At 40.6% G+C, this 71,300-nt stretch overlaps 2 protein-coding genes and 1 non-coding gene across 6 annotated transcripts in view; all 3 read left to right on the forward strand.

The window, feature by feature from the left end:
* Positions 1-1,056: 1,056 nt before the first annotated feature.
* Ipo7 (importin 7) lies at positions 1,057-37,187 on the forward strand. Its single transcript, XM_028768042.1, has 25 exons — positions 1,057-1,308; positions 9,974-10,055; positions 11,461-11,614; positions 13,223-13,381; positions 18,037-18,193; positions 19,696-19,785; positions 20,574-20,668; positions 20,779-20,863; positions 23,154-23,288; positions 23,956-24,055; positions 24,772-24,848; positions 25,000-25,116; positions 26,365-26,454; positions 26,812-26,977; positions 27,117-27,277; positions 28,299-28,427; positions 29,466-29,532; positions 29,614-29,739; positions 30,246-30,343; positions 31,165-31,260; positions 31,474-31,694; positions 31,775-31,980; positions 32,601-32,807; positions 34,504-34,620; positions 35,323-37,187. Exons 1-25 carry the CDS (start codon positions 1,225-1,227, stop codon positions 35,418-35,420), a joined length of 3,117 nt encoding a protein of 1,038 aa, XP_028623875.1. The 5' UTR covers positions 1,057-1,224; the 3' UTR covers positions 35,421-37,187.
* On the forward strand, positions 26,551-26,733 carry LOC114621779. Its single transcript, XR_003711469.1, has one exon. It is a non-coding gene; the product is annotated as a small nucleolar RNA SNORA23 (small nucleolar RNA).
* A 4,315-nt stretch (positions 37,188-41,502) lies between the features above and the next one.
* Znf143 (zinc finger protein 143) overlaps positions 41,503-71,300 on the forward strand; it is a 36,791-nt gene continuing 6,993 nt past the window's right edge. The window contains exons 1-13 of one of the 4 annotated variants that reach the window (XM_028768041.1): positions 41,503-41,576; positions 53,685-53,803; positions 54,270-54,362; positions 55,153-55,236; positions 55,864-55,944; positions 58,009-58,205; positions 59,943-60,017; positions 61,059-61,178; positions 63,587-63,662; positions 64,782-64,907; positions 66,816-66,995; positions 69,514-69,741; positions 71,258-71,300. The exon at positions 71,258-71,300 is cut by the window's right edge and continues 106 nt beyond it. In XM_028768041.1, the coding sequence (XP_028623874.1) occupies positions 53,692-53,803; positions 54,270-54,362; positions 55,153-55,236; positions 55,864-55,944; positions 58,009-58,205; positions 59,943-60,017; positions 61,059-61,178; positions 63,587-63,662; positions 64,782-64,907; positions 66,816-66,995; positions 69,514-69,741; positions 71,258-71,300 (1,415 nt within the window). In that variant the 5' untranslated portion in view covers positions 41,503-41,576; positions 53,685-53,691. Of the gene's footprint in view, positions 41,577-53,684; positions 53,804-54,269; positions 54,363-55,152; positions 55,237-55,860; positions 55,945-58,008; positions 58,206-59,942; positions 60,018-61,058; positions 61,179-63,586; positions 63,663-64,781; positions 64,908-66,815; positions 66,996-69,513; positions 69,742-71,257 lie in introns of all 4 variants that reach the window. The other 3 variants (XM_028768040.1, XM_028768038.1, XM_028768039.1) reach the window with 3 other exon arrangements.

A 71,300-nucleotide genomic window follows, 5' to 3' on the forward strand; every position in this document is an offset into this window, starting at 1 on the left:
AAAAAAAAAAACAAATCCAAAAAACAAAAAACAACCCCCCCCCAAAAAAAAACAAAAACAAAAAACAAAAAAAAAACTAAAACAAAACAAAAAAAAACAAAAAACAAGAAATAATTTAGCCGGGCAGTGGTGGAACACACCTTTAATCCCAGCACTTGGGAGGCAGAGGCAGGCGGATTTCTGAGTTCGAGGCCAGCTTGGTCTACAGAGTGAGTTCCAGGACAGCCAGGGCTACACAAAGAAACCTTGTCTCAAAAAAACAAACAAACAAAACCAAAAAAAAAAAAAATTATATAATGACGTAGCTGAGATTTGAACACGCATTAATAAGACACAACTTCAGTATATAAGATAAAGTCTCACAAAATGAGATTAGTGAATCAAAGTGGAGCAGTTTTTATGGCATTTAGAAATTAATCTCAAATCATTGTTGAGAAAGTTCCATCTGGGAGGCTGAGGCAGTGGTATTACAATAAGTTCAGGTCAGTACGGGCTACATCCCAAGCCTGTCTTTGTAGACCAGGCTGGCCTCGAACTCAGAAATCTGCCTGCCTCTGCCTCCCAAGTGCTGGGATTAAAGGCGTGCGCCACCACTGCCCAGCACTGACTTTAATTTCTTTTTCTTTTCTTCTCTTTTTTTGGTTTTTTGTTTTTTCGAGACAGGGTTTCTCTGTGTAGCCCTGGCTGTCCTGGAACTCACTCTGTAGAGCAGGCTGGCCTCGAACTCAGAAATCTGCCTGTCTCTGCCTCCCAAGTGCTGGGATTAAAGGCGTGTGCCACCACCGCCCGGCCCAAGCCTGTCTCAAAATACAAAACAGACGTTTCTTTTAATTATACAGTTAGTAACAACGTATTGCATCACTCATTGCTTGAAATTCTCTAGGGATATCATAAAATCTTGTAATTATGTTACTTTCCTCTTTGTGGCATTTGAACGTTTTCTCTTTCAGTAGTTAGACTATTGGGCGGGAGCCAGCCACGTGGGCTGTGTCTGCGTTTGCGGACTACGTATCCCAAGGTGCTCCGCGGGAGCGCTGACAGGAAGTGGCCGGAGCATCTCCCGCCTCCACGCCGAGGCGAGAAGGTTCTATCCGGGGCCTTGGCGCTTCTCTTTCCTTTCGCGCCGGTTGCCGCTGCGGAGCGCGGCCGGTCCATGTGCGCAGTGAGTGGCGCTATTTCTGCCTCAGTAGCACCGGTGTCCCGGGTTTGACCGACCGCGCGGCGATGGATCCCAACACCATCATCGAGGCCCTACGGGGCACCATGGACCCAGCCCTGCGCGAGGCCGCTGAGCGCCAGCTCAATGAAGTAAGGACGGCCGGCTAGCGGCTGCTGCGGGCTGGTGGACCGGCAGGCCAAGCCTTCCAGGCCTGGCTGTGGACGCGGAGCGCGTCGCCGACGAGCCCATTTGGAGAGGTTGGGCGGAGATCTGCCCGCCGTGCCAGGCTTCGCTGTGGGTACGCGGCGTCCAGGCCGCCTTTCAGTCGGCTTCCGAGTGGGCCTCTGGCTCCGGTCTGGGCGTGAGGAGCCGGCGGAGCTAGGCGGGCGTGACGGTGTGGACACATGGCCGGCGCCCGTGTCCCGCCGCCCTCTTGGCTCTCTCCTAGCTTGCTCTCGGGAGGGGGCGAGACAAACTGGGAGGGTGTAGAGATGTGTCTCAGACCAGTCTTGCCGGCGCCGGATCGGACGGCGTTCCGGGAAGGCTAGCTAGTCCACTGCGGGCTGCGCTTGTCAGCCTTGTCTCCGCATTTGGCCGATCAGTGACCTGCCTGTCCGGTACAACTTTCTTCTCGCCGGCGAGCTGCTAGGGACAGATTTCAGATTTGGTAGGGCAGGGTTAGGTTACACAGTGCGATCCCCACTCTAGTACTGTCATAGTACCACAGTTGGGAGGCGGGATGATATAGTGGAAAGGGTCAGATAAGTGCGACCTTCTAGGTATAGCAGCCTCACTGATATCTGGAGTGACCTTGGGCAAGTCTGGTAACCTCCGGATCCTGAGTTGTACTCATTCATGAAATTAGGCCACAGGGTTGCTGTGATGGTCAAGTGAGATAATCTAAGTCTGCCTCTAGAGCTTTCATATGCTACATTTGTGGAGAGCTGGTTACTTTTCCATCTGTTTTCAGCAGTGCCCCTTGGAAAACCGTAATGTTACATGGATATTACATTGTACTGATTCGATCATAATTCTTTATTTCTGAACTTTGCTATTTTGTATATTAGTAAGCACTTAAGAGGTTTATAAAAGGCCCTCGTAACATCTCTAGATCAACGTTAGTTATATGTGAATGTATATACTATATATACACATGTACTAAAGCATGTATACAGGTTTTACACTTATGCATAAAATTTTTTAACGCAAAAAAACTCTTGTTTAAAGAAATCTTAAAGCATTGATTTAGAGGAAACACCAGGGAGACTATTAATTGATCATCTGAAGTTTACTGTGCTGTAAAGATATGCCTGCCCTCAAGGAATTTACAGTTCTCCAAGACCACCTATAGTTCAAATAAATTGGATTATTTCAAAATGAAAAGGTAAGTCATTTATATGTAAATGAGACCAGGCTGGAGGATCATATAGTATACTGAAATTTTTAGACTCCTAAGTCACCTAGGCAAGAGCTTCCTTTACCATGCAAAATGGTAAGATGAAACAAATTGTCTCTTTAAAATGTTATTAAATCATAGGAGAAGTTAATGGACTAGTTGTTCTGTTTCAGACAGATCTTCCTTATAATGAATATTTTGCTTATGGAATATTAATACATGTAATAAAACCAAGCATTTTGTGGTGGTTTACACCTAAAATCTCTCAGCACTTGGAATGCTGAGGCAGGAGGATTGATTGCTCAGGAGTTTCAGGTCAGTTTGGTCTACAGAGTGGCTCTTTTAAATAAGTCTAGAAAACCTGAGGTATTTCCTAGGTATTTCTGCCATGAATACATGGGACTCTTAAAATTGTTCTTAAAAAAAAATGGATTACTTTTCATAAAGATTAGGTAAATGTTTTTCTGTGAAAAATTACTTCATTTCTAGTTTTTGTTTTTCAGACAGGATTTCACCCTTTAACCCAAGCTGGTCTCAAATTCCCGGCTAATCATTCTGCCTTAGCTTTCCTAGTCCATGTGCCAGCATGTCTAGTTAGTGTAATACAGACTTACTTAGAGAAAATATTGACAAGTTATGTTTTAAAAGATAAAGGAATAATGAAGATATTAATCAAAGGCTTTGACTCAGCCACTGATCTGCTATTCTGGAGTACAGTGGAACAGTGAACACTGATAATCTTCTGCCAAAGCAAAGGTTGGCTTTTCTGTAATGTTTAGCTCTTGTATGTTTTTCAGTTCCTACTTCTAGATTGTTAGGTAATCTTTCTAAGGTATCTTTTAGAATGTTTACTCTGACTAAGGAAACAATCCAGATAAATCTTGAAGAATGAAAAAAAGACCATTTTTGAGAGGCTTTTACACTCATTGTGATAAGGTGCACACTTTATCTTTCATCCATTAAAGCTGTTCTTACTCCTTAGACATTAAACATTGCTCATCATGTTAAAAGATCTTTGATATTTTAATGAGTCCCTTAACTAAGTGAGGTAATCATTTGGCTAAAAACTTACATATAGTATATATGTGTGTGTGTATGTGAGATATTTTCAGCAGTTTTAATTATTATTTTTTTTTGAGGAAGGGTGCTTGAGTCTTAGTAAGTTCCTGGCTAACCTCGAATTTGCTGTCAACCTGTCTATTCTTTTTTGGCTTTTCTAGACGGTTTCTCTGTAGTTCTGACTATTCTGAAACTCACTCTGTATAGCCCTGGCTGTCCTGGAACTCACATTGTAGACCAGGCTGGCCTTGAACTCAGAAATCCACCTGTCTCTGCCTCCCAAGTGCTGGGATTAAAGGCGTGTGCCACCACCGCCTGGCTTGTTTTTGTTTTTGCTTTGTTTTGTTGTTTCTGTTCTTTTTTTTTGTTGTTTTTTGTTTGTTTTGTTTGTTTTTCGAGACAGGGTTTCTCTGTGTAGCCCTGGCTGTCCTGGAACTCACTCTGTATACCAGGCCAGCCTCGAACTCAGAAATCCGCCTGCCTCTGCCTCCCAAGTGCTGGGATTAAAGGCGTGCGCCACCACCGCCCGGCGTTTCTGTTCTTTTTTTGAGGGAGGGCTTCTCTTGGTAGCCCAGGCTGTCCTGGAACTTACTCTGTAGACCAGTTGCAGACCAGTCTGGCCTCCAACTCAGAAATCTGCATGCCTCTGCCTCCCAAGTGCTGGGATTAAAGGTGTGCACCACCACTGCCGAGCTCAACCTGGGTATTCTTGAATACAAAAAATTACTTGCCTCTGCCTGGGACTAAAGGCATGTGCCACCATGCCCAGCTTTACAGAGTTTTCATTCAAAGTATAATAGTACTCTGACTGCTGAGCCTGTGCTCAGCTCTGGATTCTGTTTGGCACTCTTGTTTCAGTTATCTCCCTGACTAGCTCCTTCATCTCTGTTTGTAGAGTAGTTCCCATGTTCTGACTACATTTCTATCTCCTTCCCTTGTTTTACAAAGCTCTCATGAATATCATGGATAAATAAATAAAATATAAATAAAATAAATATAAATAAAATATAAATAAAATAAAAAATGACATTAGACTAAGAAACTAATGACTGTTTGGGGCTTGTATTTTTTTTCCCTTTTTGAGACGTGGTTTCTTTGTCATCTAAATTTGCCTCAGAGTGCTGGATTACAAGTATCACACCACTATGCCCAACCTAGATTGTATTTTCAAATGGCCTTTGTGGTAGAGAACCAAATCGAGCAATAATGTCAACATATATGCTGATGTCTACATGTAGGCAAATATATACATACATAAATACAAAGATTTTAAAATTTTGTACAGTGTTCTCTATGCAATGTATCTTGCCATGGACAGTGGTAAAGTCTCTTGTGTAAGATGGGATATTTACATATTAGCATTAGCTTATATACTACTGAGTTGCATCATTAGCCACCCTGTACAAGTCCAGTTTATTGTAAATGCTCTGTAAAGTCTGTTAGTACAGGTGCCGTTTTCTCCCTAAAGTCTTTTGATCTATGTTATGTTGAATATCAGGCTGTGGAACCTGCTGAGTGCTGGTTACTTATAAGAGTAATTAAATAGTATTTGCCACTGTGTTGTGTGGTTCAAGGAAGTGGTGTAAGTAAAAACCTAGGGGTGTGCCATCAGTTAGTCCTCCAAGCTACTTGAATTGCATATGTTACTTAATGTACAAGTTGATGAAGCCTAGAGTTTGTTTCCTACCTTTGTCTACTTCTGTCTTAGTTCTTCTACCTTCAGTTGAAATGCTTCTTTGTATACTTAAATCACTAACTACAAGGTAGCATTATTGATAGGAAAATTGACAATTCTAAGCATGTAGTGACTGGCACATAATAGACACAGGAAATATTTGTTGAATTCAAAACCTAACATTGATTTGTGCTGGAGAGATGGCTCAGTAATTAAGAGTCCATGTTGCTCTTCCAGAGAATCCAGGTTTGTTTCCCAGGAGATCTGACACCCTCTTCTGACTTCCTCAGGCAATGGGAGCATATGGCACACATACACATGGAGGCAGAATACTCAAATACATATCAGAAATTTAACACATTTCTTTAAAGAACAGAAATTTATGTGTATGTGTATTTTGGTAGTATGTATGTCTGTACCACATGTATATGTGTCTGATATTCTTTAAGACCAGGAAAACAACATTACATTCCTTAGAACTGGAATTGTAAGTTACAGTGTAGGTGTTGGGAGTTGAATCCCAGGGTCCTCTGGAAGAATAGCCAGCATTCCTGATGTCTAGAACCATCTAGAAAATCCTTAAAATAGATCTTTGTTTAGGCATTGCAGTTTAATACCTGGGATACTGAAAAAGGAGGGTTATATATAGTAAGTTGAAGAGTTCCTGGTCAGATTGGATTAAAAAGTAAAAATCTGTTTCAGAAAATTAAGAAACCGGTTAGCTATAGCTTCATTTGAATGCTATGTTTTGGAGAATAATTGAATCTTTTTTTTTTTTTTGGTTTTTCAAGACAGGATTTCTCTGTGTAGCCTTGGCTGTCCTGGAACTCACTCTGTAGACCAGGCTGGCCTTAAAACTCAGAAATCCGCCTGAATCTGCCTCCCAAGTGCTGGGATTAAAGGCGTGCACCACCACTGCCTGGCTTGATGTATCTTCTTTAGGTTAGGAGAAAATGTACATTTTTTTTTAGTGTGCTACATATTTCTGCATTGCATGCATGCTTATGTTCCACAGCATCTGTGTGGAGTTAGAAGACAATTTGGGAGAACAAACATCAGATTATTAGCTTATAGTACATAATAAGTTTTTTAGGGAATCTTGAGTGTCTGTTATGTGGCAAATGCATTTTGGATTGCAAGGGCAGACTTTATTTAGTCTGTAGTAGGTTCAGGCTGTTTCATCTGAGAAAGTAAGTCAATTTGGTATTGATGAGTATCTATTTTGTTTTAAACTGAGTCCTGAAATGATTGCTACAAGCAGTTACTTTCATTACTGTAATGTTTGTTTATACTTTTTTTGAGAAGCAGGATTTCATGTAGTTCAGGCTGACCTCAGACTTGCTATGTAGTTAAGGATAGCCTTGAACTTATTTTTTTTGCTTAGATACACCAGAAAAAAAACAAGCCTAATCTAATGTTTGTTCCATATATATATATATATATATATGTATATATAAATTTTTAAGATTATAATTATACCATTTCTCCCTTTTTCTTACTCTTAACCACCCATATCTCGCCCTCTTCAAACTAATTCAGGGCCTTTTTTTTTCCAGTTTAGTTACATGTATGTATATACATATATATTCCTAAGCACATGACTACTGCCTACTAGTCTGTTTAGTGTTATTTGTATGTTGTCAGGGCTAACAACTTTCTATTGGATAACCAATTGATGTGATCCTCTCTGGAAAAGTCTCCCAGAATTCCTTAGTTGCCTATAGTCCTTTGTGTAAATTTGAGAATTCTTGAGTTTTTGGTATTATCCTTGTTCAGTTTGTGTTTGGGCAGTTGTGTTGCTCAGATTTGTGGTTGTAGCTTCTGATATTCCTAGGAGACCCAATCCTGTAGTAGCGAAATGTAGTCTTTAGGCTTTTATACTCTTTCTGCCCTTTTTTCCACAACTCATAAATCTACCTGCCTCTGCCTCCCACGTGCTGGGATTAAAGGCGTGCACCACCACTGCCCGGCATCAAGGAGATTTTTAAGTTTAATTGGAGTGAGTCATTGTTACTATCAAGGTATGTGTGCAATTACTGCACCCTTAGAGCTGTCATGCCATGGTTGTCATTGTAGTACTTTGTAGGCATTAGAGCTGGGTAGAACTCTTGGTTGCTTCCTTCCTTTGGAAGGTTGTATGGTGTCTTCCAGAACAGGAGAGAACCTACAAAGGGAAATCCTGTAAGGGGTGGGGTTTCTCATGTCTGGTGTTAGAGTTTTTGTTGGATGGTCTTGGCTCTTGGAGGGAGTCCAGATAAGAGAACTTGGTCTTAAACTATATGCCTGTTACAGGTTCTTTTTAAAAAGTAGTTAATTATATGATTTCCTTGTGTCTTTTTAAGAAATTTTTACTGTATTTACCCTCTTCTGTATCTATCTTCCTCCTTATTCCCTAATTTTAGTCCTTTTCCCCTTATTCAGATTTATCATTTGTACACCGTTAGTTCTCCTATTCCTCCCCCAATACTGGTCCCTTTCTACTTTTCTGGTTACTACAGTTACTCTAGAATATGTATTCACATTTGAAGACTTGGAAATAGATGCCTCAAATGAAAGAGAAAATGCAGTGTTTGTGTTTCTGGTTCTAAGTCTATCCATTATCTGGGCTAGACCCTGGGGAAGGATACCTGATTTTTGTTTTATTATTTAAAAGGGGCTGGAATGTGTGAGGTCCTAGGTTCAGTTCTATTGTTCCTCCCATTCAAGAAAATAATAGTGAAGGGCTTAAAATGTTTACTAAAGTCAATAATTGAGAGGCAGATACTTGCACATCTCTTGTTCAAGCCAGCCAAGGCTATACAGTGAAACCTGTGCTCAAAAAAACAAAACAAAGAAATGGATTTGAAAAGAGGCAAAATAATGACCCATTTGTTGGACAATTTAAGGTGTCTAGAAATTAGTTTGAGCATCAGGATCTTTATGTTTGAGAGACCAGAATTGTGGTTTGAAAACCCCATTTGCTTGCAGCAGGGTCTTGTGCATAAATCCTGAGCTGACCTTGAGTTTGAAGTAATCTCAGTATCTCTCTTCCTAGAATAATAGGTGTGTTGAATCAAACTTGTTTTTAGTTTTTGTTTGAGGCGGTATTTTAGGTTAGTTTGAAATGACTGGCTGAGAATGACCTTGAACTCCTGGTCCCTTGCCTACCCTTTACCACAGCAAATTCATAACATTCCTTAGCCAAGAGTACTGGGAGGGAATATTTTGGCTATGAGACAATATAATGACAGCATTGTAAAGTTCTAAAAGATAATACTGTATTAGTATTTGCAATCCTGTCTTTATAAGTAGGCTAAATCAATGCTACAGAATAGTTTTAAAAATATAGAAACAGCCTGGAGAGATGGCTCAGTGATTGAGAGCACTGGCTTATCTTTCTGGGAAATTACATGCCTCCTTCTGGCCTAGGCAGGACAAGGTATACAAGCAGGTAAAACAGCCATATACATAAAACAATTTAAAAGAAAAATCTGATTGTAGTAGGTGAATAGTCTGTTAATTTTCCGTCAGCAGCACCTTAATAATGATAGTTCTAAAGTGAGCTTTTTGGTCTTTTAAGTAATTTCTAACAACTCATCCTAGTTGGAAAGTATTTACATATTACTGTTAATTGATGAAAGCAAGATGGATACAGTGGAAGGCTCAGCACTACTACTGTTAAACTTTTGGTCCATAATTCTCTCTTTTTTTTTTTTTTTGAGACTGGGCTTCCTCTGTAAGTTTTGCCAGCCTTTGCCTACAGAGTGCTGGGATTAAAGATTGCACCATAAGTGCCTGGCAGTTTATAATTCTTTGTGTGTGTGTGTAATTTTTATGCACATGATTGTTTTGTTTGCTTGTCTGTTGCATGGGGAGGCAAGTGTTGGATCCCCTGGATTGGAGGAATGTGTGATTGGTAGCCACCATGTAGGTGCTAATAATTGAACACAAGTTTTCTGGAAGAGCAGCCAGTGATACTAACCTGAGCCATCTCTCCTGCTCCAATTTTTTTTAGTTGTTTTTATTGTATGTGTATGAGTGCACCACATGTGTGCAGACTGTCCTTGGAGACCGGAAGAGATTTGTGATCCCCTGAAACAGGTTAAATGGTTGTGCATTTAAATGGTTAAATAATTCCTTATTTTCGTGCATCCACTTGAGTGCAGGGACTGCATGCACCATCACACCTGTTTTTTGAGATGCTAGGGATCAAGCCCAAGGTTTTGTGTTATGTAAGCACCAGGCCAACTGAGCTGCATCTGTGAGTCCATTGACTTTTGAGAGTTTTCTGAGTCTCTTTTTGGGGAATCTGGGCTGGGCTCAAGACGGTTTCTCTGTGCAGCACTGGGTGTCCTGGAACTCACTGTAGACCAGGCTGTCCTGGAACTCAGAAGTCAGCCTGCCTCTGCCTCCCAAGTGCTGGGATTAAAGGCCTGTGTCACCACTGCTCGGCTTTTTCTGAGTCTCTTATTTTTTAGCTCAGGTTGGCCTTATCTTCCTTCTTTCTAAGGAGTTAAAGATGTTAGCTATGGGATCCATCCAGCACAGTACAATCATTCCAAGGAATCAGTTTTTGTAAACAATATACACCAGTAATCCTAGCTCTGAGAAGGCTAAGGAAGCAGGAAGATAGGTTCAAGTAAATAAATAAAAGTATGTTCGTCTGCAGAAATTTGAAGTCTTCTTCTTGCTTACTTGTTTATAGGCACACAAGTCTCTGAACTTCGTTTCAACATTGCTCCAGATTACTATGTCAGAACAACTGGATTTACCTGTGAGACAGGCAGGCAAGTTTCTTGAATTATTTCCTTGAGTGTACAAAATATTGGTTGAAAGGTTTGTTATGGCCCTTCAGGAATAATCACCAATAAGAATCCATTAACTTAAGGTTTTTATAGCAAAAGCAAGTATCTTGATATTTGGTGATAGGGTTTAAATGAAAAAATTTGATTTATTTCATTTTATGTGTATGGGTGTTAAATAATGTATCTGTGCATTGTGTGCCTCCCATTGCCCTCAGGCTAATGGTATCAGCTCTGGAACTGGACTTTGTGAGCTGCTGTTGTCAGTGCTGATAATTGAACACAGATCCTCTGGAATAGCTCTTGGTAGTCTTAATTGCTGAGCCATCTTTCCATCTATAGAGTGAAAGTTGGATACTTTTATTTTTCAAAAAGCTTTATTTGTGTGTATGTTTTTACCTGTGTATAGTCTGTAGAGGCCAGTAAAGGGTATCACATCCTCTTGAACAAGAGTTAAGATGGTTGTGAGCTGTCATGTGGGTGATGGGAATTGAACTAGTGCTCTTAAAAAGAACCAGTGCTCTGAGCAAAGATTTTAGTTTTACTTTATTTTATTTTTATTTTATTTTTGGTTTTTCTAGACAGGGTTTCTCTGTGTAGCCCCGGCTACTATTTTTTTTTAAGATTGATTTATTTTATGTGAGTATACTGTCAGGCAGTATACTCTGCCTCCCAAGTGCTGGGATTAAAGGCATGCGCCATCACTGGCCCGCCTTTTCTCCTTCTGGTTTTTTATTTTTATTTTTTTTGTTGTTTGTTTGTTTGTTTGTTTTTGGCAATTAAATTCTTAAGATAGTTACCTTTATTTATATGGGTATAGGACTTGAGGTGGAATTTACCAGTCAAAAAGCTAGTGTCCCACAGAATGTACGAATACGTTTCGTTCTACATTTGTAAGCCACATTCCCCAGATGCCATTGTTAGTGGTCTAGATCATACTTGAATCATCAGCTTGTTAACTCTTAGACAGCTGGCTGATTGTAATCAATGATTTTTTTAGTACGGTACATTTTCTCATAAAATTTGAAGTTCTCTGTGATAGAAATACTGGATTTAGACACTGGGAACCTTTATATACTATGGTTATTTTTCTATAATAAAACATTATAGTAATACATCTTATCATATTCATGTGATGATTCCTAGAAACTGCATTTAATATTTTGATACTTAGGTGTTTTATTTAGAAGATACTTTTGATATACAGTGTTTATTTACTGGGCTATCTTAATTTTGTGGGTAAATGCCTGTAACTAAGTTTTGATTATTGACATATTTTGATTATTATAATTGGTCATTAGTTTACTTACAAAAGAATCTTGATATTCCCCCAAAGATATTGTATTCTATTTTTACAGTAGACATTACTTTGTGGATGTTTATGTTTTAGGTGTTATTTATTTGAAAAATATGATAACACAATATTGGCCTGATCGGGAAGCCACACCAGGGGACATCTCCCCATATACAATTCCAGAAGAAGACCGACACTGCATTCGAGAAAATATTGTAGAAGCCATTATCCACTCGCCAGAGCTTATCAGGTATGTTTATTGAAGTTCACCGATTGTTATCGGTATATGTTTTGTGCTTGTATTTTTAAAAATTGTTTTTTGTTTTGTTTTCTTTTTTTTGGGGGGGGGTTTTCCGAGACAGGGTTTCTCTGTATAGCTCTGGCTGTCCTGGAACTCACTCTGTAGACCAGGCTGGACTCAGAAAGGCGTGCACCACCACCACCCGGCATACAATCATTTTTTAAATTTTATTTATTTATTTATTTATTTTAAGATTTATTTATTTTATTTATGAGTACACTGTCGCTGCCTTCAGACACACCAGAAGAGGGCATCAAATCTCATTACAGATGGTTGTGAGCCACCATGTGGTTGCTGGGATTTGAACTCAGGACCTCTGGAAGAGCAGTCAGTGCTCTTAACCACTGAGCCATCTCTCCAGCCCCCTTAAATTTTATTTTTTAAAATATTTATTTGGAGACTGCCTTACTTTGTAGAGCAGGCTGGGCTTAAACTCAGCCACCCAACTCTTCCTGCTGAGGTCAGGGATTAAAAGCATTCAACCTGGTTTTTTTTTTTTTATTTTATATATATGAGTACACTGTAGCTGTCTTCAGACACACTAGAGGGCACCAGATCCCATTACGGATGGTTGTGAGCCACCATGAGGTTGCTGGGAATTGAACTCAGGACCTCTGGAAGAGCAGTCAGTGCTCTTAACCACTAAGCCATGTCTCCAGCCCCAACCTGGTATTTTTATTTTTTAAAAAAATTATATTTTATGTGAGTACACTGTAGCTTTTTTGTTTGTTTGGTTTGGTTTGGTTTTTTGAGACAGTGTTTCTCTGTGTAGTCCTAGCTGTCCTGGAACTCACTCTGTAGACCAGGCTGGCCTCGAACTCAGAAATCCGCCTGTCTCTGCCTTCCAAGTGCTGGGATTAAAGTTGTGTGCCACCATCGCCCGGCTTGTTTTTTGAGACAGGGTTTCTCAGAAATCAGCCTGCCTCTGCCTCCCAAGTGCTGGGGTTAAAGGCATGCGCCACCGCTGCCTGGCTTGAACTGTCTTAATAAACTCTAACTAACTCTGTGCTTTTTTTTTTTTTTTTTTGGTTTTTCGAGACAGGGTTTCTCTGTGTAGCCCTGGCTGTCCTGGAACTCACTCTGTAGACCAGGCTGGCCTCGAACTCAGAAATCCGCCTGCCTCTGCCTCCCAAGTGCTGGGATTAAAGGCATGCGCCACCACTGCCCGGCAACTCTGTGCTTTTTGTTGTGGCTTTTTTTTTTTTTTTTTTTTTGGTTCACTGTAGCTTTCTCTAGATATACCAGAAGAGGGTTTTTTTAGATTTGAGTCTTGTATTCCTGAGACTGGCATCAAATACAAGATCTACTTGCCTCTAATTCCAGCTTGCTGGCATTATATGTATGTACAGTCAGGCGTGGATGGCTGTTGGGTTTCTGTTAAATTGGTAGGAAGAGATACTTGTTGCTGAGTGAATTGTATTGAATATGTGCATCCAATTACCTGAAGGATTATTTGAAATTTTATTTTATTGCAACAACCCATTTTCCATTTGTTTGAGTTAGTCAAGAGTTATCTAGGTTAAGATTTTTTCCTTACTGTTGAGTTTTCACTTTCAGGGTACAGCTTACTACATGCATCCATCATATCATCAAACATGACTATCCAAGCCGCTGGACTGCCATTGTGGACAAGATTGGTTTTTATCTTCAGTCTGATAACAGTGCTTGTTGGCTGGGAATTCTTCTTTGCCTTTATCAGCTTGTGAAAAATTATGAGTAAGTGTCCCTCCTAATTCCAGTTAAATTTTTGAGTTGTGGGAATATAGAAAATTGCTTTTGGTATAAGAAAATTCTGTCAACTTAACATTGAAGTGTAGGATTTTTTTATCACACTTACTAATTTTGCGTGTGTGCATATATGTGTTCAAGTGGTCCAGTGTACATATGGAGGCTAGAAGACAAGCTGGGAACATCTCTCTTTCACTGCACCGTGCAGGTGGCAAAACCTCAGCTACCTGGCAGGGACACCCACCTGCTGAGCCTTCATACAGGCTCAGGATATTTATTCTAATCGGGACCTTTTTCATTTAACACCACTAAGAAACTCTGCCCCCACTGTGCTCAGTGTTTTGTAAAATGATTGTCTCTAAATCAAAATTGTGGCCCCCTCAGTAGGTACCGGTAACTGCGTTTAAATTTGTGAGTATGCATGCCCTTGTTTGAAGGTGTTTGGAGTGTATTGAGGAATAGAGTACCTTTTTTATGAGTTCCTGATTCATGCTTCTGTAAGTTCCTTCATCTGCCCTGCCAAGAGCGGAGATCATAAATGTGTGCCACCATGTCCAGCTTTCAATCTTTTAGATGTCAATGTATTCTGAGAAATTCACATTAACCTACTTAATTTTCTGTTCTTGTATGAATTACATAAACCCTTATTAAAAGAAAGATTTTAGACCAAAGAATTATCTTTGCTGTCTGGATTTGATTCCCAGCAGTTTCATGGTGGCTCATAACCATTCATAACTCCATTCTGAGGAAATTCAAAGTCCTCTTCTTGGCTTGACAGCAGCAGGTATGCAGATGGTGTGCAGAACATACATACAACATGAAGATAAAACACTGATACACATAAATTAAAAAGAAAATGGTTTGTTTGTGTTTTAAAGAGTAGTAAGTCAAATAGTGAAGGATTTTTCATTCAAGCATGTGGTCAAAGCACTGAAATTGGTAGGCATATGAAAGTATGTGGAAAAATTATAAGGAAGAATTGTAGTATAGTATGGATGACCTGGCCTCCATTCCTAAGAACTAGATAGATGCCACCCTGAATCCTCTAGTTCTGGAACTACGCTTTTTTTTGGAATCCCTTTTCAAAGAACTGTGCTGTTCTGAGTAGACATGAAAACACACCATTTACACCCTTGGTACTGGTGTTTTCTTGTGTCCCCACCAGCTACCCATCTTCCTGCTAAGGAATGTTCCAGCTGTCGCTCCAACTTCTATCAGAATGCCAGTTGTAGTTCTGGTAAGTGAGTGACTAAAGCCAGAGAGAATATCAAGTTGGCAATGTCATTAAGAAGATTTGAATCTCTCTTATAACCTTAGCAGGAAAGAATATGAGGGATTTTTAAATGTGTTATAGAGGAGGCTACTACTACAGTATAGGAATTGCAGATTATTTTCATATAGTATTTATAGAGCATAGTATTTATAATGGATCTGTGGGAATTCTAAGAAATTCCTGAGGAAATTGGACTTTGGCCTTTAGGGTGGATCATCTATCCTCAGGAAATGTTTGTAGGAGATCAAAGGGAACATTTAAGCAAAGTTGTATCACACGTTACTGAATAGTATGAGCAAATGAAGAAAGAGCTGGAAAGCCATGAGTATGAGCTAATTATAAGGGAATCTCTAATTAGACATGTAGTCCCTGGGTAGATTTTTAGGAGTACAGCTAGCGTTGTGAAATGTTCAGGTAACCCCTGGTGAGATGTTAAGGTGATAGTTTTGATTTTATATATTGGGACAGAGCTGGCCTTGAATTTCCTACATAGTTGAGGATGACTTTGATTTTCAGGTCCCTGTTCTACACTTAGGTCACCACACTTAGTTTATATGCTGTTGAGCATCAAAGTTAGTTTCTTATGTATGTTGGAGGAACACTATGAGCTAGATTGTTTAGCTTAAGAACAAAAGATTAGGCCAGATATGGTAGTGCATACCTTTGATTCCTGTGCTTGGGAGACAGAGGCAGGCAGATCTCTGAGCTTGAGTACTACACAGAGAAACTATCTCAAAAAATTAGCAAAAAAAAATTTCGATTCAGTGGATTCCTATGAGTGTGGTTCATCAGTTTGGTATATGACTGGAGACTTGTGGTAAGTGAGCTTTTTGTTTTTAATTCAATTAATTTATCGCAGATATCTGGCTGCCTTTTTCTGGCATAATATTTTTATTAATATCACATATTTGGAAGTTTTTGGGTATCTCACAGTGTAATGTTACTTTATACCATAAATTATTTTAATTGCTACTAGCTTAGATTAGCTTGCTAACCAATACCTAATTCAGCATGATTATTGAGGTAAAAGAACAATTCTCTTATAAGTTTTCAGTTATTGTAGATGACCAACTAGGATGGGAAGAGGTAAGGGTTACACAATGCAATCTTTAGTAACTTTACTGTTAGTAGAGATTTGTTGGTAGTTTATGTCATTCATGGTTTTCTCTCCCTCTGTGAGTGTGTCAGGAGTGGTGTCAGGAGTGTATTTGAGTTCCTCATTGTGAGGTATTTGATCCATAGGTACAGGGTGATCCATAGGTACAGGGTGCACATCTGCGGGGATTCAAGCCCAGGCCCTCCTCTTTGCAGCTTAGTCTCTTAACATATGCTGAGCTGTGTTACCAGCTCTTGCCATATAAATTTCTTTTACACCTTAACTGTTTGTCTTGCATATGATAATTTTCAGTATTTGTGTTTTGTATGTGTATGTTGGGAAACATGTGTGAATTATGGAATGCATATGAATGTCAGGACAACTTTCAGTAGTTTGTTCTTTCCTGCCACCATGGATTTTGGGGATGGACCTGCATCTTTAGGCCTGTGCAGCAGATGTTCTTAACTGCTGAGCCATCTCACCAGCCCTTGATAATCATTTGATACTGCATGATGGATATAATTTCTTGCCACATTAAAATATTTAAAATGATAGACTGCATGTTTCTTTTCTATATTTAGCTTCTTTGTGTAGAGGCCAGAGAATAACAGCTGGTGTCTGCATTTCTTTTTTTCTTTTTTTTCTTTTTTTTTTTTTTTGGCTTTTTCGAGACAGGGTTATGTGTTGGCGAGTACTCTTAGTAAGCCAGCCGTTGTAGGTCCTTTGGGGCTAGAGTTAGAGGCAACTGAGTTGGTGTGCTGCAAATCAAATTTGTATCTTCTGTGAAAACAGTACACTTTTACCTGCTAAGTCATGTCACCAGCCAGAGCTCCTTTTGCTTGTTTTTATTTTATTTATTTATTTTTGGTTTGGTTTTTTGAGACAGAGTTTCTCTGTATAGCCATGGCTGTCCTGGAACTCACATTGTAGACCAGGCTGGCCTCCAACTCAGAAATCTGCCTGCCTCTGCCTCCCAAGTGCTGGTATTGAAGGCTGCCTCCAGCACTGCCCCCCTTTTTTTTTTCTTAACATGTGGACACTACAGTATGCATGTGTGGTTCATAAACTTGTTCTTTGTCTGTCCACCAAGTGTATTTCAGAGATTGAGCTCAGGCTATTATAGTAGCCTTATCTGCTGAGCTGTCATTTAGGCCTTGCCATTTAGGATTATGTGCATGCTTTGCAACACATGTGCAGGATGCTATAGAGGACAGAAGAAGGAATCAGATCCCTGGAGCTGGAGTTAGTCAGTTGTGAGTCACCATGTGGGTGTTGGGGATTTTGAACCCTAGTCTTCAGCAAAAGCAGTAAGTGCTCTTAACCACTGAACCCTCTCTAGCATTGCTCCTGGATTTGAAACGTGATAAACCAAGGTTCTTGTGCTTGCAAAGCAAGAATTTTATGAACTTGATGTGGCCCAGGTTGACTTTACCATCCTTTTGCCTTGACCTGTTATGCTGGGAATACAAATATGTATTAACATGCCTGGCTGCAAAATCCTTTTTCTTTTTTTATTTAAAGACAGGATCTCTGTCAGGTATGGTGGCACATAGCTTTAATTCCAGCAGTTAGGAGTGAGAGGCAGGTGGATCTGTGAGGCTAGCCAGCCTGCCTGGTCCAGAAAGTTAGTTCTGGGATGGCCAAGGCTACAAAGAAAAATCTTAGCACTTGGGAGGCAGAGGCAGGCGAATTTGAGTTCGGGGCCAGCCTCGTCTACAGAGTGAATTCCAGGACAGCCAGCGCTACAGAGAGAAACCCTGTCTCAAAAAACCAAAAACAAACAAAGAAAGGAAAGAAAAGTTTTTTTGGGGGGAGGGGTTTCATTTTGTAGCAACCACTGGCCTGGAACTGGGATATTTGCTTTCCTCTGCCTCCCAGTGCTGTGATTAAAGGTGTGCACTGTGGCCATGAACCCAACTTTTAAAGAAAATCTGTCTCCGTCTCCCATACTAAATATTCCAATATTTCATGAGTATGTTTTCCACAAACAGACTTGCCAGCTAGCTGTCTTTGTATCATTTCTGTTTCTGTATGTATATGCTGGAAGTGAACACCTGCCTTAACCTTTTAAAATATTCAGATGTTTGGCATGGCTTTTATTACTTTATTTTTTATTTTTTTTTATTATACTCCAAAGCAGTGTACTCAGTTTGTTGAGGGACTGTTGGACTCTTGATAGGCAGGTTTTTGTATGTATGTGTGTGTTTCAGTTATGGAGGTATATACGTTGTATGTATACATTCTTACAGAATTAGTTTGTATTCATACCTGTAGGTACAAGAAACCAGAAGAACGAAGTCCATTAGTGGCAGCCATGCAGCACTTCCTGCCAGTTCTGAAGGATCGCTTTATCCAGTTGCTTTCTGATCAGTCTGACCAGTCTGTCCTCATCCAAAAGCAGATATTCAAGATCTTCTATGCTCTTGTTCAGGTACTTTTTTTGTTTTGTTTTCTAGACCGCATTTCTCTGTGTAACCCTGGCCATCCTGGAACATACTCTATAAACCAGGATTGCATCAAACATAGCGATTTCCCTATTTCTGCCTCCCAAGTTCTAGGATTAAAGGCACATGCCACCACTGACCTAGCTCAGAAGACCTTGTCTAAGGGAGAAATATAAAAAACTGAATTTGCCTGGATAATACCATTTAGGAAGTAGAGTCAGGAGCACATACGAGGCCAGCCTATATCTAACATATTAAGGAACTGAACTGTCTCTTAGTAAAGGGTAAGTTGCCAGTATAGCAAATCCAAAGGCTAAATGAGTATGGTTACCACAGATAAGCAATTTTAATAAATCTAACATTACAAATAGGCAGTCTAGTTGTCTAGTCCTAGCTGTCTAGTATGACTAATTTTTCTGTTTTCAAGATGGAGGTTTTGCTATGTAGGCCACACTAGTCTTGATCAGCCGCTGGAGTAACTGGGATTGTGAATATACCTGTCTAGGAAAGAGTCTCCTGGGAGTAGTCTACCTTGCATTTCTTTGAAATCAAATATATCCTGTATTTTCTCTGAACACAGCACACACACAGTGGGGGGTGGGGGGGCAGCTGGGGGGAGCAGGCAGGCAGACAACACACACACAGATACACAGAATTGCCAATGATAGTACCACTTAATGTGAGTGTCTCCTAATCCTCAATTGTATGACCAGGTATGGTAGTGCATATCTTTAATTCCAGCACTTTGAGTGGCAGAAGGCTTGCTACAGAGACTTTCCTTGTATACATACTGAGTTTCTGGGAACTCTATCTTAAAATGAACAGAAATCCTAGATGGCATGATTTATATTTCCAGATCTCTGTAAAGATTCATTACAATTTATTGAGCAGTTCCTCTATATAAAAACAAAACAAGACTGAGAAAAACAGTAATAAGAGTGTTTACCTAACGTAACCAAGGCCTTTGATCCCTACCTAGCACTGCAAAAATAAATGAATGGATGAATGAATGAATATATACATGCATTATAAAACAGAGAGAAGGGGAAGTAAGCTGATTGTATGATTTTAGTCTTGGGATTTCATATGAGTTGATAAAAAGGTGCTCACTAGAAGTCTGTGATAAATAATTCCTTCAAGGTGGAAATAAGATGTGATACTAGTATAAGCTAAGCGGAATAAGACTGTTCCCGGTGCCGGGCAGTGGTGGCGCACTCCTTTAATCCCAGCACTTGGGAGGCAGAGAGAGGCAGGCTGATTTCTGAGTTGTAGGCCAGCCTGGTCTACAGAGTGAGTTCCAGGACCTGTCTTGAAAAACCAAAAAAAAAAGACTGTTCCTGGTAATTGTCATTGTCCACTAAGGAAGTTAGTCTGTGTATTAAGTGGAAATGGGTATTGAGTGAATTAATTACCTTTGGTTGGTATTGTAGAGTAAAAGGAAGTAATTTCCTTGGGACTTTAAGAATACTAACTCTTGTTTTTTCATTAGTATACACTACCCCTGGAGCTTATAAACCAACAGAACCTGACCGACTGGGTGGAAATTTTGAAGACTGTTGTGAATAGGGATGTACCTAATGTAAGTCTCTAATTCTCTGTCTGTCTGTCTGTCTGTCTGTCCATTTCCAACCTCCTTACTCTTCTGTTTCTGTGTGTATTCAAAGAGTTTTCAGAAAAATGAATTGCTTTATGTTTTGCATGCTAATTCTCTTGCTTTATTTCCATTTTAACTTTACTACTAGATTGTAGCCTAATAATCTTTCAGATGACCATGAACAGGAACAATTCAGTTGTCTTATTTACCACATTTTGTGGTTGTTTCACTTCAAAGAAACCCTAAACTATTGATGTAATTCTTATCACACATTTAATTGTCTTGTTTAAACTTTAAAAGGAATCTTTCTAGTTTCTTTTACTTAATCTAATTTTAATATCTGTTCATGTTTGCTGTGGTTTATACAATTTTCCTTGCTGTGTTGTACCTTTTGTGCTCACATCATGTCATAGTTTATGATGTAGACACATGCTGATGTCATACTCAGGTAGTATGCTTTAAGAGTTATATAGAATCAGTGTGAAAGTGTTATGCATGGGTATATCCTGTTATATGCGTTCACTCTTGAATAAATGTGAACTCTTAAATAAGGCTTTCTATAAATTGATCATAGAATGGATAGTCCAAAGTGACTTTTACTTGATTTGACATTGTTCTCAGAGGGAGTGTATGAATGCTCAAGTTCTTAAAAATGTCTTGGAATCAGCTTGTTCTTTAATAATTTTGTTGTTACTCATACTTGATTTAAATGCTTAGGTTCTTTGCTTTTATGATCACTTTCTCAATATTATTAAATAAATGTCTCTTTAAAGGAAACACTTCAAGTTGAAGAAGATGATCGACCAGAGTTACCCTGGTGGAAATGTAAGAAGTGGGCATTACATATTTTAGCAAGACTTTTTGAAAGGTATGTTCTTGTCTATCACAATAATTAAATTTTTTTTTTTTTTTGCTGCTTTGGCTTTTATGATTATAAAACATTATAAGGAAATAATGGCAGCATTCATGTTAATACAGATATGGAAGCCCTGGAAATGTTTCTAAGGAGTATAATGAGTTTGCTGAAGTCTTTCTGAAGGCCTTTGCTGTTGGTGTCCAGCAAGTAAGTCTAACATTATTTAAGTATATACATGATACTTTCAAGTTTTTGATTTAAAGATTTTAGGTTTATGGGTGTTTGACATGCACGTATGTACACCACTTGAGCATGTCAGGTGCCCTCAGAGCAGCAGTATACAACCTTTTGGTTATGACCACTTTGGGAGTCAGACAACCCTTTCACAAGGGTTACATATCATTCTGCATATCAGATATTTACATTATGATTTATAACAACAAAATTACAATTATGAAATAGCAACAACAATTTCATGATTGGGGGTCACAACATGAGTAACTGCAATAGGAAGGTTGAGAATCATTGCCTTACAGACTAGGAGGGAATGCTACAAATGTCGCCAACATGTGAGTGTTGGGACTCAAGACCAGGTCCTCTGGAAAAGTAGCTGTGCTATCTCTCCAGTTCCATATTTCCTTGTTTAGTTGGGTGGGTGGGTAGATGGATGGGTTTGTTGTGTTTCAAGAAAGGGTTTATCTGTGTTTCCTGGATATTAGTCTGTAGACCAGGTATAGAACCAGCATGATTTTGTTTCCCGGGGGATAGGATTAAAAGAATGCACCACTATGCCTGGCTTTTGTTTTGTTTTATATAGAAAATTCTCACTGTGTAGTCCAATCTGGCTTCAAATTCACAGCGACGCGCCTGCTTTTCTCTCTGGAGCACTGCTGTATGTCACTGTGCCTGACTCTAGTCCTAATTCTAATCTTCTTGCCTTCTAGGGCTTAAAGGTGACCCTTTCTGTGGGTCGAGTTGAGTCTATATGTGTTTGAATATATACTAGTGCTTCTCATAGTATTTTTTGCCTGTTGATTTTCGGGTTGTCCCAGGTTTTTGAGCATGAGTGAATGGATTTACCTAATGGTGGGTGGCCAATGGGAAAGGTAAAGGAAAGAAAATGCTATCAAGTTGAAGACTTAGCCTCTTTGTGACAGTTTCTTTTGAGATCTCATTATTAGAGTCAGGGCAGAGCATAGGCTTTTTTCAAGTCAAAGACTAAATATCAGAAATAAATGAAATTGATGGCTAATTACACTAAGCAGAAATTGTCTTGAAGTTGAGGTCAGAGTTCTCATTTAAGGTTTCCTGTCATGGCAGTTTACCATGACGAAATTTCAAGCTTCTCTTTTCTGTTGTAGACAGTTGAGATGATTATCTGTTTGTTTCTGTTGTTGATTGGTGATTTGCTTGCAAGTATGTTTGTGTGAGATCTATCGCCTCCTAGAACTAGATTTATTACAGTTGTGAGCTCTCATGTAGGTACTGGGGATTGAAATCAGGTCCTCTGGAAGAGCAGCTAGTATTCTTAACCACCGAGCCACATCTTCAGACTCTGTACTTTTTTAAAGGATTATAATTGCAAGTGTATGTATTTGTGTATATATGGTACACATGGAACCACTCCATTATCTGTACGTAATATTGTAATATCCAGGCCAGATAGTGATATAGTGGAACTCTGACTAAAGAAGGAAAAGACTTATCTTGTTATTATTTTTTGCAATAGCTTTTATCTTCATCTAGCAGGGCCTCTAAAAGGTTCTCCAGTTTGCAAGTCTTTCTAAAATAACACACAGAACTATAATTGTTGACTAAAGCTAGATAGTTAGTGACAATCCTGGTAATACTGTTGTGAAAGGGAATCAAGCAAAGTGCTCTCTCAGTAGTGAGGATTAGTGTGTTCAGGGTAGTGTAGGAGTTGTCTTTTTTTTGTTGTTGTTTTTTCGAGACAGGGTTTCTCTGTGTAGCCCTGGCTGTCCTGGAACTCACTCTGTAGACCAGGCTGGCCTCGAACTCAGAAATCCGCCAGCCTCTGCCTCCCAAGTGCTGGGATTAAAGGCGTGCCCCACCACCACTGCCCAGCCTTTTTTTTTTTTTTTATCAGTTTATGGAGTAAAAATTTAGCAGAATTTTGTTTTAGATTCAACTGGAAACCAGACCTTTGACACAGAATTACTTCAGTTTATTGTGTTTTTGCATCTAAAATATTTTTCATGTTCCATTGCATGACTTGTCACAGCCCAATATGAGTTCTGGGGTTATAACTTAGCTTGTCACGCTTTGTGGCTTTGTGTCTACCCCAGAGCCATCTTACCATGCCATTTATTACTTTGAATGCCTTGGAAACATGTATCTCTTCACAAAAAAAGCTTAAATGTCTCTTTAGAAAAATGTGATATTTGTTTTATAGTGTTGCCTAGGCATGTGTTTTTACTAGTTGATAGTGTTAAAATTTTGTTTTAGATTAAACTTTTTGGTTTTTTTTTTTTCAAAGGTTTTATTGAAAGTGTTATATCAGTACAAGGAGAAACAATACATGGCTCCTCGCGTTTTACAGCAGACATTAAATTATATTAATCAAGGAGTTTCCCACGCTCTTACATGGAAGAACCTGAAGCCTCATATACAAGTAATAATTTTGTCTCTGCAATGTTTGTTTTCTTGATGGGTTGGTGAAGTTTTGTAAGTAGTTGTCATAGAAATAAAGTAATTGCCATAAAGGTTCAAAAACTGTTGAGTTTTGATACTTAGTGTGTAGTTGGGTGGGTTTTGTTGCTAGTGCAACAGAAAAAAACAGGAACACTAGGAAGTAGTGAAAGGTATATGAATATTCATACAGCTACATTTTCCATACATTGAATCTTCCAGCTGATATTTAAGCTCTGACCATTAGATTATACTTCCTCACATTGTTTGCCACATAGTTGTTGTAACTGTTATTTTGGTAATTTACTAGCTAGTTCTAGAATTTGCTTTTCTTTCCCTTGTTTTTTGGTCTTTGATCACTAGAGTTTTAACGTAGAGCCTGTGATGCTTTACAACACTCCAATTGCATGCTGTTTGTAGTAATTGCTTTCAGCATAAATGACTGTTACCTGTATACAACTATGTCTTAGTCCATAATTCTTATAATTGCTCGTACAGTTTAGGTATTAGGCTGAAAATACTTTAGGTAAATTATTGGAGATTGCTATTTAATTTTGTATATTTATTACTTTGTTTTGCTACTTAAAGTACATTGGATAGGTCAAATTTGAAAGCTGAAGGCTGTTACTTTCTTAACTTTTAAATTGCAGGGCATTATCCAAGATGTTATTTTTCCATTGATGTGCTATACAGATGCTGATGAGGAACTCTGGCAGGAAGATCCTTATGAATATATACGCATGAAGTTTGGTAAGAATTTATCTTGTTATCTGGGTAAGGTGGTAGGCCTACAATCCCAAAACTAGGAAGGAAAATAGCTAGCTTATTGTCAGCTACGTAAGTAAATCTGAGGATAGCTTGAGCTGAGTAAGACTCTATCTCAAAAGCAGTGGGTAAGGTCCTTGATGTCAAGCCTAATGACCTGAGGACTCACATAGGAGAAGCCGAGTGTGACCACTCCCATACACTGCTATGTTATCTACTTCCCTGTCTACTCACACATGAATAAGTGAATAAAATAAAAAGGATTGGCGATTTTTGGTTTGTTTTGATTTGTTTTGCTTTTTGGTTCTTAACCTAAGGGTTTCTCTAACAGCCCTATCTTGTCCTTGAACTCACTTTGTAGACCGAGTTGGCCTGGAACTTTTCTGCCTGCCTCTGCATTCCAAGTGTTGGTATTAATGCACCAACACTGCCTTCCACGTTTAGAAGCAGTATTTTGGATTATGATTATGGAAAGGTTGTGAGCAGCTAGCCTTGACAGTGATTTTTTCAAAGAATATAATTTTCAGATTTTGGAATATGTATGAAATATTTTGTGAAGAGAATTAATAAAGCAGGCACCATATTTCATATCTATAATACTCATAATTTAGAGTTAGAGGCAGGAGGAAGAGAAGTTCAGTGCTGTTGCAAAACAAAGCAAAACTTGTTCTCTCAATTTTTATCTTGCATTTGTTTTCTAGATGTGTTTGAAGATTTCATTTCTCCTACTACTGCTGCTCAAACACTTTTGTTTACAGCCTGTAGTAAAAGGAAAGAGGTGAGTTAGCAAGTAGATGAAATTTATTTTATTATTTTAAATTTCTTCAGGTTTCCTTTTTTTAAAATGTTAATAAGGGTTTTTGTTGTTCTTAGTCTGTTCTTTAATTACTGTGGGCTAGTTTATAGCTTATTTTTTCTTTCTTATTCAGGTACTGCAAAAGACTATGGGATTTTGTTACCAGATTCTTACTGAACCTAATGCCGATCCTCGTAAAAAAGATGGAGCCTTGCATATGATTGGCTCTTTAGCTGAAATACTTCTGAAGGTAATCCTTTGTGTATGAGTGAGTGATAGAGAGAAATTTATATATTAATGGGTATATATTACATATTTTCTTTTCTTATATTTAGTCATACATTATGAATATATATTTAAATACATATTGTTTAAATCTAAATGTAATTTAAAGTACTTAAAAGTTCTAAATATTCCTTTTGATATTTGTATAGGGATATATATTATCATTTTGCATGTATCTAGGAGACTAAGTTACTGGTCGTGTTTTAGAGAGCCAAAAGCATATAAGTAATGGCAGTAACATTTTAACAGGAGCAGCATATAAGAACTTTAAATTTCTACATGTTTAATCTGTGGTTACTTTTTAATTGTTTTCGTTTTGATGTGTTTCTAGCTAGCTTCTAATGTGTGATACTTTTGTTTCAGTCTTTTGAAGTGCTGAGTTTCCATTTACATGGTGTTGTTCCTGGTGTTTGTTTTCCTTTTTATTATAGCTTTCTTTGGCTAACATCAGGTTTAATAGTGATCTTTTACCATTTTAGCCTCCCAGGTGCAAGGCTTATACACGTGAGCCACCAGAGTACCCTACAAAGTATTTTTATGACTAGATCCATTTTTCTTATGTGATACAACGTATCACTCTTGAGTTGTATGTCTTTTGTGGCTGATCAAATTGACAATGAAAATATTTTGATGTCCTATTAGCAGTTACTTAGGAGTTGGAATTAAATCGCATTTCCTCTGTCTGTGTATGGTGTGTGGTGTGTGTGTGTGTGTGTGACAGAGAGAGATAGACAGATGTCAAAGGCTTAATGGCTCCTTATGATCAGCTCTGCCACCCATGTGCTGGTATTATAAGCATAGACCACTGTGCTCAGCTTTTTAGATGCTGCTGCTCAAACTTAATGCTTGTACTAAAATCACCAAGTGTACTAGAGCTTCTGCTAAGTATATCTAATTTGACAAGTTTCTATAGAGACTTGGGCTGTTTGCTTTCTCATTAGAAAATTCTAAAATGTATAATTGCTGGAACGATTGTGGTCAGAGGTGTGATTCATCCTTGGTAAGGAGGCAGTAAGATCATATGTTCCATGCTAGGCTCAGATTAAAACCCTGTTTCAAAGAAAATACTATAAAAATGGGTGGGTTGGATAATACAAGATTTAACAGATGAGAATCAAATTTGTGTCACTATTAGTCCTTTTTAACATTGTCATGTGTATTTGAACTTGAGGCAATGATGTTTGGAACTATATCCATTCTTTTATATTCACAGAAAAAGATCTACAAAGATCAAATGGAATACATGTTACAAAACCATGTATTTCCTCTCTTCAGCAGTGAGCTAGGCTACATGAGAGCAAGAGTAAGTTTTAACATTGTATATGATATATATTTTATTGTCTTGGGAGGAATGAATGAAATCAAAAACCAATGAAACTTCTTTTTCTGTCTGGCTGCTATAGTACTGTGTGCATAGTTTTCATCTATGTCTGGTCGCAGTATCTGTCTGTGTTTTGCATTCAGATCTTGCTGTCCACACAAAAGATTGCAGCCAAAGAATACCTTGGGATCATAGTACTGGTTTAGTGTTGTGTGTTTGAACACATCTCCCACTGGCCAGCCTCCAAATTCCCAGACAAAAAAATTTTCAAAGTGCTTATTTGGAGAAGTCTATTGTAATGTCTTTAGAATCATATATACTCATCCCTCCTTTTTAAAGGCTTGCTGGGTTCTTCACTATTTTTGTGAAGTGAAGTTCAAAAGTGATCAAAATCTCCAAACAGCTTTAGAGCTGACAAGAAGATGTCTTATTGATGATCGAGAAATGCCTGTGAAAGTGGAAGCTGCCATTGCATTACAAGTGTTGATCAGCAATCAAGAAAAAGGTAATTGGTTTGTACGTCACAAAACATACACAATTGTCCAGTAGGATTCTAGAAACTACCTTAATACATGCTGTGAAAGCACCTCTGTACCCAACTTATCTAATTACCTGTTTGATAATGCTACCCTCTTCTATTACAGCTAAAGAATACATCACTCCATTTATTAGACCTGTAATGCAGGCTCTTCTTCATATTATAAGAGAAACAGAAAATGATGATCTTACAAATGTAATTCAGAAAATGATCTGTGAATATAGTGAAGAAGTTACTCCTATTGCTGTAGAAATGACACAACATCTGGTATGTTTTTCTGAACCTATTATTTACTATTGGAAAGATATTGATTTGGTTTTCTGTTTTATCCCTATAGCATGTCATAAGTGACTTGTTCTCCCTTGAAGCAAATATTCCCTGGAACTTACTGTGTACTGTGTACTACTTGACTAATATTTAACGCCTTTAATCCCAGCACTTGGGAGGCAGAGGCAGGCGAATTTCTGAGTTTGAGGCCAGCCTGGTCTACAGAGTGAGTTCCAGGACAGCCAGGGCTATACAGAGAAACCCTGTCTCGAACAACCCCCCCGCAAAAAAAAAAAAAAAACAAGAATAATTGGTATTATTACAAATGGCAAAGCAGATGGATAGAGGTGGTTCAGTTTTTCAGACTGATGTATGTTCTCCAGAGAACCTGGCTTTGACATGGCTCTGCCGTGTATGCTGAGAATTCTATCCAGCTCCAGTTCTAGATCATCTGATGCCCTCTTCTGGTTTATGTTAGCAGTCACCAGGCAGAGAATCTCAAAAACCACTCATAGATAAGTTAAATTTACAAAAAAATACAAATCAGCAGCTTGGTCAGTCTACCTGTATTTGGACATAGTAAAAATAAGGATCTCAGCATGTTCCTGGTTCCAGCAATGAATTCTGAGATCATTTGGTCCTTTGGTACTGATTATACTAAAGATAGCATAAGGGCATTCTGTAATCCTCCATAGAAAAGATCAAGAAAGAGATATCAAATGCCAGAGCAGTGCCAATTGGCTCTACACCCCCTCAGGCTTATTAAACCATTTAGAGCGATGGCTGTGCTCTCTGCTGGACATTGTATCAATGAACATCCCAGGTTAGGCTCAGCATGATGTTGTGTACTTGTAATCCTGCAATATGTTGTCTTTATGTGTGGTGGGCAGTATGTTTGAACCCTGCCTGGTGTATACAGCCTACCTCCTAATCTGGGGCTGTATGCATGTGGGTTTTTGTCTCCCCCAAACCTCAGACTATAGAACAAAACATTTAGTATATTTCTTTCCCATGATTCTAGGCAATGACGTTTAACCAAGTAATCCAGACTGGGCCAGATGAGGAAGGAAGTGATGACAAAGCAGTTACTGCTATGGGAATTCTAAATACAATTGACACACTTCTGAGTGTGGTTGAAGATCACAAAGAGGTAAAAACTAAACACGTATAGAAAAGTAAAAAGATACATGTAGGTATAATGCTATTCATATACTTTGATTTGTGTGTCTGTGTTTGTTCGGTGAGTGTTAGTTTTATGTACCCCTTGAAGCCTCTCAACCTGCCCTGATGACTACCCAATGCTTGGCTGTAAAGAATTTGGTGTCAATAACTGGGCTCTCTATATGTGTTTCAGATGTGTACAAAGTATTGTGTAACTTCATTAAGCCATTTTTGTATTCTGTTTTTTAATTAGAGATAGGCAGAATACATGTAAAATTATTTCCTTGTTTTTAATTTAACAAGTAAATATCTTTTAGAAGTTGAAAAGGGATTAATTAACATGTTATATGTTTGAAATTAATGTCTTTTGTATCTAATTTGTAGATAAATTTTACCTTGTGCATATAATACTTGAATGTTCTGCACAGGTTAGAGAGGGCTCCACGGAGTTGGTGTTTCCCATTAATCTTGATGGAGTGTAGACTTAAGCTTACATACTTCATATACTACCTGGTGATTTGAAAAAATAGAACAGTGCATAGTAACGTGATCATTTAGTCATGACAGAAACAGGAGGATCTCTGAGTTCTCTTTAGTCTGGTCCACATAGTCAGCTCCAGGGAACCCAACACTACTTTGTAAGACTCAGTTTCAGAAATCAAAGGAGAAAAAATGGAAATTACCTAGAATTACTGTTTTCTTTCAGACAATTTCGGTATAAATCAACCACAGTGACTTTCTAGTTTCATCTGTACTGAGCTTATATGTGTGATGCACATACTGAAAGGACATACTTTCTTAAGCGTATTTGTCATACTGTTTTCCCATTATATTTTTTCCATAAATAAATAAGTGGTACCTTGTTTTTCTCCTTGTAGTGATGGGCAGTTAAATGTCAATGCTAGATTTGTTCAGAATTTTTGGTGTGTTTTAGAGCAGATTCAATTGTGGTTTTATTATGCTTTTTTATTTAAAAAACAAATATGACATAAGCTAGGATTCCTTATCAGTTCATCTTCTCTTTTAGATAACCCAGCAGCTGGAGGGAATCTGCTTACAAGTCATTGGGACCGTTTTACAACAACATGTCTTAGGTATTAACACCTCTGATTTAACTCTTTTATATTACTTAGGATGAATAGGCACTTTATGACAACTTGGCTATTTTCTTCTAGAATTCTATGAGGAGATCTTTTCTTTGGCACATAGTCTGACATGTCAACAAGTGTCTCCACAGATGTGGCAGTTACTGCCTCTTGTATTTGAGGTATTTCAGCAAGATGGCTTTGATTACTTTACAGGTAAAGTCAAATCAAAAGTGTGGAGTGTTTACTTTTCCTCTGCCCCCTATTATGATCACACATAGCTTATAATTTGAAGGGTGTGTGCCCTCTGCTGCTTTAACTGCTATGTTGTTTAGAAAATTGTTAACAATTAATGGCCAAAAATGAAATGTATATTAATTTGTTTTGTTGGGATTTTTGGTACTCTTCCCTTTTTTAAAAAAAAACATATCCATAATTTATATAAATAAGGGTACATGTACATACTATTTCTGTTCAGTGTAAAGGATAGAGACATTACATTTGCCTTTTGGTGAGGAAATTTGAAGAAAAAAAGATGAAGATACTTTATTATAAAATGTGTGAGATTGGTATGATGGTGCCTCATATCAGCATTTGGAGGGAAGTGTATCAGGAGTTCAAAGTCATCCAGTTTAAGATTAGCTTCGGCTATAAGAGAGTATAAGAGTAAAGGGCACATAACAAATGATACAAAATTGATTTTTTTCTTTTTTTTACTGTAGACATGATGCCTCTTCTACATAACTATGTAACAGTTGATACAGACACCCTTCTATCTGATACCAAGTATCTTGAGATGATATACAGTATGTGTAAAAAGGTAGGCCCATTTTATAATGCGAGAGGTTGTTATGAAATGATAAAGATACATACACTTCTTAATTGTGCTGAATACAGCACACCTGGATCAAACAATGGCTTTAAAGTTACAAAGAAATTCTTTTGGAGATTTAATCATGGTTGTGGGTTGGAGCAGGACTAGGAGTCAAGGTTGTCATTGTATATAGCAAGTTTGAGCTCTTGACCAAATAATTGAAATGAAACAATGGGTTGGTAATAATAGTTCAATGAGCACTTGCCCAGCAAATAGAATATTCTGGATGGACTATAACTTGTTTTTTTTTTCCTGTCTGTCTGTCTGACCTTAGAGAGGTTTGCAGAAGGGAATCCAAGGGTTTGGCTGCATATGATGGCACACGCCCTTAATTCTAACACTGTGTTAGAGCCTTATCCTAGTCTATATAGTGAGAATTAAATAGTGAAACCCTATCTTCAGGCAAACAAAAAGGAACTACTTTTGGCTTTTTATTTTATATTTTGTGGTATCAGAGATCCTCCCTCAGCCTAGGTCTTTGATTACAAACATGTGCTATCACATTTGGGATAGTGAGTTTTTTGTTTTGTTTGTTGTTCTTTACTAGGAGGACAAGTTTTCCTTGAGGAAAGGTTAAGTTTTCTAGCTCATACCTCTGTGAGAGAACTTAATATTTGTTAGTATGCAAGAGTCCAGAATAAGAGTTCTATCTATCCTTTCTACAATGAACATATATTTACAAACATGTCAAGTTGAAATGTAAATACATACATAGTTATACATAGAGTGGAGATTATATTTCATAATTCATATTCTGTGTTGATCAGGTTCTTACTGGAGTTGCAGGAGAAGATGCAGAGTGCCATGCAGCAAAATTGTTAGAGGTCATCATTCTACAGTGCAAAGGCCGGGGTATCGATCAGGTCAGTGAGACTCCTTTTCTGTTCAAGGCTTAGCATGTTGGTCTTTGTTGTACTTTTTTGATGGGAGTATGTATATTCTATGTATTATTATAACCTGAATGAACAACTTTAACAAAGTTGCGTAAAATAATTATGTTTAATGCATATTTTGCTGTCATGTAAATTAGCTCTGATTAAAGAGCTTTGATAAAATCTTGTAATCTCTCTTTACAGTGTATTCCGTTATTTGTGGAAGCAGCTTTAGAGAGACTGACAAGAGAGGTTAAAACAAGTGAACTCCGAACAATGTGCCTGCAGGTTGCAATTGCAGCATTGTATTATAATCCACACCTACTGCTTAATACCTTAGAAAATCTTCGCTTCCCAAATAATGTTGAACCTGTTACAAATCATTTTATCACACAATGGCTTAATGATGTTGACTGCTTTCTGGGGTAAGCACCAATAAATTGTAGATCTATGAGTGACTCTGTAAAATTGACAAAAATGAAATTACCACTATTTTCTGTTTTAGGCTTCATGACAGGAAGATGTGTGTGCTTGGCCTGTGTGCCCTTATTGATATGGAACAAATACCACAGGTTTTAAATCAGGTTTCGGGACAGATTTTGCCAGCATTTATCCTTTTATTTAATGGATTAAAAAGAGCATATGCCTGCCATGCAGAACATGAGAATGACAGTGACGACGATGACGATGCCGAGGATGAGGATGAAACTGGTAAGGGATTTATGCTGTGTGTCTGCTTAAGAGTGTCAGAGTTCCCTGTCACAGGGGCGTAGGCTCTCCAATTCATACAGAGAGAAATTTGTAATTTTTCTGTCTTTCTGACAAAAGATACTATAATTTAGCTATATTGGAGTAAACTGATTGGAAGCACTGATTTTATTTAGGAGAGAGAGAGGGTGCCCTTGAGAGTTTCAGAAAAAGCCAGTGTCTTAGTACTCATTTACTCCCAGCACTCAGGCAGCAGGGTCATGCAGATTTTTCGAGGCCAGCATGGTCTGACCAGAGCAAGTTACAGGTCTTCTTCAGTAAGAGACTGAAGACTACCAATGTAAATTGAATTTGATACAATTAGTTCTCAAGAAACAAATACATCAGAACCAGTTTTCCTCCTCTGGGTTTTATTACTTTATTGTCAGTTAAATTTTATTTGGGCTTCATGGACACCTGTGGTGATTTTTTTTTTCTTTTATTGCTGGACATGTCATTTAAACACTTAATTCCTGGAACTGTTCAATTTTTTCAAGATTTAGAATTTCCTAAGAGTGTTGAATTAAATGTTACTTTGCTGAGTAACAGAACATTTCATTGTTTATAAACAATTTAAATCGCAGAAGAACTGGGTAGTGATGAAGATGATATTGATGAAGATGGGCAGGAATATTTGGAGATCCTGGCTAAACAAGCTGGTGAAGATGGAGATGATGAAGATTGGGAAGAAGATGATGCTGAGGAGACTGCTCTGGAAGGCTATTCCACAATCATCGATGATGAAGACAACCCTGTTGATGAGTATCAAATCTTTAAAGCTATATTTCAAAGTAAGCCAATTTCTTATATGTAGAGCCATTTAACTGAACAATCTATTTTTGTTGTGTCTGTTCCTTAGACAAGAAGTGAAGCAAAGCTTTGACATACAAGGATTTCTTCCTATTTTGGGGACCGTAACCACCATGTTCACTTTCCTTTATTCTATTACATTTAGCTTATAATTAGAAAGAAAACTGTATTTCACCGGACAGTGGTGGTGCACCTCTTTAATCCCAGCACTTGGGAGGCAGAGGCAGGCGAATTTCTGAGTTCAAGGCCAGCCTGGTCTACAGAGTGAGTTCCAGGACAGCCAGGGCTACACAGAGAAACCCTGTCTCGAACAAAAACAAAAAAAAGAAAAGAAGACTGTCTTTAACTCAGATTTGCCTGCCTCTGCTTCCCTAGTGTTAGGATTAAAGGCGGGTACCACCACCACCCCCCAGCAGTTTAGATTATTTTAATTGCAAATTTTGTTTGTATGCCATTGTGTACACATAGGGGTCAAAGGATAGCTTGTGTTACTCAGTTCTCTTAAAATATAGGTTCTGTGAAATAGGTGCTTAGAAACCCAGGTCCTCTGCAAGAGCAAAAAGTACTGACTTATTTCTCTTATTACTGTGTATCCAGGAGTCTTTCTTTCCATTTTTTTAAGAAAGGATCTCCTTTATTTTAGCCTTGGCCTAGTTTGCTATCAGCTGAGGATGAACCTCCACTTCTTATTCACTTGCTTCATGCCCCCAAGTTCTAGAATTATAGATTCACAAAAACACATGGTTTATATAGCATCGGAGATCAGATCACCAGAGCTTCATACCACACAACCAGCCACTTGAAAAATTGCTGTGTGCACATTCTTGGCCTACATAGATGTTTCTAAGTACAGTTTTCTTTTCTTTCTCTCTCTCTCTCTCTCTCTTTCTTTCTTTCTTTCTTTCTTTCTTTCTTTCTTTCTTTCTTTCTTTCTTTCTTTCTTGCGGGGTGGGGGGGGTGTGAGACAGGGTTTCTATGTGTAGCCCTGGCTATCCTGGAACTCATTCTGTAGACCAGGCTGGCCTCAAGCTCAGAAATCTGCCTGCCTCTGCCTCCCAAGTGCTGGGATTAAAGGCGTGCACCACCACTGCCCGGCTAAGTGCAATTTTCTTACTCCATTCTAGTTTTTATTTTGTTCTGAGTTATTTGTACATGTGTCTCCAGTGGGTGTTCATACATGAATTTGGACCTATGGAGATCAGAGCATCTCCATAGGTATATCTCTTAGAGCTGGAGTAAACAGATACTGTGAGCCATATAATTTCTTCATTTTTCTGACCATTTGGAGACAATTTTCTTTATATATATATGAGGATTGCATACAGAGTATCTTCCTTCCCATGCTAGGTAAGCATTATCTTCCATCAAGTTATTCTCCAGGATTTGAGTTTGGAAAGCACTAAAATAAAGCATTTATTTTTAATCTCTTGTGGGAATTAGAGTAACTTTGTTTCTGTAGTCTATCAAGTTTGTTACTTTTATGAGCCAGGTAATTGAGGTGTATGCCTTTAACCCTAGTGGGGCTATAAAGAGGCAGTTGGTTCCTTGCCAGCCCCGTGTACAAAGAGAGATCTAGAACTATGCAGAATAACTGTTTTTGGTGAATAGAGGGAGGCTCTGATGAGACATTATTTATCTAATATTCCTTTCCTCATCTTCTCCCCCCCCACCCCCCAGCTATTCAAAATCGTAATCCTGTATGGTATCAAGCATTGACTCATGGTCTTAATGAAGAGCAAAGAAAACAGTTACAGGATATAGCAACTCTAGCTGATCAAAGAAGAGCAGCCCATGGTATGTTAATAAGCCATACTCTTTCTGATGCAATTAATGACTTTATAGAGCTTTAAAATAGATAATAGAGATGTTGTTGAAAATCTAAATTTTATACTTACCAATTTTCTTGCAAATATTAGAATCATATTTCATCTTTAAAGTTTTCAGCATGCAGCCGGGCGGTGGTGGCGCACGCCTTTAATCCCAGCACTTGGGAGGCAGAGGCAGGTGGATTTCTGAGTTCGAGGCCAGCCTGGTCTACAGAGTGAGTTCCAGGACAGCCAGGGCTACACAGAGAAACCCTGTCTCGGAAAACCAAAAAAAAAAAAAAAAAAAAAGTTTTCAGCATGCATTTAAAAATATATCCTTATACAATATGCAGCCTGTTCATTTGTCAGAAGTGTCAATATCCAGCTTGCCATTTGAATAGTCAAGGATCAAGCATAGCATTGTATGTATTTTATATTTTTGATTTAGCTGCATTTCACCCATTATTTATTCCTTTTGTGATGGAATTAATTTGCATTATGAAAAGTAAAAAGCCTTTTTTCTTTCATAGTAAATCATAATTGGCTAAGAACTCTGTATATATGTCTTATTGGGTTAAATTCTCCTTGTAGATGTATTGCCAGTTCCTTTTCCCCAAAAGGTGATGATCATATAGATGATCATTAATGTTTGGCGCCCCCCCCCCCCCCCCTTTTTGTTTTTGGTTTCTAGAGTCCAAAATGATTGAAAAGCATGGAGGATACAAATTCAGTGCTCCAGTTGTGCCAAGTTCTTTCAATTTTGGAGGCCCGGCACCAGGGATGAATTGAGTTTCCACTTTCTTTCCTGCTGTGTGAGTGTAGTGAAGAGCTTGTGTTCCTCCTAGTAGTGGTTCCAGAACCGGTTCATGTTATCTACTAACTGATCAATAGAAGGACAGAAACCCCAGGAGGTGGGAGCTGATCATGTAACCTGGCACTGGACGAGAAACTAGAGGGATTTGGGGAGGGGTTAACTTGGGGGGCTATTTTCTTTATTTTTTGAAGAAAGTAAGATCCTGACTCTGAAGCTTCAAGAGACACTGTGGAAACCTGAAATGAGGGGATGTCATGAAGGCAGCTTTTCTTTTTCTGAGGAAAAAAATAGGCATGGGCTACAGGACTATTTAAAATGTCTCATTTACAGTATAAAGTTCAAAGGTAGATGTAATTTTTACACCTAAGTATTTGTCCTATTTCTGTCTGTTCCTTACCATTGGGTATCCTTTATATGTAAATAAGATAGGGTAATCAGATAGCCTTATTCGGTCTTTATCATTTTCATTCACCAGATTGTTCCTATGTAGATTGGACATTTATTGTAGCACTACATAACTGATTTTAAATCTGTAAATGAATTAGCACTTTCATATTGAAACAAGCCTGCTAGCCTATGTATAAAAGCAAAACTGTTTGCTGTTTATAAAAAGGGATGTAAGGGGGTGGGGGCGGGGGTAATTTCAGGTTTAATTATTAATTTAAAAATGAACTAGCAATTTTGTATCTGGTGACTTTGTGGTGCACTCACCTCTGGTAGTGACTTGAATTCGGTATGTAAAAAGGGGTTAGTGATGTTTCATTGCTGCTAAAAATGGCAACTCCCTCTGTCCTTTTTTGTTCCTTAAAGCTCTCAGTGTACAAGTGGACATTTGGATACAAGACCTTGTGTAACAAACAGAGGTGATAACTGAAGCATGTAAATTGGATATAAAATTCTACTCTTAAAGAGTTGATCTAGAGTATGGCTAAACATCTATATATGCAATCTATTAAAAGAACTTAATTCGGCAATTATGTCTTGATCTGATTGCAGTTTATTCCTAATTGATCCCTATCCCCATTGACCTGTTTTTATCTTGTACCAGATAGAGTGCAAAATGTATTTAAGATGAATATCTGCCCACTCCCCTTTCCTCATTTCTTCTCCCATCTTGATTATGATATCTTATCCTAACTCTGAAGATTGAAGGCACATGGTTCCCTCTAAAAACCACTATTGATACCACTGCAGAAAAAAGCCAGCAACAACAGGGTAGCGGGGTGGGCCCCTCCCCTCTCTTCCTAATGCATGTTCAAACATAAGACTTTATTGATCTTAAACATCTGTCAGATGAGTCATACATTGGATTATTTTTTATATACATGTATACACAATATTTCAAATTGAAAGCAACATCTCAGTGGATTCAAAACTACTACATACTGTTGTCTAAAACAATTTATAATTGTACAAATGAAATGCACATATTGATATTTAAAATGCATAATTAAGAAAACCTTTTGTTGTTGTGTTTTTCTTGTGTACCAATACTTAAGCCAATAATGTTGGCACTGTTTTCTCTTTTGACGCTGAAGGAATTAAAGTATTTCTGAATATAATACTAAAATGTTGGCAAAAGGAAAGCAATGTCTAAATCTGTGGGTGCAAACTGTTAATCACGTGTGCTTCTACTCTTGTCTCATAGTTAGGACATCAAGTGTATACCCTCGTCTGCTTAAGGGAATGTCGATACTCTATAAAATCAATATAATAAAGGTGGAGTAGTTATTTATATCCAACATTGTGTGCAGAAGGGAGAATATTTTTAATGTTATCGGCTTCCTTTACATTTCTGTACCTAGTCTATTTTTTTTTTAAATCTCAGACTTCACTAATATTTAATCCAATTTTCATGTTGTTATTGGAAAACCATATTTTTATACACAATGAGAATACTCATTTACAGAGTTTTTAAATTTTTAAAAATTTGATGTTAGAATTGGTAGTTCTAGTTAGAATTTGATAGGCATACCTAAAATTTCATGATTTTTTTTTTTCTTACACTTAACCTGGAATTTTAAGTTTCTAGAAGATCCCATGTAGCCCTTGCTCCCTGAAACTTTGTAGACAAGGCTGCCCTTGAACTTTATGCATCCCTAACAGAGGATTGAAGGCCTGTGCCAGTCCTCGAAAAACAATTGGTCCTCTTAACCACTAAGCCATTTCTCAAGCCTCAGGTTTTTACAATGTCTGTGTGCCTGATGCCCAAAGGGAAGACTCCCAGAAGGAGTCTTCAGGAATCCAAGTTGGATTGTTAGCCGCTAGCCACTGTGTGTGGAGAGAATTGAACATGGGCTTCAAAAAAAGGCTGTGCTTTTAACCTGACCTACATCTCCTGACCCAGAACAGAGGTTCTCCAGTTGAACAACGAATAGTATTTCCCAGAGGTTTATTAGATACAGGTTGTAACTTCAGCTAAAGTAAACCAGTGATGCTTTATAGGCTCCCTTATTTGAGTGCAGTATATGAAGGCAAGGAAGCTTCATTATATAGAGTTGTGATGATAAGGGAAATTTCAAGGTGCTATGTGGTTGAAGGCCAGAACATATTCTCTAGGACTGTTCCTGTTAAGTTGGTCAGCTAGCCGGGCAGTGGTGGTGCATGCCTTTAATCCCAGCAATTGGGAGGCGGAGGCAGGCTGATTTCTGAGTTCTAGGCCAGACTGGTCTACAGTGAGTTCCAGGACAGCCAGTGCTGCACAGAGAAACCCTGTCTCAAACAACAACAACAACAAAGAAACTAAACAAAACAAAGAAGTTGGTCAGCTGTTATAGCTAGTATTATTGTACTGGAACCTTGTGGGTCAGGTTGCCATCATAGACACACCTCCCAGAGTAAAGATGTGCATTACTTTAGTTTTAATTCACTCATCTTAAGCCAAACATAGACCTGATAATGCAACAGTGTTGTCTTAGTTAGGGTTTTACTGCTGTGAACAGAGATAACAACCAAGGCAACTCTTATAAGGACAATATTTAATTGGGGCTGGCTTACAGGTTCAGAGGTTCAGTCCATTATCATCACAGCAGGAACATCCAGGCGGGCATGGTGCAGGAGGATCTTTATCTGAAAGCTGCTAGCAGAATACTGACTTCCATGCAGCTAGTATGAGGGTCTTCAAGCCCACACCCATAGTGACACACCTACTGCAACAAAGCCACACCTTCTAATAGTGCTACTCCCTGGGCTGAGGATATGCAAGCTTACCACAAGTGTATTCCCAGTTGATCTATGTTTGCCAGATAGAATCATAACTAATTTTTTGACACCTACAAGGAATTGACAGACTTATTCAGCTTGAGCATTAAGAGGGACTAGAACCCCCAAAACAAAAGTTTGAACATTTAGGCCTGGTAGTGGTGATAGCACATGCCTTTAGTCCCATCACGTCAGAGGCAGTTGGGTGATCCCTTAGGAACCAGCTTGGTCTACAGAATGAAGTCTAGGATAGCCCGGGTTACAGAGAAGCCCTGTCTCAAGGGGAGAATAAAAGCTGAGAAAGGAACCCTATATTAACTGATCATTTAATAGAGAATGGCCTTGATAAGAGCAAGTATCTACATTCAAAGGCATAGGTCTCAGCTCATATTTTCCAAAATGGCCTAAATAGTCCTAGGATTCCTAAAATGTCTTAATTTTAGATTAGATGAGGTTGAATAAGAAAACTTAGACTACATTTACATATTCAGAGGGTTATGACTACTTGAGCATCTTAGCAAGATATTTTAAAAAATGTGCTGGATGGCTTAGTGGTTAAGAACACTGACTGCTCTGTCAGGTCCTGAGTTCAATTCCCAGCAACCACATGGTGGCTCACAACCATCTCTAATGGTATCTAATTCCATCTTCTGGTGTGTCTAAATAAAGCAACAATGTACTCATAAATAATTTTTAAAATGTTATGACTTAATAACTCCTTAAAATTGTAACTCCAGTGGCAATAGTGCTTCCCTAGTTTCAATAAGGCTGGATTTGAGTCCAAAACATTAGCCCTTAAAAGCAACTGAGGAAATAGTAAATCACAGATCTGATTGGCTGGTATCCCAAAATATAACCTTAGTGGAAGGCTCTTGGTTCGTTCATTCTAGCACCACCCAAACATTACCACTACAAGATAAATTTAAAAACAGATATGCCTAGCATATCTAAAGTGCTCAGATTTGGTTCCTAGAAGCACATACTCATGCTTGCAAAGACATTTGTGATCTTAAAATGGTTACTGTAGAAGAGTTTCTTCAATGAATAGCCTGGGGTATAGGATTTACTAAACTTCATAAAAGCGACGGTTTAAATGTTTTGGTAAAATGCTATCTGGGACTGGGAAATGGCTCAGTGGTTCCAGAGATCCTAAATTCAATATCCAGCAACTACGTGGTGGGTCAAAACCATCTATAATGGGATCTCATGCCCTCTCCGGTCAGTGTCATATCCTATTTTTCAAGGGCCCAAAGTGTATTCGCAAATTCATTTTGTGTTCTTGGGGATTAAACCCATGTTACAAGTCAGACGATGGTAGCATATGCATTCGGAAGGTTAAATTAGGAAGGTTAATATTCTTATTAATATTGTTCAGAACCAGAGATGGTGGCACATGCCTATAATCCCATTACTGGCCATGTGTAGGTAGAAAGGTCCAAGAGTACCAAAACAGTAGCAGTGACATGTACCTGTCATTGCCACTCAGTAGGTGTTGCCAGTGGATTAGTGTCATCGATTGCCCCCTACATGCTATCTGGAGAATATGTGTTCTAGGTCCTGTTACCCTTCAAATGGCATTTGAGCACCAATTATGTAACTATGCCCTGGTCAGATTAACATTTAAAAATTGCAATTTATTGGGCCTGATAGTGTGGCATAGATTACTCTTAGCACTCTGGGAATTCAATGGGGATATCTCCCGCCAAATTCATAGCCTCAAGGAATACACTGCATACTTCAGTCTCAGATGGGTTGAGGTCAAGAGTAGGAAATACTTACTGTAGGTTCCGACTAGATTCGGTTACAAACTCCTAGCTATTTTTCGACTTATTTTATCTATGACATCATCTGAAATGCAAGTGACTGGTAATGCCGGTCAGCCTCCCTATCCTATTGGCAACTCTATTTAACTGCGGATTCTGCACGCTTATCTTTGAAATGCCTCATATTTGAAATGGTTTAAATAAAGGGTTGGACGGAGAGGACCAAAAAACATACCACACACGCCACAACTAATGTCTCAATAGGTTAAAGAACCCAAAAGATGCTTTCATTTTTCAGTTCCATACAACAGAGAAAGCGCATGCAAAGGAACGGAGCGACCCACAAGTCCACGGACACACCAGAGCATTCACTTTGCCTTCCAGCGGAAGCTCGGCTCCGCCGAATTTCAGCAGGAGCATAAAGCTCACCTTCCAAAGGCATGGCCGGTGCCGGAAGACTGGGGAAGGCCAGGCAGGTTCCAAACCCAGTCTCCGGCATCAGCTGGACTAGGTACACAGAGCCCCAAAGTGAAGGCCTCAGCGGGCTCCGAGAACCCCCAGGGAGCGCGTGGACCCCTCGTGCTACCCTACTCCTGACTCCATCTTTCCTTCCAATGAAATAGTATTCGTCAATAGCAAGGCAAAGCCCATCAGGCCTCCGATACACGCTCCGGCGGGCCCACCGGGAGCTCCACAGTCTTCACATCGGCCCTGTAGGGAAAATGGCGCCCATCACCCTATTTCCCTCCCGGGCAATCAAAAGGATGAACCTCCCTCCCTCGCTACAAAATGGCGCCTCCCGCTGGGGCCCCAGAATCGGCATAATTCACTCGTCAGTAGTCCGGGATGAGCAGTTCTGCCAACCAGTCAGGCACAGAAGTTTTGATTATGTACCTGACGCCAGCCACTCAGGTGCGGGTAGGAAGGCCAGGCTACATTGACGCAGGAAAAGTAGGCGTGGTTAGTGACGGATTCCTACCCGTCAGCTAAATTTGGACCAATCGAGAGCAAAAGTCTTCCAGTGAGTGACGTAATGACAGCCCAATGGAGGCTAGGGGCGGGACTCAGAATTGCTATGCGGGTTGCGGGGCCTGGGGGCCGGGCGGCTGTTTCCTGTCCTGGTGCATGGTGGTCGGACGAAGGAATTGTTGGAAAATTTTCTCGGAGGTTCGTATATAAATGTGTTTTTACCCAGTGTGCATTATTCTCCGCCCGGCCGCCGCCCTCAGCGCGGCGGCGCGGGCCCACTTGGGCCCGGGCTCTACTTCCAGCTGCTCATGCTGGTCCTTAGGCCTGGCTGATCCTACGGCCGCCTTCGTAGCGGAGCCCGGGCAGAAGTGGAGTTTATTAATAACCCGAGGCCGCCACTCTAGGGCGGCGGAGCTTTTCTCTGCGAAGACGCCACCCCATCCCCCTTTCACGCAGCGCCCCGCCTGTCCCCTTAGGGGGCCGCTGAGGGGAGGGAGAGCAAGAGGGGAGGGTGGAGCTCTCGGGAGCCGGGCGGCTTTGCTCGGCCTGACCTTCGCGCGGAGCGAGTCCCCTGGCACTCGCTCGGTGGCGAAGCTGGTCGGACTGGGCCCCCGGGCCTCGATTCACAGCAGGCCCCAACAGGGGCACGGGCCCTGCGGCTGGGGACACCGCCTGCACATCGCCCCCGGGTTTCTTCCTAGTCTGATCATAGGCACATTTATTCGTTTTCACAATTTTTCTTCAAAACTCTGTAAGGCCTAACATCGAATATTCAAAAATAGTCTCTTGGAATTTATAATGAGACTTCCGTTCATTCTTTTAACTTTCTCCCTTTCATTAAACGAAGTTTTAATAAGTAGAAATGAATATCATTGCCCATCTATTTGTTTAGAATCAAGCTCTGCCTTCGCTTTTGAAATACTCAGTTCATCTGGCATATTCTATTGGAAATGTGAGAAATTGTACGTTTCATATTGTGTTCAGTTTGATCCTTAATTTTACTAGGAAAGATGCATTCGGCTTTAGTCGGCAAAACCTGTGTAACAGTTTAACACTTCATTCTAAGTATATGTTAAATTCATTGTGAAGTATTAAGATCACAAAACATCAATAAGAAGCATAAATCTTACCCTGACATTTTAAGTATTTGGAGATTTAGTACTCTCTTCCCCTTTGTTTATTTTGATTTGTTTTATCTGGGCATGGTGGCTCTGTCTATAATCCCAGCAGTCGGGGAGTCTGAGGCTAGAGGAGTTCAAGGCTACTCTTTATTACATATTTACAGCTGGCTATACACTGAGTTCTGGTCTCAAAATAAGTATATGAATAACAGCTTTTAAAAAAAAAAAAAACAGATTACACACACCTTCAAATTCACCTTCTAAAACAATCCAAACTAAGTCTGGGAGTTCTACTTTGAAATCTAAGCTATCAAGGCAAAAATAGGAGAAGTTACAAATTCAAGGTCTGGCTCCACTACAGATTGAATTTAAAGACAACCTGAATTACCTAGAATTGAGGTCCTATCCCAAGTGAAGAGCAGGTTGAGGATGTAGCAAGTGGTAGAATGCTTACCTACCAGGTACAAGGCCTTAAATTCAGGCCTTAAAACTGTGGATTACCGCACCATGCTAATGCATACCTATAATCTTAACATTTGAGAGTAGAGACAGGAAGATCAGGAGATCAGTCGTTTTTGGCTCTATACTTAGTTCGAAGCCAGTCGGTTCGAAGCCACTGGAGCTAGTCTCAGGAAAGGGGAAAAAATTAGACTATGGAAGTGGTACATGCCTTTAATAAGACTTTAATCTCAACACTGGAGACAGACGAACCTACAGATGGAATAGCCAGGTAGGGCTACACAGACAAACCTTGTCTTATAATGAAAAAAAAAAAAAAAAACTATAAATACTTGCCCTGGTTCCCAGGGAGGACAGAAGGTATCAGGTCTCCTGGAACTGGAGTTATAGTGATTGTGAACCTCCATGTTAGTGAGGGGATCCAAACTCAGGTCATCTGGAATAGCAACCAGTGATCTTAACCACAGAGCCATCTCTCCAGCTGCCTAAATTAAATGTTTTTTTTTTCCATTTTCTTGGTGTGTGTGTGCACGCGCCATAGTGTACATATGGAGGTCCGAGGACAACTTGCTGGAGTGTGTTGTTTCCCTCCACCATGTGGGTCTCAGGGAGTTAAGGTTTGGCAGCAAGCACCTTCACTCATAAGTCATTGTACTGACCCTCTAGACAGGGTTGTCTGTCTCAAGTGTAAGATCCTAATAGAACTATGTTCACAGCTAGGGCACCCATCTGTAATCCCAGCACATGGTTAGCAGAAGGGTGATTGCTGCAGGTTCAAGGCCAGCCTAGGTTTCATAATTTCTGATTTCTTCATGCCTTGGCAACATTTATTTATTTTTACTTATTTATTATTTTTGACAGAGGATACCTCTATTTAGTCCTAGCTGTCCTGCTTTGTAGAACAAGCTGGCCTTGAACTCACTGAGATTCTCTTGCATCTCCTCCCAAGTGCTGGGATTATGCTCAGCCTTCTTTCCCAGTTCTTACTAGTCTTCTGTTGTCTTCTGTTCTGTTTGAGACAGGATTGTGTTATGTAGTCCAGGCTGTGCTTAAACTTACCATCTTAGCCGGGCAGTGGTGGCACGCCTTTAATCCCAGCACTTGGGAGGCAGAGGCAGGCAGATATCTGAGTTCAAGGCTAGCCTGGTCTACAGAGTGAGTTCCAGGACAGCTAGGGCTACACAGAGAAACCCTGTCTCAAAAAACCTAAACAAACAAACAAACTTACCATCTTGTCTCACTATTTGGGTTCTACCACACACAGTGGCATTCTGTGTTGTCATAGACATCCTATTGAATATGAAGTGGTGGCATCTCTTGTGGGTTTTGTTTGCATTTCTCTGATTGTTAGTGAAATTCATTTGTTGTGCATTTGTCTGTTGACTATTTGTCTAGCTTTTGAAATGTTCATTTGTATCCTTTACCTATGTAAAAGTGTGTTCACACACATATGCAATCATGTGAGAAAGGGGGAAGGGAGAGCAAGTTTGGATGTTCCTGTGTCAAAGGACAAGTTGTAGAAGTCAGTTTCTCCTTCTAGCATATGGGACCCAGGAATTGAACTAAGTTTTTTAGGCTTGGTTATATATAGCTCAGAGGTAGAGCACTTATCCTACAGTGGATCCTCTGCAGGGCGCTAGGATGGGATACTGAAAATCTAGTCTCTCTACATTTATCTCTTAGTCCTTCCTATTCCTGCATGCTTGCTTTGTTATTAGGCACAGTTTTAAAAACCTGAGTGTAATCATACCAAGAATACTCTTCTGCCATTTGCTTTTTTTCTTCACTACACATCTTGTACATACTTCTCACTATTTTATCTAGATGTCTTTTTTTTGTTTTGTTTTTGTTTTTGTTTTTTTGGTTTTTCGAGACAGGGTTTCTCTGTGTAGCCCTGGCTGTCCTGGAACTCACTCGGTAGACCAGGCTGGCCTCAAACTCAGAAATTCGCCTGCCTCTGCGTCCCAAGTGCTGGGATTAAAGGCGTGCGCCACCACTGCCCGGCTAGATGTCTCTTTTTTATTGCTGGCCAGAGGTCAAAGCCAGGGTCTTGCAGGTATTAGCCAGGAGCTGTAGAGTCAAGCTGTGTCCTGAGCATTGATTTCTTTTTACTGTCTTTACATTTTATTTGTGAGTAGAATATTTAATGTCTTCTTCATGGGTTTTTACATTGTTGATCAGTTTTTGCTATTGCAAATAATGCTTCATTGAACTGTACACACTTATACCAGTGTTTTATAGATTTTCATTATAATTTATTTATTTGAAGGTGGCCACACACTTGCTGCAGTGCCTGTGCAAGGGTTAGAGGATAACTTGAGGAAGTCTTTCTCCTTCCCCTCTGCAGGAACTAGGCATTGGGTCATTCCTGGCATCTGCTGAGCCACCTCACAGACCCTCAGGAGTGTTTAATAAATATTAAGAATCATATGGTGGAGGCAGGCAGTGGTGGCGCACGCCTTTAATCCCAGCACTTGGGACGCAGAGGCAGGCGAATTTCTGAGTTTGAGGCCAGCCTGGTCTACCGAGTGAGTTCCAGGACAGCCAGGGCTACACAGAGAAACCCTGTCTCAGAAAAAAAAAAACAAAAACAAAAAAGAATGATATGGTGGAGCATCTTTGTGTTTATTTTATTGTTGGACATGATGGTACACATCTTTAATTTCAGTACCTGAGAGACAGAAAACAGCAGAGCTCTTGTTTAAGCCAGCCAAGGTTGCATAGTGAGACTGTGTCTTAAAAAAAAATTATTATTTTATGTGTTTGTTGACGGGTAATGTTCATGAGGCCAGAGGCTTCAGATTCTCTGGAGCTGTAATTACAAGCAGTTGTAAGTTGCCTGATGTGAATGCTGCCGTTGAACTGGGGTCCTTTGCCAAGGTGGTACGTACTCTTAATGACTAAGCCTTCTCTCTGGCCCTCATTTCTCTTTTTAATAATTAGTACAAGTTGTCCAGTTACAGTGTGATTTTTTTTTTTTATTTTTTTTTTTTTTTGGTTTTTCGAGACAGGGTTTCTCTGTGTAGCCCTGGCTGTCCTGGAACTCACTCTGTAGACCAGGCTGGCCTCGAACTCAGAAATCCACCTGCCTCTGCCTCCCAAGTGCTGGAATTAAAGGTGTGCACCACTGCCCAGCTGGAATGAGTTTCTTAAAAATGAAGATTGCTAGAGATGGCGATGGTAAAGCACTCAGGTAGTGTGTATGAGACCTTGGGTTCTCTATCCTGTAACTCAAAAAAAAAAAAAAAATTACAAAGGTAGGTAAGGAGCCAGATAGAGCTACTTCTGAATTGGGGTTAATTCTGCAAGCAGTAGTGTGGTGGGGAGCGTGGGGCTTGGGAGTTGTGATGTTTATTTCTGAAGGGATCCTAAGATTTCATTATATGGATTCTGAGTTTTTCCTTTTCTTTAGAGGAACCTAAACTAGAATGGTGTTTTGTTCTGTTTCAGAGCTGAGGGCCTTGTGCTTGCTCTACCACAGAGCTAAATCCCCAACCCCTAGAGTTTACAGACTCTATTAAAATGTGCCCCTTCCAGCCCCCCTACCCCTGAGTTGCTAGAGTGCTTGCCCAGCATGGGAGGCCCTGGTTTCATCTACCAGTGAATAAATCCTGTGTGGTGTCTCATACCTGCACTGATGGAGTAGAGCAGGAGAACCAGAAATTCAATCAAGGTCATTCTTGCCTGTATAACAAGTTCAAGACCAGCAGAAGCTCTATGAGATACTGTCTTTAAAAAACATGGGGCAGCCGGGCAGTGGTGGTGCACACCTTTAATCCTAGCACTTGGGAGGCAGAGGCATGCAGATTTCTGAGTTTGAGGCCAGCCTGTTCTACAGAGTGAGTTCCAGGACAGCCAGGGCTACACAGAGAAACTCTGTCTCAAAAACAAAACAAAACAAAACAAAACACCATGGAGCAAGGGGTATAATGCAGCCTGCAGCTCTTGGGCATCAGGCAGGAAGGGCATCATTTAGGTTCAAGTGCAGCCTGAACTGTCTACTTGAATCCTTACAGCACTTACAGCACATTTCATAGCTGAAAATGTGCACCTTTTAAATCGAGAGAGAGAGAGAGAATATGTGACATGTCATTGCACTTGTGGGAATGTCTGAGAAATTTATTCTCTGCTACCATATGGGTCCCAGGAATTAAACTCAAATTTTCGGTTTTGATGGAAGGCATCAAATAAGCCATCCCTGGTCTTAATAAGAAAACAATGTGTGCCTAGTACATAATAAGAAAAATGCTAAATGGCTTATAAGGAAAAGAATTTGTTTTGTTTAGTGCCAGGGACTGAACTGAGGATGGTGTGTGTGATGGTTTATATATGCTCTGCCCAGGGAGTGGCACTGTTAGAAAGTATAGCCCTGTTGGAGTAGGTGTGTCATTGTGGGTGTGTGCTTTAAGACCCTCATCCTAGCTTCCTGGAAGGGAGTATTCTGCTAGCAGCCTTCAGCTGAAGATGTAGAATCTCTCAGCTCCTCATGCACCATGTCTGCCTGGATGCTGCTGTGTTCCTGCCTTGATGATAATGGACTGAACCTCTGAAACTGTAAGCCAGCCCCAATTAAATGTCCTTATGAGAGTTTGCCTTGGTCATGGTGTCTGTTCATATCTGTAAAACCCTACCTAAGACAGTATGGATATTAAGCATTTAGTCACCTGGAATTTATACCCTCAGCTCTTAATTGGCTCAAACAGTAACAACCCACCCCCCAGATTGTTTATGTAAACAAAGAAATGATAATTATGGCCGGGAAGTGGTGGTGCACACCTTTAATCCCAGCACTTGGGACACAGAGGCAGGTAGATTTCTGAGTTCCAGGACAGCCTGGTCTACAGAATGAGTTCCAGGACAGCCAGGGCTACACAGAGAAACCCTGTCTCAAAAAAAGAAAAAGAAAAAAAGAAAAAAGAAAAGTGTAATGGTATAGAAAACAATAAAGCTGGGCACCATGTCACACTCACTCCTTTATCCCAGCACCAGGGAGGAGACCGCAGGCAGGCCTCTGTGAGTTCAGTGCCAGCCTGGTCTACACAGTGAGTTTGAAGACAACAGCAGCTGTAGAGAGAGACCCTGTCTCAAGGAAAAAAAGGGAGTTGGACCAGAAGGATGAGGGAGCAGCTCAATGAACACAGAAAGGTTAAAAGATTATTGCAGTAATTATAGTAAGAAGCAATGAAAAATAAAAGATTTTTTTTTAAACTTTTTTTCCTTTTGTGAGACAGGTTTTCTCTTTGTGTAGCCCTGGTTATCCTGAACTCACTGTGTAGCCAAGCTGGCCTCAAATTCAGAGATCTACCTGCCTCTACCTGCCTCTACCTGCCTCTACCTCCCAAGTGCTGGAATTAAAAGTATGTGCCACCAGTGCCCAGAAGTTTTATTTAATTTAATTTAATTAATTAATTAATTAATTTATTTATTTATTTATTTGGTTTTTCGAGACAGGGTTTCTCTGTGTAGCCCTGGCTGTCCTGGAACTCATTCTGTAGACCAGGCTGGCCTCGAACTCAGAAATCCACCTGCCTCTGCCTCCCAAGTGCTGGGATTAAAGGCGTGCGCCACCACCGCCCGGCCCTATTTAATTTTTTTTAATGTATGAGGGGTTTTTTGCCTATATGTACAACATGTGTTCTTGGTGCCATAAAGTGTTGTATCCCCCTAGAACTGGAACTACAGGTAGTAGTGAGCAGTCCTATGGGTACTGGCAACTGAACCCAGGTCTTCTGCAAGAGCAGTATGCACTCTTAGTGGATGAGCCATCTCTGTAGACCTGATAAAGAAACATTCAGAAGGATAAAAATCACACCAGTTGCCGGGCGGTGGTGGCGCACGCCTTTAATCCCAGCACTTGGGAGGCAGAGGCAGGCGGATTTCTGAGTTCGAGGCCAGCCTGGTCTACAGAGTGAGTTCCAGGACAGCCAGGGCTATACAGAGAAACCCTGTCTCGAAAATCCAAAAAAAAAAAAAATCACACCAGTTCATGACTGTCCTGTTGTATCATTAAGAAAAAACTTAGGGGCTGCAGAGATGATTCAGCAGTTAAGAGCACTGACTGCTCCTCCAGAGGTCCTGAGTTCAATTCTCAGCAACCACATGGTGGCTCACAACCATCTGTAATGGGATCTGATGCCCTCTTCTGGTGTGTCTGAAGACAGTTACAGTGTACTCGTATAAATAAAACAAATATATCTTAAAAAAAAAAAAACCTTAGTCACAGATGGTTTGATAATTTTTACCCTAGATATCTTGGAAGTATTGGAAATGGACAAGTCCTGATGCTGATGACAAATCAAAGCATAAAGATGAATTGGCAGCCTAAGAGTGTGTGTGTGTGTGTGTGTGTGTGTGTGTGTGTGTAATGAGATGTGTTCATTCTGAGAAAAACAGAATATATTTGATTTCAAAGGAATTCAAGGTAGTCCAAAACCAGGAGACTGCCCAGCTGTTGGATTGACTTTTTTTTTTTAAATCTTTTTGGGGTTTTGTTTTGTTCTGTTTTTGTTTTTCAAGACAGGGTTTCTCTGTGTAGCTCTGGCTGTCCTGGAACTCACTCTGTAGACCAGGCTGCCCTCAAACTCTTCCCAAGTGCTGGGATTAAAGATGTATGCTGAAACCACCAGACTTTTTCTTCAATTTTAAGAGACAGGGCTGGAGTAGAGCTCTTGCCTAGCATGTTGTATAAGGCCCTGGATTTCCTCAGCACCACAAAAAGTTGCATTAAAAAGCTATGGGATATTCCTAATTTGCTTGTTCTTTGCTTTCTTAGTCTTTCTTTTTTTTCCTTTCTTTCTCTTTCTTTCATTCTTTCTCTCTTTCTTTCAAAGATTTATTTGTTTAATTTATGTATATCCACTGTCACTGTTTTCAGACACACCAGAAGAAGGCATCAGATCCCATTACAGATGGTTGTGAGTCAGCATGTAGTTGCTGGGAATTGAACTCAGGACCTCTGGAAGAGTAGTCAGTACTCTTAACCGCTGAGCCATTTCTCTAGGCTCCCTTTTCTCTCTCTTTCTTTCTCTCTCTCTCTCTCTCTGTTTATTTCTGTATGTGGTTTTGTTTCAGAAGAGAATGTGCATGTGAACTGTCTATTCATTTCCTTTGCTGGTCAGCCTGTTGAAACTGGTGGTTCTAATGGCCATCCAGACCACTCTTTCCAGAATGTCTTTGAGGAGGAAAAATTGTGAGTGGTTCCAGCACAGTTAAAATTCATTGTGTATCAGAAACCATAGGACAGCATTCAGTTTGTGTACTCAGAACTACATTACCAGTGTTGGGCAATCAGGGTCTAGTCTTTGAATCTTCACCACAAGCTCCTGTCAGTAACCTCTGGGTTATGCTTAGTTTTGACTTGTTGGTCAGAATGGTACTGAATAAACTTCATCTTAGGTTTCATCAGAGTTCATCCATTATATGGAGTTAGAAATAGCAGCCACCTCATTATTTAGACTAGGCTGATCCTTTTAGGGTTTTTAGTTTGCTTTGTTTTATTTTGTTTTGTTTTTCTGAAACAGGGTTTCTTTGTGTAGCCCTGGCTGTCCTAGAGCTCTCTCTGTAGACCAGGTTGGCCTCTAACTCACAGAGATCTGCCTGCCTCTGCCTCCTAAATTCTGGGATTAAAGGCATAAATATGCATTAAAGGCATATATATGCCATCCACGCCTGGCCAAGATTTTTTTGTTTTGTTTTGTTTTGTTTTGTTTGTTTGTTTGTTTGTTTGTTTGTTTTTCGAGACAGGGTTTCTCTGTATAGCCCTGGCTATCCTGGTTCTCACTCTGTAGACCAGGCTGGCCTCAAACTCAGAAATCCACCTGTCTCTGCCTCCCAAGTGGTGGGATTAAAGGCATGCGCCACCACCGCCCGGCGCTGGCCAAGATTTTATATTTGTATATATCTTGGGGGTTTACTGCTGTGAACAGTCACCATGACCAAGACATGTCTTATAAAGGACAACATTTAACTGGGACTGGCTTACAGGTTCATTATTACCAAGGTGATAATGGCAACATCTAGGCAGGCATGGTACAGGAAGAGCTGAGAGTTCTACATCTTCATCTGAAGGCTACTAGTGGAGGACTGACTTCCAGGCAGCTAGGACTAAGGTATAGCCCATGTCCACTGTGACACACCTACTCCAACAAGGCCACACCTCCTAATAGTGCTACTCCCTGGCCAAAACATATATAAACCATCACATTCCACTCCCTAGCCCAGATAGGCTTCTTCAAATAAGAGTTTATGGGAGCCATACCTGTAATCCTCAAAGCATGACAGGCAACTCTCTGGGCAAACTCCAAAGTCTGCATCTCCATGTCTGATGTCAAAGTGGTCTTCAGATCTCCAACTCCTTTTACATCTTTGTTGACGGCAACAAGCTTCTTTCTCCTGGGCTGGTTCCACTCCCTGTTAGCAGCTTTCCTCAGCAGATAGCCCATGGCTCTGGCATCTCGAAAATCTTGGGGTCTCCAAGGCAACTTCAGTGTTACAGCTTATTGTCCCAATGTTTGGGATCCACATGTGACCTTCTGGGCTCCTCCAAAGGCCTACTGTCACTTCTCCAGCTCTGCCCTCTGTATCACTCTAGGCTCAGGTTGATCACTCCACTGCTATTGCTGTCCTTCCTTGGTGGTCATCCCACGGTACTGGCATCTCCAATACACTGGGGTCTTCCACTGCAACTGTGGCTGCACCTTCACCAATGGCCTTCCGTTGACTCTCACACTGCCAAGCCTCAGCTGCTCTTCATGATGCCTTCATGCCTTCAAAACTGCCTGGGTGATTCTTATATATTACCAAGTACAGCTGCAGCACAAGGTACAACCTTAGCTATGTAAGTACACTGTCACTGTCCCTACCAGAAGAGGGCATCAGATTCCACTACATATGTTTGTGAACCACCATGCGGTTGCTGGGAATTGAACTCAGGACCCCTGGAAGAGCAGTCAGTGCTTTTAACTGATGAGCCATCTCTCCAGCCCCCATGCTGGTCTCCTCTTAATAATCAACAATTTCTCAGCTCCAGCTAACCAGCATCAATTGTCCCAGTAGTCCCTTCTATTTTTTACTCTAAAGCCAGAGCCACATGGCCAAAGCTGCCATGTTCTGATGCTTGCTGGGATTGGAACATAGCCTCTTTATTCTATTACCAGCTTTCTGTTTTCCAACTCCCTCACTGCCTAAGTTTGACTTTCCTGGAACTTGCTCTGTAGATTGACCTTGAACTCAGATATCTACGTGGCCGTCTCATGTAATGCTGGGTGGGGTTAAGGATATGTACAACCATACCTGAATTTAAGCTTTTCTTCACTTAGAACCTGCTTTGTCCCAGGCTAGAGATCTGTGTGTCTTTGTCTTCTGGAATTAAAGGTGTGTACCCCCATGCCTGAATCTAAATTTAGCTGGATGGAATCTTACCCCAAATCCCTTAAATCTGTTATCTTCAAGATTCAGCTCCATTTCACTTCCTGGTTCCCCTTTAAAATTCAAACAATATATTTTATATTTGTCCTTTCTCTGCTTTCAATGCTTGTTTAAAATTCTTTATGAGACTTAACCAGGGAATAGAGTCTATGCTGGGCTCTTTTGAGACTTTGTTTGTTGATTCAGTTAGTATAAGTCTCTTCACCTTAACCTCAGGTAGATTCTTCAGACAAGGGCAAAAGTAGCTAGATTCTTCACCAAAATATCACAAAAACAGTCTCTGTTACATACTGAAATTCTCTGGGCCTGGTCTGTAGAGTTATTCTCAGCAACAAAGTCTTCCATATTCCTACTAGGATGGCCCACTGAGCCCCATTTAAAACATTCCATGGCTTTCCAAGTCCAAAGTCCCTAAAATCCACATTCTTCTAGAAAAAAGCTTGTTCAAGCCTATCACAGCAATACCCCAGTCCCTAGTATCAACAGACACCAGAACCAAGGCAACTCTTATAAGGACAACATTTAATTGGGCCTGGCTTACTGGTTCAGAGGTTCAGTCCGTTATCATCAAGATGGGAGCATGGCAACATCCAGACAGGCATGTAGGAAGAACTGAGAGTTCTACATCTTCATCTAACGGCTGCTAGCAGAATACTTACTTCCAGGCAGTTAGGATGACGGTCTTGTTTTGTTTTGTTTTTCAAGACAGGGTTTCTCTGTGTAGCCCTGGCTGTCCTGGAACTCACTCTGTAGACCAGGCTGGCCTGGAACTCAGAAATCTGCCTGCCTCTGCCTCCCAAGTGCTGGGATTAGGATGTGGGTCTTAAAGCCCACACCCACAGTGACACACCTACTCTAACAAGGCCACACTTTTTTTTTTATTTTTTATTTTTTTTGGTTTTTCGAGACAGGGTTTCTCTGTGTAGCCCTGGCTGTCCTGGAACTCACTCTGTAGACCAGGCTAGCCTCGAACTCTCGTACTCAGAAATCCACCTGCCTCTGCCTCCCAAGTGCTGGGATTAAAGGCGTGCGCCACCACCGCCCGGCTAAGGCCACACTTTTTAATAGTGCCACTCCCTGGCCCAAGTCACATATAAACCATCACAGTATGTTAAGTCAGCTCACTAGTGTTTACCTGTGGATGGCTTGTAGGAGCCAGTTCTCTTTCTACTAAGGGAATTCTGGGGATGAAACTCAGGTCATCAGACTTGAATGTAAGTGCCTTTACCTACTGAGCTGTCTCAGCTTGGATTTCATGTGTATCATACCTTCTTCTCAAGCACTCATATTTTTCTTCAAGGTAGAAAATGTTGTTAGCACAAATAAACCGGGATTCTCAGGGAATGACAGAATTTCCTGGAGGAGGAATGGAGGCTCAACATGTTACCCTGTGCCTGACAGAGGCAGTAACCGTGGCAGGTAAGGGATCTTGCTTCAAATAATCATGGAGGTTTCAATTAAAGATCTTGGTTGTTGTTGTTACTTTTTTTTTTTTTTTTTGGTTTTTCAAGACAGGGTTTCTCTGTGTAGCCCTGGCTGTCCTGAAACTCACTCTGTAGACCAGGCTGGCCTCGAACTCAGAAATCCGCCTGCCTCTGCCTCCCAAATGCTGGGATTAAAGGCGTGTGCCACCACCGCCCGGCTGTTGTTACTTTTTAAAGGAATCCTGTACATGTATCCAATGTGTCTTGGTGATTGATTATCTAGACCCCTCCCATTCTCTGACATTTTTCAATTTGGCTAGATAATTTTTTTTTTTGTAAATTCTTTAAAAAGGATTCTACTTAATAACTTTCCTTTTCCCTAGTTTTCATTTTATAGAAAAGAATTTAATGTCATTCACATGGACATATATAGGTATCTAAATAACTTTGTTTTCACATAGATGGTGACAATTTAGAAAATATGGAAGGTGTGAGTTTACAAGCTGTAACGCTGGCCGACGGCTCTACTGCTTACATCCAGCATAATTCTAAAGGTGAGTGCTGTGTGTGGCCAGGCGGTTAATGCCAGACTCAGAACCCTCACCAACCAGACTCTCACTTCAGTCTCCTAAAAGGGCTCTGTTGCATATGAGTCCTGAAGCTGTTTCAATTTAATTTACGTTTTGCTTTGATAACTTTGGGCTGCCCTTTGACATAGCTGGAAGACACTGTGGATCTGACTCTAGATTGTGATTTAATGTGTTTATAAAACATGCAAAGACATTTGCTTGTTTTGTTTTCTTTTATTGGTTTTCTTAAAATGGGATTGTCTCTGAATTGGTGTTTAGTTTGCTTCAAGAAATAGTCCAGTTCTAAAACTTCTTGTTTATATGGAAAACTGACATCCATGTACATATATATGTAGACAAAGGTAGACGTGTCTCCTAGGACTGAGAATGTCAACTGGATTCACATACACTGACTGATATGTGTGTTCAGCTTCCCCATGGTCAGAGTCATTGGTACCAAGTGGTTCTGAGAGGTGCACAGAGCTTCAATGCATGTAGTTACTGTGATGAGCCACTCTTCCTCTTGAATTTATCTCATTGAAAATTGGAGGGAGGAAGGATGTCTGAGGGAGGATTTTCTGCTTTCTGTAGGATCACTGGATGTGATATTGAATTGCCTCAGAACATAGAGGGAAGAAGCAAGATGAACATGAGCTTAAGTAGTGTATGTTTTTATAGTTGATATCATTTTGAAATTGTATAAAGTTTTAGTTTTTTGTTTTTTTGTTTTTTGTTTTTTTGCTGCTTAATTATTGGCTTAAATGTTTTGTTCCAGACGGGAGACTCATTGATGGCCAGGTCATTCAGTTGGAAGATGGTTCTGCTGCCTATGTTCAACATGTCCCCATACCTAAAAGTAGTAAGTATTTAAGACACAGCAGCCAGGCATAGTGGCACATGCCTTCAATCCCAGCACTCAGTGCAGGCAGGTCTCTGAGTCTGAGGGCACCTTGTTCTATATAGTGAGGCCCATGCAAGCTAGCATGGTCTGTACAATGAAACCATTTGTTTAAAGAACAACAACAGCACAAGAAACTCCTCTAATTCTCCAACCTCAGAGTTTGCTCCCTTAGCTGATTCTTACTACATAAACTTGCTGACTACTGGTCTTCCTCTGAAAAGACAAGTCAAACAGAGAATTGAACTTATCCAAGACTTCTCCAAAAGAAAATGGAAGAGACGTTGCTGGGCTGGACTCAGGCGATTAGTAGACAGCAGTCCTAAGGAACTGTGGCTGTAGTTGGAGCTGAACCCCACTCCACTCATTTTCTTCTTTAATTCTCCTCCCTGGCATATATTCCTAAAACAAGTCTCGCAACTCCCTTTTCCTTGAAATACTTTTTCAAAGCAACTTTACTGAGATTACTTAAATGTCCTGTGACTCTTAAAATAGACATATGTGTTAAGCGGACTCTGTTGCTGCTGTGTGAGTTAACTGGAATGTTCTGAAATAAGGGATCTAAATGTAAGCATTGCTCTTGAGCAGGGGACAGTTTGCGGCTGGAGGATGGGCAAGCCGTGCAGCTAGAGGACGGAACGACTGCATTTATCCACCACACTTCGAAAGGTACTATAGCTTTGTGACTGTAAATGACACGAGGAAGAGCTGGGGGTATGGGAGAATAAGAACTGTCTTGACTGCTGGAATGTTGTCATGGGAGACAGTTGTTTATATGTTGAAGCACAAGGCAACAGGTTGGGCCATCATGGAAGGAAAAAACTTTGTGTCAGTTTGAACTGTCCAGGAACATTTTATCACAACAAACAGCACAAACTTTGGAGCGAGGTGTTTGAATACCAGGAACTAACATGAGTCTAAATTATGGTTTCTCTCTTTGTACTAAAAATGAGTATGTTATTCTTTAGGTTAAATATTAAATGTGGAGACTTTTATAATGTTCCTAAGGAAAGTGACTTTAATGTCCCAGACCTCAGGTTCCTGTCTACAATTAACGTGGTAAATTCTGACTCACACTATTTTTGTACAGATTAAATGACTATAAGTCATGTAGTCAATTCTAGGTATGGGGACTTAAGCCTGTAATCCAATCACTGCTGAAGATAGCAGTGAGTGTCAAGACAGCTTAGGCTAAGGTAGCATCTTCCATCCTACTATCATGAAGTGATCTCTGTCTTTGACAGTGAAGTGTATTCCTTGGATGCAGCAGACAGATGGATCATGGTTTAGGTTTTTTAGGGGGTGGGGTGGGAAAAGGGGTTTGGTTGGTTGATTTTTCAAGACAGGGTTTCTCTATGCATCTCTGGCTGTCCTGGAACTTGCTCTATAGGCCAGGCTTGTCTTGAACAACACAAGAGATCTGACTCCCAAGTGCCAGGATTAAAGGTGTACACTACCACCACCTGGCTCTCTCAGACTTTATTAAAAATATATTCTATTTGTATTTTCATGTCCTGAACGGTTCTCATTATTTCATTCAACTGTTTGTGTTTTCATAGTCTTAAGACACTTTTCACGTCGGGCGGTGGTGGCACACGCCTTTAATCCCAGCACTTGGGAGGCAGAGGCAGGCGGATTTCTGAGTTCGAGAGTTCGAGAGTTCGAGAGTTCGAGGCTAGCCTGGTCTACAGAGTGAGTTCCAGGACAGCCAGGGCTACACAGAGAACTCCTGTCTCGAAAAAACCAAAAAAAAAAAAAAAAAAAAAAGACACGTTTCACATCTTCTTTAAGGTCCATGAACATATTCAAAATTGTTATCTGTAAGTCTGTGTCTTACGCTTCAGCTTCACTGCATTTCTCACAGCTTTTTGCAATAAGGTTACTGTTTTGTATTTTTGTGCTGGATCTAGGCATCTGGGGTTATGATATTGCACTGTTTTTTGGGTTAGATATTGGTCTTTGTTCGGTGAGTGTTCCATTCTTTTTTTTCTTCCTCCTCCTCCTCCTCCTCCTCTTCCTCCTCCTCCTCCTCCTCCTCCTCTTCCTCCTCTTCTTCTTCTTCTTCTTCTCCTTCTTCTTCTTCTTCTTTTTTTTTTTTTTTTTTTGGTTTTTTCAAGACAGGGTTTCTTTGTGTAGTCCTGGCTGTCCTGGAACTCACTCTGTAGACCAGGCTGGCCTCGATCTCAGAAGTCCGCCTGCCTCTGCCTCCCAAGTGCTGGGATTAAAGGGGTGTGCCCCCACCACGCGGCTAGAGTGTTCCATTCTTTGGTTACTATTGCCCTCTGAGTTCTATGCCGATGTGGTACTATGGCATCCCTGGTAGAGAACACTGCAGTGCTAGGACTCTTTGGGCCAGTTACACAAAGGAATGGAGCTGGTCTAGGAGGAAAGTCTGAGATAGGCCATGGGAAAGAGTTAAGGGGACTACATACGGTGTGTGCCAAGAGGCAGAGTTCCTAGGAAGTAAAGATAGGATGGGGGGAGGGGCTCCTGCTAGCAGTCTATGTTAGAAGGAAGACTAAGTCTTGAGAGATCAGAATCAGGGGCAGGAAGGACAATAAAATCACCTGTCTGCATCCCAGCCAGTTGTGGTCACTGTGGGTTCGTGGTAGAAAGTATTTCTGTGGATTGATGACTGAGCCAAAGGAATGGAGATGAGCTATGAGGGAAGGCCGAGAGGGTTGGTGGACTAACATGCTTTTAATATAGTGCTTTTTCCTTCCTTCCCCTCAGACAGTTATGACCAGAGCTCACTTCAGGCGGTTCAGTTGGAAGATGGCACAACAGCTTATATCCACCATGCAGTGCAAGTCCCACAGTCTGATACCATCTTGGCAATTCAGGCTGATGGGACAGTGGCAGGGCTGCATACTGGAGATGCCACAATTGACCCAGATACCATTAGTGCTTTGGAGCAGTATGCAGCAAAGGTATGGCACTTTGCAACTTCAGTACCGATCTCTGGACTGGAGGTGTATCTCAGTTGAGTGTTTACTGTGCTGAAGCTCTGAGTGTCAGTACTAGCACTGTACAGATCATTTAGGTAGAGCAGGAAGGTGAGAAGTTCGTTGTCATCCTTAGGTACATAATAAGTTGAAGGCCAGCCTGGAATAAATAAGACCCTGTCTCAAAAGCAAAACTAGCAAGAATAGAAAAATAAGAGGAGGAGAAAGAAGGAGGCAGCAGTGGCCACAGCAGCAGTAGCTAGCAATTTAAAATAAAAAATGAGTCAGTCAGTCAGTGCTGAAGAATTCAATGTTCATTTTCAAATAAGTGAATGCCAGGAATGTAGTGCATGCCTGTAATCCTAACAGGTGATCACAGGTTTAAAGCCAATGCAAGCTATATACTGTCTATATGTTGGGCTGTATTTAATTGTCTTAACAACAGTTAAAGACATCCAGAGAGATGGCTCAGTTAAGAACATTTGTGCTCAGTGGTGGAGTTTGAGCACACCTTTAATCCCAGCACTTGGGAGGCAGAGGCAGGCAGATCTCCAAGTTCGTGAAAAGAGAACACTTGTTGCTCTTGCTTAGGAGACTCGCCTTGACTCCTAGAACCCACATGGTAAGTCAGCTGTCCAAACTCACCAGGCACTGCACTGCTGTTGGCACATTGACAGACATGAAGGCAAGATACCCATAAAATGAAATTTAAAAATTAAAACCAGAAATATAGAAATAGCTGAAGAAGAATAACAGAATGAAGTAAACTTAAAGACATAAATCAATGGTTGATAATTCACAAGAAGAAGGTCAAGGATGAGTCCCATAAAGGACATAATAAGAGGAGAAAACAAACAAAATTAGAGATTAGGAAACAGTGAAGGGAAGCCTTGAATTTTTTATAAAAACCACTAGTTTTTGAGGCAATCATGAGGGTGCATACCTGTCATCCCAGCTACTTAGGAAGCTGAGTGAAGATCTCTAAGTCTAGGAGTCAGGACTCGACTTGGAACATATAATAAAACCTCATCTTAAAAGAGAGAGAGAAATAGGGAGGATTCTTAAATGTTTTTACCCTGCCTCAAAAGTATACGTCTCATATAATTAGAAGTTTGGATGGGGAATGGGACTCAGAGATATGGCTGTAATCCCAGCGTCTCGAATGGGAATTCAGGGTCAGCCGTGGCTGTATAATGAGTTCAGGAGCTGACTGTACTGCATGAGATCCTATCTCATGTATATGCCCCAATTTGGAGAACCTAGATGGTATGGTTCAGTAGTAGAATGCTTGTCTACAATACATAGGGCCTTGAGTTCAATACCCAGCACCATAATAATAAATAGATAATAGTTTGTTACTTCTTAATTTGGGAGTTTTTGGTTTTTTGAGACAGAGTTTCTCTGTATAGCCCTGGCTGTCCTGGAACTCACTCTGTAGACCAGGCTGGCCTCGAACTCAGAAATCCACCTGCCTCTGCCTCCCAAGTGCTGGGATTAAAGGCGTGTACTACCACTGCCTGGCTGAGAATTTTTAAAATATACAATAATAGTAATAATAAATCTGCATATCATCCAGCTTAACTCGTTATCAAAATACCAGACAAGGACCTGAGGACTAGCTCATTTGTACAGTACTTATCTAATGTGTGTAGGTCTTAGGTTCAGTCCCCAACACTGCAAATAAGTAATGAAACCCTTTAAAGTTTTCCTTTATTACTTTAGGTGTCCATTGATGGCAGCGAAGGTGTAACAAGTACAGGAATGATTGGAGAAAGCGAGCAAGAGAAAAAAATGCAGGTATGGAAAGCCAAGGCTTGTTTGTTTAAAGGTGTTTTTGGTTTTTGTTTTGTTCTTTAGTTTTTAAATTGTGTGTGTGCAAGTGTATGTGTGCCTGAGTGTGTGCATGCCTGGATATCTGGGTGCATATCTGCAGGTGAGTACTGGCACCAATGTATGCCAGAGGCATGAGATATGTACGCCCTGTAGTTGGAGTTAAAGGCAGTTATGAATTGCCTGACATGGTGCAAGGAATCAAACTTGGGTCCTCTGGTAGAAAGCATCATGTCTGAACCTCTGAGCCATCTTTCGTAAACCCATTTGCAACTTCTATGGTTTTAGAATTCCTGGGGTTTGATTTGTTTTGTTGGCAGTATTAAGGATTGAACCTAGGGCCTCATGCTTACTAGGCAAAATCCAACCCTTGATGTTATCATTTCTGAAATAGATAGTAATCTTCAAAGGCCTTAGGAGAAGTGTCATTGTTTACATTTTTATGATGTTGATCATTAAAAATGGCCTTCTGTTGAAGTATAGACTAGAGTCACGTGGATCCTATCACAAGGAGATTCAGTTGACCTGACACCTTCTCTACCATGATCTTTGAAATTAAAAATGCATTTAAAATTATTTTAAGGTTCTATTTCCTTTGGGAAAAAAAAAGTATAACTATTGAGATGGATCCCTTGAGTATATCAGGAAGTAGCAATGTTCAGTGGAAATTTTGTTTATTTTAGATATCTTAAGTAGGACTCTTACTGTATAGCTCAGCCTGGCCTTAAGCTCATGATACTACTGCCTTAGCCTCCTAAGCCATGGCACAGACATGTCCTAGAGATTATCTAGGTGGCAATAGATCTGTGAGGTCAAACTGCAGTCTTGCAGAGCACTGACTTTCCAAGCCTTAGAACAGAGAGAATTTTCCTAACTTGAAGTCCTAGACTCTTAGCATAAGGATGTTCTGAGTTATAGCTCATGATATGGTTTTGTCTTTTTTATTGTGAAAATAGTAATTGCATCTGTTGTATTTTGTATGAGTGCCTTAAGTCTTTTTTTTTCCAGATTGTCTTACAAGGACATGCTACGAGAGTAACTCCTAAATCTCAACAGAGTGGAGAAAAGGCATTTCGGTGTAAATATGATGGGTGTGGAAAACTCTATACAACAGCTCATCATCTTAAGGTATAGGAGAGAGAGAAATGTAGCACTTATAAGCATACTGCAGACAGACACTAACTGCATGATCAAGCTTAGACATCCCTGTTTGCACCCATTCAAAAGATACTGACATACACTCACACTAACACACACAAGAGCCTGGACAAACTCAATAACCGTCTGTTCTTTAAGAACTTAGACGGTTTATCACTGTATCCCAAATTCCAGCTATTCCCTAGCAGACGGTCTATATTAAATTTAATAAAATTACTACATTTTGGTTATGGAACATACTTTTTTTTTGTTTTGGGGTTTTGAGATAGGGTTTCTCTTTATAACCCTGGCTGTCTTGGAACTCACTCTGTGGGTCAGGCTGGCTTTGAACTCAGAGATCTGCCTCCTAAGTGCTGGGATTAAAGGTATACACCACTACCACCGCCTGGCCAGTCTTTGGTTTTGTGAGACAGCATCTCACCGTGTAGTTCAGACTGGCCTTAAACTCACTGAGTAGCTTAGATTGACCATAGATTTGGATCCTCCCTTTTCTACCTCTTAATTTCTGTGGTTGTAGGTATATGCCATCATAACCATCAATATTTTTATTAATTGGAGGGGGCAGGGGCTGTTTTTAAGGTATATTCTACTATACCCAGCCTCAATATTTTTATTTTTAATTGCAACAAAATACAATATAATACACCATGACTTTTAACAAATAGCTCAGATTTTTTTTTTTTAAATTTTTATTTATTTATTATATGTAAGTACACTGTAGCTGTCTTCAGACACCCCACAAGAGGGCATCAGATATCATTGCAGATGGTTGTTAGCCACCATGTGGTTGCTGGGATTTGAACTCGTGACCTCTGGAAGTACAGTCAGTGCTCTTAACCACTGAGCCATCTCACCAGCCCCCAAATAGCTCAGATTTAATGAGTAACTTACCTTGTGTCAGAAAGTATATTTGGAACAGTGGCCTTAGAGCATACTTCCTGTATTTATCAATGTATGATTTAAGCATGTTGAGTGACCTCTTGATACCTCATTTTCCCTTATCTATAAAACTGGTCATCCCTGGGCTGGAGAGATGGTTTGGTGGTTAAGAGCACTGATTGTAGGGCTGTAGGCCCAGCTCTGCCACAGGGCTCCAGCGCTCGGGGGAAGCAGACCTCAGGAAGTTTGACTGAGCTTACCCCATGCTGCCTCCAGGGCAGGTGTTCAGCTGTAGGGAAGTCCTGAGGCACCACTGGTCTTGGGGTTGGAAAACTGGAGCTGGCTTGGGGGTCCCTGGGCCTGCTACGATCTTAGACATCCAGGCTCCGCTGGGAGTCTCAGAAGAGCAAAGAATGGAATGGAGTGGGGGCGGAGGGGGTGTACTGGGGGCAGTGTCTAGCCTGGGGCCAGGGGGAGAAAGGGAGCTCCGGCTTGTCCCAGCAGATATGATTGTCCTTGGCCTGGTAGAGGCAGGCTTGGTGGGGGTTGTGGCTGGGAGCGCAGAGAGGCCTTCTATGGAAGATTCTGCTGCTGCTCTGTGGGCGAAGGCCTTCTTCATGGCTCCCCATGGTGGATCTTGGTGAAAAGAGACAGTCCATGGTTCTAAACAGTTTATTGTCATAGCGGAAAATGGATTCATAAAACCATATCCTCCTTCTCAGGGTGGCCCTGAGATTAAATAGCTTTTGCAGGAAGTTCACGTCTCTTATGTGAGAAGCGTTAAGTCAGGAGTCTGGCAGGAAGCTGGGGGGGTGTGCCTCAGGTCGTGGTGGCATATGACCTTAGTCCATGCTCAAGGGTGGAGGCAGATGCCTCAGAAGATTTAAGGTCACCCCCACTACAAAACCAGCCTGGGACACATGAGACTCTGTCTATAACATAACATTCCCTTACAGAGAGGGTATGAAAAGTAGTTAATACTGTTCATATAAATTACTAAAAAGAATGAACCCATTAAAGGTTCAGGGAATGTTGGCCGTTGACATGAGTCCTCAAGTATCATAGCAGCTGCCAATGGTGGATAGTGTACGTCACTTTACAGACAGCATCTTGAGGCTCACAGAAAGGCAGATGCAGAGCTGCAGATGTAGTTCAGTTAGTAGAATGCTTGTGTAGTGTGCCCTGGGATCTATCTTTAGCACCCCAAAAACTGGGTGTGGCAATGCACACCTATAACCCCGGTACCTGGGAGGAAGAGAAGATCAAGAGCACAAGGTCCTCCTTGCCTATAGAGAATGTTTGAGTCAGCCTGGGGTACATGAGACTCCAGCTCAGGTAGGTAGGTAGATACACACACACAACAGACACACAGTCAGAGAGGGGGGGGGGCAGGTGCCCAGAGCCATTTACTAGTAGAAGAAAAAACTAGATTTATCTTGAGAACAACTTATTATAGAACATGTAAAGGAAACAGAATTGTGCTTGTGTTTTACTAACAGGTCCATGAGCGTTCGCACACAGGAGACCGGCCTTATCAGTGTGAGCATTCAGGCTGTGGGAAAGCATTTGCAACAGGTAAAAACAAATTTTCTTTACTTCTTAGTTCCAGTGGGATTGCCCAGAGGAGGCAGGAACTGACTGACCCCTTCCATTTTGAGTCCAAAAAGGCACATGTTCAGGTTGTTAGACTTGCATTTGTTTTTTTATTTGTATGTATGTGTGCCTGCTGAATTTATGTGCACCATGTATGTGCAGATGCCCTTATAAGCCCAAAGAGGTGATTCAATCCCCTGGGACTGGGTTTCGAAGCAGTTGTGAGCCACCTGCTGTGGGTACTGGGAAACACACCCAAACCCATGTTCTCTGCTAGAGACTTGGAACTGCTGAGCCAGCCAGCCAGCCTCTGCAGTCTCTTAATTGACTGCTTCCTGTCCTGCTTGCTCTGGACCCCTTTCTGTAGTACCATTTTTCTCCAAAGATGTAGCCGTGTCTACGTATTTGGTATTCCTCATTCCATCTTCTGTTTTCTTCTACCAGAAAAAGTAAAAGCCAGGTGTGATAGGATATGACTTTAATTTTCATCCCGACACTGGGGATGCAGAGGCAAGCAAACGTCTAATGAATTTGAGACCAGCCTGGAGCCTGATGTAGCAGTAAAGCTGCCATGCCCCATGCCCCACCCTCCCAAAAATGCTGATTAAAAATATAATTAAAACAGGCCTAGGGAGCCACAAAGAATTAAGCCTTCTGTCACGGGGATGGCTTGGTTTGTTTTTTGAGACAATGTCTCACACCGCATTCCTTGCTGGTCTCAAATTGATGGCAGTCCTTCCTTTTCAGCCTCTATATGTTAGGAGTACAGGTATCAGTCCCCACACCTAGCTTGCCTCGAATATTCTTAAGAGTCATCTTGCCGGGCAGTGGTGATGCACGCCTTTAATCCCAGCACTTGGGAGGCAGAGGCAGGCGGATTTCTGAGTTTGAGGCCAGCCTGGTCTACAGAGTGAGTTCCAGGACAGCCAGGGCTACACAGAGAAACCCTGTCTCGAAAACCAAAAAAAAAAAAGAGTCCTCCTATTATATCTGCCTAGTATTTTATCCTTCCTACTTACTTTATGTTTCCATAGGTTAACCTCTAAAAACATGTTTAGAGGAGTATTGTACAGATAAATTTTCTTTTTAATTTTCTTAAAGGTTATGGGTTAAAAAGTCATTTCAGAACTCATACTGGAGAAAAGCCATATCGGTGTTCAGAAGATAATTGTACAAAATCTTTCAAAACTTCAGGAGATCTACAGAAGCACATCAGAACTCATACAGGTACTAGTATAGACAGAACGTCCTAATTAGACCAGCAATTACTTTCTTTACTTTGATTCATGGATCTCATCGTGTAGTCTAGGCTGACTGACCTTGGGTTTGTGATACTTCTGCATCAGCCGTTCTAGTTCTGGGATTACAGGCTAGTACTATCAGACTAGACCAGGAATGCTTTTTATTTTATTATTATTTTTTAATAATTTATTTAATTTTATTTTATGTGGGTTGGTGTGAGGGTATCAGTACGCTAGAACCAAAGTTACGGTTGTTAGCTGCCATGTGGGTGCTGGAAATTGAACTGGGGTCTTCTGGAAGAGCAGCCAGTGCTCTTAACCGCTGAGCGCCAGTGTCTCTCCAGCCCCCAGGCCAGGAATGCTTAATCTGAGGGAAAAGATGGTGTCCGTGAAAAAGGTGAAAGGAGTCATTATCAGAGTCTTCTCTTAAATTCTTAAAATTCTATCCAATTCACTGTTTATGTGTATGTCTTTCCAAGGTGAAGCCCCAGAAATATACACAGTAGCCCTAGATCACCAGCCCACTCAGTTTCAGAGGTTACCTGAGTAACAAGGTTATTATCCTAGGATTACACATTTGATAAGTAGCAAAATTGAGAAAAGACAAAATTGAGGTACAGGATTCCTCTCTCCTGCTGGTAAAGAAAATGTCTTAGGTCAGATATAGAAATCACAGTACTTGGACTAAGAAGCCGGCAGATCTCTGAGTTCAAGGCCAGCTTGGTCTACAGAGCCAAGGGCTGCACAGAGAGACACAGAGAGACAGCGGGAGAGGAAGAGAGGGAGGGAGAGAGACAGCAGGGAGGAGAGACAGAAAGACACAGAGGAGACAGAGGCTGATTGATTCTGTCTCCAATAGAGTGTGTGTGTGTAAGTTCAGCAGTTATTTTGATGATGTGGTGGTGGTGGGGTACTAGATTAAAGAAAAAGCAAAAAAAAATTTGTATTTATTATTATGGGGTCACACACTACACTGTGTGTGTGGACATCAGAAGACAGCTTACAGAACTTGGTTCTCACCTTCTACCATGTAGTTCCCAGGGATACAACTCAAGCAGTTAGTAGAGTTGGTGACAAGGGCTTTAAGCTACTAAGCTATCTCACAGGACCCAGATATTGTTTTTCTTTGTAGTATTATAGAATAAATAAAGTAGGAAATAAGCTTAGGGACTTCTATGGTACAGACTTAATCCTTTTTTAAAAAAAAATTTATTATACTTATTTTTATATGTGTATGCATATGTGTGCACCATGGCACTTGATGGGGTTAAGAACAGTTTTTCTGGAGTTGATTGTCCACTTCTAACTTTTAGGTTCCAGGGATCCAACTCAGTGGGTTTTGCTTGGCAGCAAGCATTTATACCCACTAAGCCGTCTGTTCTCATCCTGTTCTAGTTAGCCACCTTAGCTCTAGTCCTGTTTCTCCTTTATCTTTTCTCTGACATGTTGGTCTGTGCTTTTCTCAGCTCAGTTTTTTATTTTTTTATTTTTTTTTTATTTTTTGGTTTTTCGAGACAGGGTTTCTCTGTATAGCCCTGGCTGTCCTGGAACTCACTCTGTAGACCAGGCTGGCCTCGAACTCAGAAATCCACCTGCCTCTGCCTCCCAAGTGCTGGGATTAAAGGCGTGCACCACTGCCGCCCGGCAGTCTTTTCTATGCCCACTTGATTCTGTCTTTCTGTCTTGGAAAGTCACAGTCACTGATGAGTGTTGAGCCAGATTTTGAGAAGATGATGTTCTTTCCAGAAACTCAGCAATGCTTAGAAGGGAAACTCAGGGCCAGCAGGCTGCAGAGACACATGACATTTCCATCTCTGTATCTCTGTATCTATCTATCTATCTATCTATCTATCTTTTTTTATACTGTTTAATTTATTCTCTTTTGTATCTTTAGGAGAAAGGCCCTTTAAGTGTCCTATTGAAGGCTGCGGTCGGTCCTTTACAACATCAAATATCAGAAAAGTGCACATTAGGACACACACCGGAGAAAGACCTTATTACTGCACAGAACCTGGATGTGGCAGGGCATTTGCCAGCGCAACTAATTATAAAAACCATGTGAGGATACACACAGGTAATGACTGCTGCTGTCTTGCTCTGTCCTTCAAGGCATCCAGCTCTTCTCTTCCTCCCTGTTCACATGACAAGAGGTTAAGCAGCTGCAGACTTCCTCTGATGAGCTAACCTGTGATGGTGCACGCCTTTAGTCCCAGCAGTGGGAAGGCAGAGCCACCTTCAGGCATGTAACTGCCTCAGTGCTTACGTGAATAAGGGTCTCCCTTTGATCCCAGAACTACATAAAGAAAGAAAGAGATCAGCCTGGGAGGAAAAGATTCAGAATGTAAAACGCAGTACTTTTATGTAAGGCTGATAAAGTGCCACAGGAGAGTCAATACAGCCAGCAGGTGAGAGCTCAAAAGCTTCTGAAGGAGGAATGCTGTGTACATCATAATACCAGCACTAGGCAGCTGGGAAAACAGGTTCAGAAGTTCAAGGTCATCTGCAGCTGTATAATGGGTGTAAGGTCAGCCATAAGTGGACACTTAAAAAAACAAAGGAAAAAAAGGCTTACAGTGCGTGTTTCCATTTTTTTTTTTTTTTTTTTTTTGGTTTTTCGAGACAGGGTTTCTCTGTGTAGCCCTGGCTGTCCTGGAACTCACTCTGTAGACCAGGCTGGCCTCGAACTCAGAAATCCACCTGCCTCTGCCTCCCAAGTGCTGGGATTAAAGGCGTGCGCCACCACCGCCCGGCGCGTGTTTCCATTTTTACTGTTTGGTGCCACCTAGTGGTGGTTTTTGCTGCAGCCTAAATAGTAGTTGGGCTGATATTCCTAGTTGTAATTGACAGCCATTTTACTATTTAGAAAATCACCTGCCTCAGACAATGGTGGCACTTTAAATCTCTGCCAGTCTAGGCGCTTCCTCTCCCACTGAAGCCAGACAAGGCAGCACATACACATATACACACACACACAAACACACACCAATAAATGAACATAATTTTTAAAAGCTTACAAAAAAGGGCTGGAGAAAAGTTAAAAGCTGCTCTTTCAGAAGACCTAGACTTGGTTCCTAGACTTAGCACCCACGTGGAGGCTAAAAACCATCAGTAATTCCACTTCCAGAGAAAATGATTGATTCCCTTTTCTGAGCTCTTTGGGCATTGTACACAATTGGTATATGGACATATATATAGGAAAAATACCCATACACATAAATTAAGTGACTGTATTTTTATTTATTTATAAAGTATGGGTATGGTGCCACATACTTTTAATGCCAGCATTCAAGAGGAAGAAGCCAGAAGATCTCTGAAGTAGAGGCCAACCTGGTCCATGTACTATGTACTATGACAGCCAGGAAATATGTAGAAAAACTGTGTCTCAAACAAACAAAAGAAACCTTTGCTGTTACTGTTTTCTATTTATAAAGGGCTAAATAGATATTCAGCAGTCAAGAGCAAGTACTGTTCCTGTAGAAGAACTGAGTTTGGTTCCCAACACTCACATCCTATCAGGTGGCTCACAACTGCCTGTAATTCAGGGGAATATGATCCCCTCTTCTGGCTTCTTTAGGTACCTGCACTCATGTGCACACACCTACACAGAGACACACATGTGCACATAATTTTTTCTTAATTTACAAGGAGAGTTAAAGATTAGTTTGTAACTCTTCCTGACACCTAGCCTAAAACTAAAAGCTGTGGTTAAACACTATAGTATCAGATACTGTGATGGGCTGCAGAGCTGCCTCACTTGATAAACACTTATCATATAAGTACTATGGTACCAGATACTGTGATGGGCTGCAGAGCTGCCTCTCTTGATAAACACTTGCCATACAAGTATACAAGCACCCATAGAAAAAGCTGAGCACAGAAAATGTGCCTGTTATCCTGTCTTTGGGGACTCAATGGCAGGAGGTCAGCTAATCTGGTCAAATCAGTGAATTTCAGATTTAGGAATAGATGGAGTCAGGCCTGGTGGCACACATATTTAATCACACTGTAATCCATACTGGCTTGGAACACACTCTATGAACCACACTACTCTTAAACTCACAGAGATCCAACTGCCTCTGCCTCTCATTGCTGGGATTATGGTTGTGTGCCACATATGCCAAAAAATACTATTTTTTAATTATGGATATGAGGGAAAGGGTGTGCACAAGAATGTAGTGATCATGTAGACCAGAAAACAGTATTGGGTCTTCTGGAAATGAACTTACAGTTGGTTGTAAGCCACCTTATATGGGTACTGAGAACTGAACTCTGGTCCTCTGGAAAAGAAGCAAGCACCCTTAGCCACTGAACCATCTCTCCAGCTACTCAGACTACTTTTGAGCCAAGTTAAAATCATAGGGAATTTTTCTTACGTACTATTTCATCTGAGGGTGAAAAGGGACACCTCTCACACACTCCCCTGTGCTAGGGATTCAGTTCTGCAGCATGTCTGCTAAGCACGTGCTTGCACTGAATTATCTTCACAGATGATTTGCCTGTCGATTTTTTTTTAGAACTCCCACCCTTCATCTGTGGAGTAACTTTGTCTACCAATGTAAAAACTGACCTTTTTGTGTGTCTTCTTTCTTTAGGAGAAAAGCCATATGTCTGTACAGTTCCTGGGTGTGACAAACGGTTTACAGAATATTCCAGTTTGTATAAACACCATGTCGTTCACACTCACTCTAAACCATACAACTGTAACCACTGTGGGAAGACATACAAACAGATCTCCACACTGGCCATGCACAAACGGACAGCCCACAATGACACAGAGCCCATTGAGGAGGAGCAGGAAGCCTTCTTCGAGCCTCCCCCAGGTAAGCGCTTTAACAGTTATATCTGTTGTGAGCATATAACCCGTGCTGTCCTCTCCAGTGCTTTGGTTTCATTTTTATAATCGTTCAAACCTGATTCTGCAAGTGCTGCAGAAAGACACGGGTGCTCTGCCTTGTGGAAGAGGGAGAACTTAGTGTCTTCTGGGAGAGCAGAGAAAGCTCCCTGAAGAAATGTTATGTTCTTGGAAAGATTATGAAGGTGGATGGGGTGAAGGAGGCAAAGAAGCAATGCCTGGGGGAAGGGAAGGGAAGAAGGGGACTTGGAGATAGAAGGAAGGTTTGGCACATGGGAAAGCCTGAGTGCTTGACGAGAGGAAAGCAAGTTGGAGAAATCTGGAGAAAGCCTGGCCAGTATGGCGATTCTGCCTGGGAAAGCGAAGACTTCTTTTCTCATTTTCAGCACCTGAATGAAATGTTCACAAATATTTAAGTTAAAAAAAAAGTTGAGCCGGGCGGTGGTGGTGCATGCCTTTAATCCCAGCACTTGGGAGGCAGAGGCAAGTGGACTTCTGAGTTCAAGGTCAGCCTGGTCTACAGAGTGAGTTCCAGGACAGCCAGGGCTACACAGAGAAACCCTGTCTCAAAAAAAAAAAAAAAAAGTAGTACAGTATTAAGTTCTTCTTTGAAGAGGGAAGGTTTCCCTTTCGTCCTTGCTCCCTGGGAGCTGGCCAGTATTAAGAAGAGAGAGGCCAGTGATCTTCTCAGTCAGTCGCCCACTCTAGTAGTTCTGCTGAAATCGTTGTTCACTTGCTGGTTCTTTATGGAAGAAAAAAGTACCTGAACTGGATGGAGTCACTCAGTGAATGATTAACCTCAGCCCAGATAGTCATTACATTGGAGAGTTATTGCTAGTCTTTGCACAGTGATGTCACTGTGTGCTAATAGACTGCTCAGTCACATGCGTAAAAGACTGAGCAGGTTAGTAGGTTGTGTGTACAAGCCATTCTGGTTTTGTGGTTAATGTTTATAGACTCTTTTGTTACCTTTATGAGTCTGAAGTGTGACTTCAGGAGCTTGATACAGACTTTCCCTGCCAAGAGGGCAAATCTCTCTGCATATAATTTTTCCCCTCTGTGTCCCCTGTACATATGTGCACAGTATCACATAATCATCACATCTAAGTGTAAAGGAGAGGCCTCCCCAGATCAGAACACTTGAAGTTGATGGATAGGGTTGGGTTGGGTTGGGTTTGGTGTGATTTGATTTGGCTTGGCCTGGCAGATGTGAAGATAAACTCATTAAGAAAAGGTTCTGAAACTATTTTCAGGGTTTAGAATATAAAAGTAGGGTTTTGCTTTCTGTTGTTTATTTTTTTGAAACAAGGTTTTGTACAACATAGATCCGCCTTGAACACCAAGGCTGCCCTTGAACTACTTCCTCTTTCCAAGGCGTCCACTACCATGCCTAGCTCTCAATTCTGTTCCATGTTTAAAATCTCTAATGTTATCTAAATAAGTTAGTTGGCTGTTCAAGTAAATTATTCATTTATTTTAAACAGGTCAAGGTGATGATGTTCTTAAAGGGCCCCAGATCACATACGT

This window comes from Grammomys surdaster, unplaced genomic scaffold (assembly GCF_004785775.1).
Source record: "Grammomys surdaster isolate TR1022 unplaced genomic scaffold, NIH_TR_1.0 184, whole genome shotgun sequence".
NCBI lineage: Eukaryota > Metazoa > Chordata > Mammalia > Rodentia > Muridae > Grammomys > Grammomys surdaster.

Coding starts and splice junctions, on each gene's coding strand:
- Ipo7 (XM_028768042.1), top strand. CDS start 1,225: ATGGATCCCAACACCATCATCGAGGCCCTACGGGGCACCATGGACCCA. Junction 20,864..23,153: donor TTGCTGTTGGTGTCCAGCAA/GTAAGTCTAACA, acceptor TTTTTTTCAAAG/GTTTTATTGAAAGTGTTATA. Junction 30,344..31,164: donor TATACAGTATGTGTAAAAAG/GTAGGCCCATTT, acceptor TGTGTTGATCAG/GTTCTTACTGGAGTTGCAGG.